Genomic DNA, 72089 nt, shown 5'->3' on the forward strand with positions numbered 1-72089 from the left:
CTTTGTCTAGCGGTACGATACTTGCCCGAGATTCGATCGTCGGTATCCCGATACCTTGTTCAATCTCGTTACCCGCAAGTCTCTTTACTCGTTCCGTAACACATCATCCCGTGATCAACTCCTTGATCACATTGTGCACATTATGATGATGTCCTACCGAGTGGGCCCAGAGATACCTCTCCGTTTACACGGAGTGACAAATCCCAGTCTCGATTCGTGCCAACCCAACAGACACTTTCGGAGATACCTGTAGTGTACCTTTATAGCCACCCAGTTACGTTGTGACGTTTGGCACACCCAAAGCACTCCTACGGTATCCGGGAGTTGCACAATCTCATGGTCTAAGGAAACGATACTTGACATTAGAAAAGCTTTAGCATACGAACTACATGATCTTGTGCTAGGCTTAGGATTGGGTCTTGTCCATCACATCATTCTCCTAATGATGTGATCGCGTTATCAACGACATCCAATGTCCATGGCCAGGAAACCGTAACCATCTATTGATCAACGAGCTAGTCAACTAGAGGCTTACTAGGGACATGGTGTTGTCTATGTATCCACACATGTATCTGAGTTTCCTATCAATACAATTATAGCATGGATAATAAACGATTATCATGAACAAGGAAATATAATAATAATAACTAATTTATTATTGCCTCTAGGGCATATTTCCAACAGATGCCACTTCTGCTATGCATGATACTTATGATGAAACTGCTTCTATGCCTGATACTACTGTGCCCCTTGGTGAATTTCTTGATGAACAAATTGCTAGGGCTAGAGAGAAATAAATTATTGAATCTAAATATGATGATGATAGTGATGATGAAAATATGTCTGTTATCCCTGAGGGTTATCTTTTTTATATGGAATCTTCTATTGCTATTTTAGCTTGCAGGGATAGATATGACCTTAAGAGGTTATTAGTTAAATGGAACAAAGAATCACTTAATAAAATGAAACCCGACCCTGCTTTTGCTACTTCACCTATTTGTGTTCCTGATAAGGATTATGAATTCTCTGTTGATCCTGATATAATTACTTTGGTGGAATCTGATCCGTTTTATGGCTATGAATCTGAAACTGTTGTGGCACATCTTACTAAGTTAAATGATATAGCTGCCCTGTTCACTAATGATGAGAGATCACGTTACTTCTATATACTCAAAATATTTCCGTTCTCATTAAAGGGTGATGCTAAGATATGGTTTAATTCTCTTGATCCTGGTTGTGTGCGTAGTCCCCAGAATATGATTTATTACTTCTCTGCTAAATAGTTCTCTGCTCATAAGAAACAAGCTGCTTTGAGGGAAATATACAACTTTGTGCAAATTAAAGAAGAGAGTCTCCCACAAGCTTGGGGGAGGCTTCTCAAGTTACTTAATGCTTTGCCCGATCATCCTCTTAAGAAACCTGAAATACTTGATATCTTTTATAATGGACTAACCGATGCTTCCAGAGATTATCTGGATAGTTGTGTCGGTTCTCTTTTCAGGGAAAGAACACCAGATGAAGCTGAAATTCTATTGAATAATATGTTGACAAATGAAAATAATTGGGCACCTCCTGAGCCAGCTCCTGCTCTAATTACTGAGTCTATTCCTAAACCAACTCCGAAGAAGAGAGGTTTTCTATTCCTCAGTCCTGAAGATATGCAAGAGGCAAAGAAATCTATGAAAGAAAAAGGTATTAAAGCTGAAGATGTTAAGAATTTACCTCCTATTGAAGAATACATGGTCTTAATATACCGCCTGTTGAAGAAACATATGATCTCAATTCTTTATTTATTGAAGAACCTCCTGATCCCGATATCCCGACACAGGTAGTAAAGGTAAATTCTCTCTATAGATTTGATAAAGCTGAAGTCCCTCCTACTAAAATTGCTAGTCAGTTCTTGGATGAGTTTGATAACTTTATGTTTAAGCAAGACGACTTCATGCTTATTTTGGTAGACAATTAAAAGAAAATGCTTATATGATTAGACGCTTGGGTGATTATATGGCTAATATTAAAGGTGAACTTAAAGTTGTTAGCAAACATGCTTCTATGGTTACCACTCAAGTAGAACAAGTACTTAAAGCTCAAAAAGAAGTGCTTGATGAAATGAATAGTAAGAAAAATGATTATGCTGTTAGAGTGGCTACTAGAACTGGTAGAATGACTCAGGAACCTTTGTATCCTGAAGGCCACCCTAAGAGAATCGAGCAAGATTCTCAAAGAAATAATATTGATGTTCCTAGTTCTTCTAAAAATAAGAAAAAGAAAAATGATAGAACTGTGCAAACTTCTAGTGAACCTATTGCTGAACCACCTGATAATCCAAATGATATATCTATGTCTGATGCTGAAACACAATTTGGTAATGAACATGAACCTAGTGAAAATATTAATGATGATGTTCATGATGATGCTCAACCTAGTAATGACAATGATGTAGAAATTGAACCTGCTGTTGATCTTGATAACCCACAATCAAATAATCAATGTTATGATAAAAGAGACTTTGTTGCTAGGAAACATAGTAAAGAAAGGGAACCTTGGGTTCAGAAACCCATGCCTTTTCCTCCAAAACCATCCAAGAAAAAGGATGATGAGGATTTTGAGCGTTTTGCTGAAATGATTAGGCCTATCTTTTTGCGTATGCGATTAACTGATGTGCTCAAAACAAATCCTTATGCTAAATATATGAAGGATATCATTACTAATAAAAGAAAGATACCGTAAGCTGAGATTTCCACCATGCTTGCTAATTATACTTTTAAGGGTGGAATACCAAAGAAACTTGGAGATCCCGGAGTACCTACTATACCTTGCTCCATTAAAAGAAATTATATTAAAACTGCTTTATGTGATCTTGGAGCCGGTGTTAGTGTTATGCCTCTCTCTTTATATTGTAGACTTGACTTGAATAAGCTAACACCTACCGAAATATCTTTGCAAATGGCTGATAAATCAACTGCTATACCTGTCGGTATTTGTGAGGATGTGCCTGTTGTGGTTGCAAACGTTACTATTTTAACAGACTTCGTTATACTTGATATTCCCAAGGATGATAGTATGTCTATTATTCTTGGAAGACCTTTTCTTAATACTGCAGGGGCTGTTATTGATTGCAATAAAGGAAATGTCACTTTTCATGTTAATGGTAATGAGCATACGGTACACTTTCTGAGGAAACAACCTCAAGTTCATAGTATCAACTCCATTGGAAAAATTCCATCGATTATAATTGGAGGTTTTGAATTTCCTCTTCCTACTGTCAAAAAGAAATATGATATACTTATTATAGGGGATGTGCATATCCCCGTTGAGGTAACTTAGTGTTATTCGAAATGTCTCCGGTTTCATGATTATCGGAATTAGTTTGTTAACAAGACTTGATCAACCTTGTTAGTGGATTCTTTTTTATGAGCATGAGATGGATGAAACTAGAAGCACAAACTTCTGTACCCTCTCTATACTTTCTGTTAATTAGTAGAAATAAAGTAAAAATAGTATTTTTCTGTCTGTTTCCTGACTTACCTGTATAATATAAAAATATCCCGAAAATAAAAGTCCTCAGAATGCCGTGCCAATTTAATATGATTTTTTCGGGAATATTTGAGGATTTATTGTGCAAAAATTACCGCGGGAGGAGCTACCACCTGGCCACGAGGGTGGTGGGCGCCCCCCCCCCTTAGGGCGCGCCCCCCTGCCTCGTGGGCCCACGGTGGCCCTCCTCCATTTATCCCAGCACCCATCTTCTTCCTTTGTCTCGCACAAACCCGAAAAACCAACTCAAGCACGAGTTCCAGCCACTTTTGTTGTGATTTTCGATCTCCTTGCTCAAAGCACCTCTCGCAAAACTGCTTGGGGAGATTGTTCCTTGGTATGTGACTCCTCCATTGGTCCAATTAGTTTTTGTTCTAGTGCTTTATTCTTTGCAAATTTGTGCTGCATAGGTGACCATGTTCTTGAGCTTGCATGTCAAATTTATATGGTTCCAAGTAGTTCTAATGCTTGATTTAGGCTCTAGGCACTTGTAGGAGTAGTTGCTATCAGTTTTATTGAAGTTGGTTCACTTTTGTTTGAAGTTACTAAAAAATTCAGAATTTTTCAGAGAAAAACAATATGCTTAGGAAGATGTTCCAAGGTGGTTCTTCTAAGAAGCAAGGACCCAGGATTGCTATGCGCGATGCTGACGAGGATCCACCAAGAGACGCTCCAGTACGGCCTTGCGAGTGGCCGTCGGAAAATTTTATGGACCGTGCGGGAATTAAAGAAGAATTCAAAGCATATTTGCGCAATGCCGGTCTTGAGGATTTTGCGGCTAACAAATGCCCCCAGTATCATGATCTCACAAGTTCATTTGTGAGGAGGTTTGAGTATTCATCTTCGCGTAATTCTCCTTCAGTCATGTTTGATCTCTATGACAATATACCATGGACTTAGAGGATTTCACTTCTGCTTGCAAACTTCCATCATGGGGTAGTGTTAGGGACCCCCCTAAATCTGAATTTAGAAACTTTCTTGCTAGTATAACTGTGGGGGAATCTAGAGATATAACGCAGGTTGCCATAGGGAGCATTCACTTTCCTGCTATACATTATTTTGCTCTCTTCATCGGTAGATGCATAAATGCTAAGGATGAAGCATGTCACATGTGTGTCCCTGATCTTAGCATTCTTAGGAGTGCTGTGTTAGGAGACCAATCTTATCATATGGGAGCCATTGTAGCTCGTAGGTTGCATCATAATAGACATAATGGAGATTTATTTGGAGGAATTTATGCAACCCGCTTAGCTCATTTTCTTGAGATAGACATTCGTGAGGGTGATACGGAGTTGCCTCCTGCATATTTAGATTATAACTCTATGGCTTCGCACCAGTTTGTCGAGAGGCCTGAATCACCTCTCTTATATCGTTTAATTTTTGATAAACGACGTGTTTTTCGTATTACTCTCCCTGCGCCTGCCTTCTTTGATTCACAGACAAAAAGAAGATATGTTATTACCAGAGAGGAGGCAGAAGAGTACGAAAGGAGAGCGGAGGCAGCTCGACTCCAGGCTGCAGCTCAGCAGGCGATAACCGCTGCACATCAGTATGATCCCAACTATTCTTCGTCGCAATACGACCCCAGCTACACCTATGGGTATCCGCCAGGCTATCCATGGCAATAGCCAACTTAGGCCAAAAGCCTAAGCTTGAGGGAGTACGTATTTCTCACCGACATTACATTTATGCTCACACACACACTCATTACTAGATGTCGGTGCTCATACTCTTTCACTGTAATATTCATGCTAGTTTATTTTCTTTTTCCTGCTTTCTTCTTGTGTGTTTGTTAAACCTTAAGAAAAACAAAAAAAATTAGTAGTAGTTTATTTTTCTGCTGTAGTAGTAATAATTAAAAAGAAAACCCAAAAATATTTCCCGTTCTTCTTTTGCTTGTTGGGAGCTTTCCCGTGTAAATAGTTTTATTTCTTTTTTTTCTTTGGGGGTCAGTAGAAGAAGACCATAATTAAATTGTTGAAGTGGCTCTTATATGCATTATTGTTGATTAAACCAAGAGCCCATATTGCCTTGTCTTCTCCTGTTTATTGAATGCTCGCAGATTCCAGCTTAGTCCGATGCACGTGCACCCTTATCATTATTCACACCGTTCGGTCGTGCAAGTGAAAGGTAATTATGATGATATATGATGGGCTGACTGAGATGAGAAAAGCTGGTATGAACTCGACCTCTTTTGTTTTTGTAAATATGATGAGTCCCTCGTTCTTGATTCAGCTTATTATGAATAAACATGTTTGCAATGACAATTAGAGATCATAGTTGCTTGTGCCATGCTTGATTAGCTATGAGTTATAATGATTTACCTTGTGTGCCAACATGCTATTGCGATGATTATGATGTGGTATGATGGGGTGGTATCCTCCTTTGAATGATTTAAGTGACTTGACTTGGCACATGTTCACGCATGTAGTTGAAACAAAATCAATATAGCCTTCACGATATTTATGTTCATGGTGGATTATATCCTACTCATGCTTGCATCCAATGTTTATTAATTTTAATGTATGTACATGGCTGTTGTTGCTCTCTAGTGGTCGCTTCCCAGTCTTTTGCTAGCCTTCACTTGTACTAAGCGGGAATACTTCTTGTGCATCCAATCTCTTAAACCCCAAAGTTATTCCAGATGAGTCCACCATACCTTCCTATATGCGGTATCTACCTGCCGTTCCAAGTAAATTTGTATGTGCCAAACTCTAAACCTTCAAATAAACATTCTGTTTTGTATGCTCGAATAGCTCATGTATCAACCAAGGCTGTCCTTATCTTCCGTGTTAGGCGGGTTATTCTCAAGAGGAGTGGACTCCGCTCCTCACTCATGAGAAAATGACTGGTCACCGGGATGCCCAGTCCCATGCTTTATGCAAACTAAATCAAAATTAATTGCAAACAAAACTCCCCCTGGGACCTGATGTATGTTGGAGACACTCGTTGTTTCGAGCAAGTCATGGATTGATGCTTGTTGGTGGAGGGGGAGTATAAACTTTACCATTCTGTTTGGGAACCGCCTATAATGTGTTTAGCATGGAAGATATCGCCATCTCTTAGTTGCTACGTTGACAATGAAAGTATACCGCTCAAAATACAATTTATCTCTATTGCAAAACCAAGCTTTGGCACCTCTACAAATCCCTGCTTCCCTCCGCGAAGGGCCTATCCATTTACTTTTATGTTGAGTCATCACCCTCTTATTAAAAAGCACTAGCTGGAGAGCACAGTTGTCATTTGCATTCATCACTATTAATTTATATTGGGTGTGACTATGATTGGATCTCTTTTACCATGAATTAGAATGTCTAGTCAGTCCTTGATCTTTAAAGGTGCTCTGCATTTATGTTTTGCGGTCTCAAAAAGGGCTAGCGAGATACCATCTTGTTATATCATATTATGATTGTTTTGAGAAAGTGTTGTCATCCGAGATTTATTATTATGACTTGCTAGTTGATTATGCTATTGATATGAGTAATTATGAGACCTGAGAATTATTGCAAATGTGGTTAGTTATGATCTATGCTGAAAACTTGAATGCTAGCTTGACATAGTTACAACAACAAGAGCAAACAGAGTTTGTAAAAGTTTTTCTTTCTTTCAATTTGTCAACTGAATTGCTTGAGGACAAGCAAGGGTTTAAGCTTGGGGGAGTTGATACGTCTCCGTCGTATCTACTTTTCCAAACACTTTTGCCCTTGTTTTGGACTCTAACTTGTATGATTTGAATGGAACTAACCGGACTGACGTTGTTTTCAGCAGAATTGCCATGGTGTTGTTTTATGTGCAGAAAACAATATTCTCGGAATGACCTGAAACTCCACGGAACATCTTAGAAAAAATAAAAAAAATCCTCACCAAAGATGAAGACCAGGGGGCCCACACACTGTCCACGAGGGTGGGGGCGCCCCCCCCCTCTAGGGCGCGCCTCCCTACCTCGTGGGCCCCCTGGATGCCCTCCGACGCCAACTCCAACTCTATATATTTGCTTTCGGAAAGAAAAAAAATCAGAGAGAATAAATCATCGCATTTTATGATACGGAGCCGCCGCCAAGCCCTAAAACCTCTCGGGAGGGCTGATCTGGAGTCCGTTCGGGGCTCCGGAGAGGGGGATTCATCGCCGTCGTCATCATCAACCATCCTCTATCACCAATTTCATGATGCTCACCGCCGTGCGTGAGTAATTCCATCGTAGGCTTGCTGGATGGTGATGGGTTGGATGAGATTTATCATGTAATCGGGTTAGTTTTGTTAGGGTTTGATCCCTAGTATCCACTATGTTCTGAGATTGATGTTGCTATGACTTTGCTATGCTTAATGCTTATCACTAGGGCCCGAGTGCCATGATTTCAGATCTGAACCTATTATGTTTTCATGAATATATGTGAGTTCTTGATCCTATCTTGCAAGTCTATAGTCACCTACTATGTGTTATGATTCGGCAACCCCGAAGTGACAATAATCAGGACCACTCCCGGTGATGACCATAGTTTGAGGAGTTCATGTATTCACTATGTGTTAATGCTTTGTTCCGATTCTCTATTAAAAGGAGGCCTTAATATCCCTTAGTTTCCAATAGGACCCCACTGCCACGGGAGGGTAGGACAAAAGATGTCATGCAAGTTCTTTTCCATAAGCACGTATGACTATATACGGAATACATGCCTACATTATATTGATGAATTGGAGCTAGTTCTGTGTCACCCTATGTTATGACTGATACATGATGAACCGCATCCGGTATAATTATCCATCACTGATCCGGTGCCTACGAGTTTTCCATATACTGGTTTACGCTTATTTACTTTCCCGCTGCTACTGTTACAATCACTACAAAATACCAAAAACATTACTTTTGCTGTCTTTACTTTTGTTGCTGCTACCACCACTATCATATTACTGTGCTACTAAACACTTTGCTGCAGATACTAAGTTTCCAGGTGTGGTTGAATTGACAACTCAGCTGCTAATACTTAAGAATATTCTTTGGCTCCCCTTGTGTCGAATCAATAAATTTGAGTTCAATACTCTACCCTCGAAAGCTGTTGCGATCCCCTATACTTGTGGGTTATCAGTCATCACTTCATATCATATTTTATTTGCTTTTGGCCTGATCCAAAAATTCTACGCAACTCAAGGACCCACGGAGAGAGTTGGGGATTTTGTTATTTTCATATTTGAGTTCTCAAATTTTGGAAAAACAGGATCATTGATTTTATTTATTTTATCTTCAATTATTTCTATAATAAAAATATGAGAGAGGGAATAAAATGACTTTTCCAAAATAAAGAAATATTGAAGATTTTAAAAAAATCAAGTAAGATTTTATTTCTGATTTTCTCAATATTTTATTTGAATTTACGAAAAATTGCATGTTTTCAAAACTGCAGTTTAGGGCCAAGAAAATGTTCATCCTGTTCTAAATATTTTATTTAGATGGTGAAATTTTGTTTTGGCATTTTTAGATTTTATTTATTTTTCAAGGATTTTTCTTAGTTCGGCGGGATTATTTAAAAAAAACTCCCGCGCGCCCGACTGGGCCGAAGGCCCAGCCGAGCCGGCCGAGCCGCCGCCGCCTCCCACATCCGGATCGGGACCGGAGTCCCGATCGCCGCCGCCGCCGAGTCCGGGAGGGCCACGCCGCCTCAGCCCCTCCCGCAAGCCACCGCCACCACCCCCCTTTATAAACCGACCTGGGGCCCCCCTGGAGCCCCACAGCCGGAGCCGCCGCCGCCGCAAGCCATCGCCGCCCCGCCGCCTTGCGCCGCCGCCGCAAGCCACTGTCGCCCCGCCGCCAGGAGCCGCCACCCCAAGCCGCCGACCGCCACCGGAGCCCCGCCGGACCCCGCCGGACCTCGCCAGAGCCCGAGCCGAGGTAGCCGCCCGCCACCCCGGTTTTCTAACCACCCTAGGTTTATTTTTTTGATCGGTTTTATCGGTTCTTTTATTTAGCGAGCGTTCGCTCGTTCGTTCGTTTTAACGAACGCGTTCACCGTTTAGTTTCAGATAACGAACATTCGTTCGTTAATCTGTTCATCAATTTTTCTTTTTCTCGGATTTTCCGTGATTATTTCCGATCGTGATTTCTGATCCGATTTTTGTTTTAGTTTATCTTTTCGCTCGTTTATCGGAATCAGGCGATTCAAGCGCCTGGAGTTTCGTCTCGAAACCCTCTTTCCGTTTAACCAACTCAAACAAGTTTTTGCATCTATAAAATTTGACTTAGATCCAGATTAGTAAACAAAGTTTGTTTCTTTCGCTATTTGACTTTCGTTGTTTCGTTCGATTTGATTCTTTTTGCAAACCAGAGTTCTTAAGTTGAACTTTCTGGTTAGATTTCTTATTTGAGTTTTACCCGTGCATTAGATGAGTACTTATTGTATGCTTGTTTGTTTGCGATAGAGTACCCGGAGTGCGCGGCTTGCTATTTTGAATCTCTAGGTTTTGCGAATCATCAGCAAGGCAAGTAACACTTTGATCATATCCCTTTCATACCGAGTTTTACGCATTAGATCAATCCTCAAACAATTGCATGATTAGGATCTAATTAAATTGTGGGTTTTGGGAAATAGATGAGGTAGTACCTATTACCTGTTTTATTATCAAACACTTGTGAGTTACTTCTACATTTGTTTATTATGCCATGCTATGCTAGTAGACATGGATTGAGTGAGTTTATCCATGACAGATGTGAGATTGATAAATTAATGGATTATTTAAGGTGGCAATTTAAACACACATCTGGGTGGATTGAGGCACCTGGATATTCCAGTGATTGCCTGTTTTTCTTTATGGACCGCCACCCAGACTCAAAGGGATCATGAGATTATTCATACTAGAAACTTCCATGTGCAGCCACAAGCTACTATGGGCTCTAGCATAGTTGACTAAGTCGTGCGAACTCTTACAATGGTAGACTAGCAGATGTAGGGGATGTAGGTTGGTACTGTCTACCCGATCATAAGGTGCTAGCACTTCTGAAAGACTATGTTTCGGACATCCGTTTCTCAAACATCATGCAGTGCGAGAATCCCAACGGAGGAGATCGAGTCTTGTAGGGAAAAGTGCGCAGACCTCTGCAGAGTGTATAAACTAATCATGGTTAGCCGTGTCCCCGGTTATGGACGTCTTGAGTATCTAGTACTTGGATTATCATGTGAATCTCATCATGTTACTTTAATTAATACTGTTGGGTTTTAATGATGATACTTAATTGGGATTGAGAGGATGTCTATCTTCTCAATGTTTAACAACCACCATGATAGTTAAATAAAATTTATTCCTTTGCAGTAGGGAAAAATTGGCTTTATGCAAAAATTGTAACTATAGAGCTTTCCACCAGCCATATATGCATGTAGTATAGCTTTATTCTTTCATTACCCTCTATGTGTTACATTGCCAGCATATTCTATGTGCTGGCCCGTTTTCGGGCTGCAACGTTCATGTTGCAGACTTTTTAGACGATGAGTAAGGAGCCTTTAGGCCGTGGTTCTATACTCAGTGATGCCGTTGGAGTTGATGGACTCACTTATCTTCCAAGCCTTCTATTGTTATCGTTATTAGATGGCCTTAAGCCATATTTATTGTAATAAGTTCTCTTTTGAGACATTCGATGTACTAAATGTGTGATTGCTACTCTGTTATAAATCCTTCAAGTACTGTGCGTGTCAGCATTACTGATCCAGGGATGACACTAAAGTACAGAGATCGGACTGTTTGAGGTCTGGTCGCTACACAACATTGCAAAAAGGGATCCGGTAGTTTAGGGTTTAATTGAGCTGGGTAGATGGCACTTGTAAAATCAAGTAACAAATTCGTATGGGGGCGACATGCGACGACGAGTGGCAACATTTTCCTTTTGTTCACTTTGCTCAACGAGCTGAATTGTCTTTATCATATTAGTTGGAAATTTGTAATTTGTTTCTTAATGAGCCTTTTTACTTATCTACGTAGATTGGGACCCCCAAAATAGAGTAGTTTGTAGTTCATTCACATTGGTTTTAGAACTATACAATTAGTCGAAGATATGTACATTATATTGATGGGAAATTTTGTACCCCAAATTTGCACTCATTTCATTGTTAGGTACAACAAAAAAATTAATGGATAATTTTGGTCGCAAGTTTGCACCTTTTGGGCATTCATGTTTTTGGACGTTTTAAATCTTCAATTCTTTATGAAGAAAATCTTGCTTAGTAACTATGTTGCACGGACTCTCAATGTGTTCCAAGTATTACTAGATCATGATGGCGCGCGTTGCTGCGCCCGTATATTTTTTAAAAATTTAGAATATTGTGTAAATATTTAAAAAACGTCAAGAAAATAAAGTTACATAAAGGATAACTTCATTATATTCACATAATGAGAGACTTTCTGTCCCGTTATATTGTTTCTTAATTTATATATACATGAGATAGGAATCCTAATCTCACCAACTGAGAGACACGAAAACGAAGAAATTGAATATGTTAACGCCACCATCAAAGAAGCATACGGACAAGACCAACGAATCATCCACAGTTGATTTGCAGCTAATATATATACGGATACTTCTTAGCATGCCTGATTTAACCCCAAAAGGCTAGGAATGTCCGCATCTGCATCACACATTAACCCCCAAATATTTTTTATGGTAATTAACCGCAAAATATAGTGATCAAGACTCTCACAATTTAGCCCAGCGGGTAGATATAAAAGTAGAGATCAAGAATCTTACAATTTAGCTCAACGGGCGGGACAAATAAGTACTTGTATCAAAACAAAACAAAAAGTTCAGAGACTTTTTTTAGGCTGAAAAAAAGAAGTTCAGAGACTTGTATCAAAACAAAACAAAATATAGTAAAGCACGAGCAATGACCGCTGGGATGAACCGCGCACCTACCTTTTGGGCTAGGATCACATTTTAAACGCACGCACCTGCCAGCCCAACAAGTACTCTTGGCCCAAACAATGACAGCTGGCCTAGATAGCTCCACGGAGCAGCGGCCCAAGAGAAACATCAGGACATCCAATTAGAAAGTGATCGACCTGATCGGATGGTTAGCGATGGCAAAGCGCCGTGGAGGCTCCTAGCTCATTCCGTTATACTGTTTCTCAATGATGGGTGTGGTTAGGTCTCAGTCAATTGAGATTTAACCAAATCATTGTCAAGTGACTTATTTTGGAAGCGGGCCATCAAGGGGGCCAATGACGAGGCCGCCGTGAGGGCGCTGCTCAACGACGAACAGAGGGGCCTCCTGGTGCGAGGGTGGGCGCCGCAGGTGGCCATCCTGTCGCACCCGGCGGTGGGCGGCTTCCTGACGCACTGCGACTGGAACGCGGCGCTGGAGGACGTCACCCACGGCCTGCAGACGCTAACATGGCCGTGCTTCACCGACCAGTTCTGCAACGAGAAGCTGCTGGTGGACGAGCTCGGCGTCGGCGTCAGGTCCGGCGCCAAGGTCCCCGCCATGTACCTCCCCGAGGAGGCCGAGGGGGTGCAGGTGACGCGCAGCGACGTGGAGAGGGCCATCACCGAGCTGATGGAGGGGGCGGCGGAACGGAGGTCCAGGGCGAGGGAGATCGCCGCGGAGGCGCGAGCGGCAATGGAGGAAGGCGGTTCGTCCTACTCCGACCTGCCATACATGATCTGCCACATCTCGGAGCTGTCGAGGAAGAGGAGCCACGAGGGGGAGGGGGCACGAGCTCAACCACCCATGGTGCTGCACTGTCGCTACAGTCCTAAGCTGTAGCGACGTACTACCAAGACCACCTACTGCCAAGCTCGCCCGCTATCTTTTTTTCTGTAAGAGAACTATGTATCATTTCATCGATTAGGTAAAAAAAGGATGCAGAAAACTCGCACACGATCACTTTGCTACGCCTCTGGCAGCAGTGCAGTGAGTCCGGGGGCTTTAGTAGATGACCAGGATTCGAGTTCATCTCGAATGGCCACGATCACTTTGATGATAACAGTCAGGATGACGGAAGCACTCATAGCAACTACTGTTTGTATAAATCCAGCTACTAGATTTTTCCACTCCTGCTCCCCGACCTAGGCGACAGGCGGCGTCGATGGATCTGCCCTACCCTACTATGAGTCTGAGGGCCCCTTCTCCCTCTGTTTGTTGCCCCGACGATGGAAGGGCGAGGACCCTAGGGCTTTTGGTCCGATGGTGCTAGGGTTAAAATAAATTTAAGGTTTGTGTTTATTCGACGATGGCGAGGCGATGGTGTCGTGTTCGACCTGGAATATTATCTCCTGACCTCGCCCTCGTTCGAGTGATGTTTCTTCATATTGTCGGGAGGCCTATGAAAGATGGTGTGTCCTGAATCTGGTTCTATGCTCCGCTACGTTCCAAGCCTCTTGATGACGGGCCTCCACTCTGCTCCTCTCGTTGGAAGTTAGCCTTTATAGTTTATACTTGAATTTAAATCACAACATAACAAGCGGATTCTTTCAAATTTCGCCAACCATTCCCAAATTTAGTGCGGACAAATCATGACCAGTCAAATGACCTAGGCCTCCCAACGATTTCACTCTTTTCATTTAATCTCTACTTCTTTTAGTTGTGTATACTCTTAAATTTGGTTCTGCATACCCGATTACCAAATCAATTAGATTAAGTACTGAAATGTCCTACAACATTCAGTTTGATACTAAAATAAATTGTTTTAACCAAAAAATTAATTAGACACGGGCTAAATCAATAAAATAATAAAATATAATTGTTGTTTGTTGCCTCGTGACCATTTGCAGTTGGTGCATGTGCATGCACCATTCCTAGTTGCCGCGTCTGGATAAGTGGTGTCCCTACTCTATCAATGCCGCCCTCTTGCGGGGTATGGCAGCAGATAGGGGACAGAGCTTAGTTAGGGCTAAACTGGGCCGTGGCATGCCCATGATTGTCGTGTTTTTTTACCTATGGTCGCTTTACAATTAATATATCATGTTGACTAACAAAATTAAAATTATCCCGAAACTATCTGCCTAACAAATGCTTCTTAAGCCACGCCTCGCGCACGTGGAAAGGAATTACCCCCACGCATGCTCTGGCTGATAGTTTCCATATGATTCACGCCTCCGTTTTTATCTTTGCCTAATTAATACACCGAGAGACCAAGAGACATGAGATGACGAATAGCGAAAGGTTTTCTCCAGCAGCCTTTGAATAAAGGACATCGCTAAAGTTGACATATGATCTTTGCCTAAAATTTTGACTAATACCTAAAATTGTGTGCTTTTGTTTAGCTTGGCCCGTTCAACTTTTTGTTTTAAGGCAGCAGGCGGCCCACATTCACTTAATTAATGTGCAACTGTATGAGGTGTAGTGGTGTGCTTCGACATGGAAAACGACAAATGATAATATATTTTTTATATTAAACATTTGTAATTTTGTATAATTATTTTACGATGTTACAATCTTAATGAGTATAGTTTACGTAGTTAACATGTTTATTAGTTATAGTGTTACACAATTGTTGCATTGCAGTAATTTTAATAAAGATAACCCCATCCATTATTTTTTATTACTGCATAAACTATAATGTGAATTATGTGTTGTGTGTGTGTGTGAGTGTTTATGTATATTTTTATATCTTTTAATGCCATGGTAGAGATATCTAAAACTACGGTCAAACAAATCTTAATAGCAAATTTTAGTATGATGATGTATTCATAATTGTAGAATCTACTAGAGTATTAAGTTGAACCATTAGCATTGATTCCTGACCGGTGTTTTCATTGTCAAATGTAGCTTGCAAATTCTGGTCTGTCTATTAATAACTTGACAACATGTGTATGTTTTATACTTTGTATTAAAATAACATCACTTAATTGAGTTATCAATGGACATATAAATAATATCACTTAATATTTTATCGTAAAAAAAATGAAAGAATCTAAACGGCCCAAAGTGCTAAGAGTGAACTACCACATACAGTACGGGAGGCTGTTATTCTACGCATTCAGCCAGAGATGGTCGCTAAAACATGCAGTGGGCTGTCCCAACCAGTGTGCTTGGTGCGGCTCATGGAGAAAATTGGTGATATTCAATCCTAAGTAAAAAAAAGATGATGGGAAAACTAGCAACTACTAGCTCAAAAAGATAAATCATTTATTATAGGACAAAAATTATTGAAATTTTAATTTTATGAATTAACAAGTTGTTCACCATTTATTTTTAAAACATTCATAGATTTTAAATAGTGTTCAGAATTTATAAAATATTTACAAATTGTAAGAAATGTTCATTATGTTTAAAAATAAAAAATACATGAAAAAAAAATGTTCATGAAATTCTAAAAATACAAGCCTTTTAGAAATCATATACTTAATAAATAACTCATTCATGAATTTAAAGCATTGTTCATTAATTAGAATAAAAATCATATACCAAAAAGATGTTCACGGAAGAAAACTAGAAAAAAAATAGTTGGGCTGACCGATTACGCAGACCCCTGAGCGTTACAGCAACAATCTATCGCAGTGGCCGTAAAATAAGAAATTTCTAATTAGAGTTAGCCAAATTCGGTACTGCCTTGGAGTCCGAAAGCCAACATGTGTGGCTGGAGTATTATCTACTGTAATGAAAAAAATTAACTGCTAATTTGAAAAGCACAAATGCTCAAAGATTTGTTGCTCCATGTTATCTCACAGTTCCATCAAATGTGTGAAGTCTACTATTGTGTATTGTCACAAACTCACAATGTGCAAAGGAAACTAAGTTGTAAACACTGCAAAGGTGCTTGAAGTTTCTGCTCAAGTTCAAATTCTCCCTCGTAAACAGTACAATGTATAAATAGTAAAAGAAAAACTGTTTTCAACAAACATGGACAAATTGTCTACATATGTACAAATTTTCATTTAGAAAACCTATTCATAAACGCTCTGGGCCAAGAAAAAGACGATGTTAAAGCATTTTGGAACTTTTTTAAAACATTAAGAATAATTTGTCTTCACAAAATTCTGCATGTATTTATGTAGACAATCCCTCAATGTTTGTTGCCAAAAAGTTCTGAATTTTTTAAACTTCAAAAAAATAAAAATAAAATCCCTCATAGGTGGAATTTGAGCTCGCGAACAAAAGGACACTTTCCATAAAGGAAAACTGCTTCCTTAAAGTCTCATGGAGCCAAGAGTCGCGCAGTTCCGTGTGCCTTCCCATGCAAAAAACATTGACGTTTACAACTTAGGCCATGTTCGTCGTGTTTTTATGTCTGTTCTCCGTCAAACTCCTGTCTGCTAAGCACTGCCCAACCTGGATTGTTGATGACCTGCAGTGCGGAGAAGCTCCTCGGAAGTCGGAGCCACCCAAGAAGAACAACCAACAGTTCTTCTTGGCTTTGTCAGTCAGAAGTCGGGAGATCAGTAAAAGCTAGACCTGACGCTGGTTTACAAGTTAGAACTCAACGCCATGAATAAGCAAAACTAGGCAAAAGCGAAAGAGATTGTGCAAAATAATTTATAATACAGAAATGTAAATGCAAGCTCGTGGTTCACCCAGTCTAAACAAAACGTTCATCATTACAACAAATTCAGCAAACCGTAGGACAACATTGAAGGAACTAATTAATGCAGCATAACAGCCAGCTGCTAGCTAAACTTGAAATAATAGTAGAGTGAAGTGCACCCTAGGTCCTTGAACTATTTTGAAGGTGTCACATAGGTCCTCGAACTATGAAAAGTGTCATCCAGGTCCTTAAAAATCCTTGAAGTGCAATAAATGTGTACGTATGTGACACCTCTAAAATAGTTCAAGGACCTACATGACACCTCTAAAATAGTTCGATGACTTGGATGAGACGCATATTGCACTTTGAGGACCTGAATGACCCTTTTCATAATTCGAGGACCTACGTAACACCTCTAAAATAGTTCGAGGACCTTTGATGCACTTCACTCATAATAGTATAATACACACTGCCGTAAGTGCTTAAACGACATCAGAAGCACTCGTGGCGGTGGTAGTAGTAGTAGTATTGGTAGTGGAGGTGGCCTTACGCCTACTGACAACCCCCAAATGGGTGAGCAGTGCCCACAGGAGTGTTACCAGCTCGCCACCCCGGGCGATCGCCTCCGCGTGCCCATCGAGGTTATCCGATGGAGCGATGTACAACAACAACTTGCACCAAAATTCAGCCAGAGCCTTCCACCCCGCCTCCTCCCCTTCCATGAACTCCACCAGTTGCTCGCCGAGCTTTGCACCGTCCTTGAGCACCTCATGCTTGGATCTCGCAGTCAGCAGCTCCACCAAGTGTCGATATTGCAGCTCCGGTGTTGGCTTGGCGATGCGGCCTGAGAGGACGCGCTCGGCGTCTTTCTTGGTGGCCTTGTACATGCTATTGCTCCATGCATCGTCATCAGGAATTAGCTCCGGAGAATATGACACCAGGTAGGCGCAATAGCGTGACAAGTGGGTGGCGACACTTGCATGGCCAGAAGTTGTTGAGTGTGGGTACCTCACCTCAAAGATGCTTGTGGCGATGTGCCAAGAAAGCAAGGCGTCGGATGTACCTTTGGCATTGCATGCTTGGAGGAAGTTGCCACCAACTTGAATGCCCAACTGCTGCAGAGACATCATGCCGTTTCTCAGATCTCCCCTGATGCTTCTCAGTGTGTTGACAATGGCAGCCTTCACTTCTCTGGGTACCTTAACGTTCTTCTTTTGCTCAGGCAGAGGAATGAGACGCCTGAGGAGAGCCAATGGAGTTTTTCTTCGGCGGAGCACTAGGATTGAGCATTGGCTCATTTTATCCTGCCAAGGCTCCACTAGCTTGCATCTACACTGCAACAATAAGCCAATCCATTTTGGCAATGTAGGATATTCACGCGAAGAAATATAGTGGCACAATAAGGCTACTTTAGTCCAGTCAGAGCAGATGTAGGACGCAATTTCCCTCGCTTCGGAAAGCATGACTAATGCACCAAGTGAAAGCAATGGCAATACATCAAACCAGTGAAACCACACACTTCCAAAATGTTTGGTATCACCAGTTCCATAGGGACTTCCCATGCAATTTACTTGACAAAGAACCTGCCATTCAGCTCCACTCGCCACTCCACTTGCCACGAGATATGCCATCAAAATCATTGTGATAAATAAGCAGTAACCAATGCTTAAGATGGAAATGGATATGCTCCAGATTGGTATCCAGCTCTTGGAGTATGAGATTGGAAGGATGAATAATAATAATCGTGAAGAAAAGAAAGCTCAGATGCAATCACCCCCAGTATCTGCGTATCATCACTATCCTCGAGCAGCACATGCCATAAGAAGTTTTGAGCCTTCATGAATCCAGCTTCAGTGACGGTATATTTTGCAAAAGGACACCGTAACATCTTGAACAATGCAAATGAAAAACATAGATCTTTGAACTGAGTTTTTGACTTGAGAAGAATGCCATCCAACTCCCAAACTTTGTCAATGGTCACTAAGCCCGCGTTGTTGTTTATCCTTGTCCTATCAGCTGTATTGCACATCCGGTAACCATGGGGCTGCTTCTCTACCAACATAGTGTCCTCCCTTGAAACAATAAGTAGGGGAGGTGTATACTCACCGGCCACCTCAGCATGATAACTTCTATCTGGTAGCTGCTCCATGTATCCAACAGTAAGACGAGGATTGCGTCCAAATGCAAATGATTGTTTGGCATGGTACCAGGCATAATACTTCAAGACTATTTTGGCAAAGATAAGTGGAAATGGTGAAAAAATGGCAAGCAATGTTATATATTTGATGGCATTTTGTAGGGACATTGCATTTGGACCTTTTATGATGTTGAATCCAAGGTAGGTAGTCCATATTGCTTGCACAAGTAGTACTGTAGGGGGAGGAATGCTTCGACCTTCTCTAACATCAGCGGCAACGATTGCGGTGGTATTGATACCAACAATCTGAACAACGGTAGCACATAATAAGACCATAAATCTGTGATTGCTTCGACACAACCCTGTCACCATTCTATTTCTACTGGAGAGAACAGTCACAATATTCTGATTATTAGTGATGGATACAGTGTAGGAGACGATGGGTAAGAATAATATGGTGGCACCAAGGAAGAGGAAGCGAGTCAATGGATGGTGGCGGTAGTGATGGCCGTAAGCGCCTATCCCGACCATGACCCCCATTAGGATGGTATTCCCTATCAGGAGAGCATTCACTTGCAACGTCTGTCCTCCAACGACCCTAGAGAAGTCTGCTATTTCATGTTCGTCGCAACCAGACATGATTTGCCTGAACATGAGTACACACAAGAAGAAAATTAACAAGATCACCATTAGGGTATGTACCAATTAAAATTTGCTCGTAGAGAAGACAAAAGAATGTTATACAATACAATATCTTTTGGTGTCATCTGTTGCCACTAATGCTCGTATGCACATGGAAATATAGTACTAGTCTACGATGTAGTAGATTTAAAATGGGGACAATTTTCTTATTTTCATTCTAAGAGGCCATTTCTTGGCTAAATTTTTTTCTCTTGACAACATTCTATGTGGTACCGCTAAAATAACACCATTATACTTGCCACTACAATGCATATAGTAAGTATATAGGTAGATCAGGTTAATAAGGCTTTACTGACAAATAAAAAATGCTTATGAACTCTGTTTCTTACTTCAAAAAAAAAAACACTAGTCGGTTTTCCTCTTTCTTTCTAAGGCCTCCTTTGGTTTGTAGGAATTTTATAGAAACTCTATAGGATAGGATTTGCAAAGAAAAAAATTCCCTTGAAGCCTTTTAGTTCCTTCACATTTTGGAGGAAAAAAACATTAGCCTACATTTAATGAAAAAAATTCGTACCCTATGCATCAAATAACATTTTTTTCTCTATAGGTATTGAGATGCATGCATGTCATCTCACTTTCTATGATTTTTCTATTTCTATAAAATTGCTACCCTATAAACCAAAGGAGGCCTAAAAGAACAACAGCTAAGGCCGGGGTTTGTTTACCTGAAGGTGGCAGCCGAATAAGCCAAGATTTGCACGCACCTCCCGGCTGCAACGTTTTCTTCCGAACTTAAGTCTGCGTGAGCGCTAGTGAGTACAAAATAGTCTGGAGCTAAGCTTAGTACGTCGCGTGCAGTTGGGGGTACTTAACAACTGGATTCTGGCCATATCTTATTGCTGCTTTAGTCTTTAAACCAAAGCTAAGGTGGATTTGTTCCTTGCTTCTACAACCAGCAAATGCTTTATTGATGTTCCTCCAGGCTGCACTGTATTTGTAGACTCATTCTTTCTTTTTCCTTTATTTATTTTCTTTATCTCCCCTTTCCTTTTCTTTTCTTTCTCGAAACGTAATTTGGCATCTGCTTTTCCATCATAAATGATGAAAGAGCTAAAGCCTTAGCTTGATATCCAACATTGTGCAAGAATACACACTAGTCGACACATGTGATGGATAAGTTAACTAATCTCGTCTGGGAAGCGGTCCAGTTGGACAAGCATCTGCTAGAGTCCTCTGTTACTAAATAAATAGTTGCCCGAAGTTGCTGATTTTTTTTGTGCGCAGGGAACATCTATAAGTTATAATAACATGTTTTAATATAAAATAAAAATGATATGTTATATTTATTATTTAAGATTTGTATACTACTCCCTCCGATCCATATTAATTGTCGTTGATCAATTAATATGGATCAGAGAAAGTACAATTTTACCAAAGTCATTAGATATTCTATTGTTATTTGAGCATATTGTGGCTATTTTGATTGCTCTATAAAAACAACATGCAAACAATGGTGAAAGGGAAAGGATTAGTATGAATAATCTCAAATTTACAAATACATATCCAAACACGACTTATATCCAAGTATCATCAACCATTGATGCCAAGTTTTCTAGCCAATGAAAACAACTGTGAATCATAACACATGTAAAAATGAAAGGTTAAACTTTCAAACTATATTAGCAAAATTTATATAATCTTAAATAAGGTAATCACATGTCTTCGGCCTTTTTGTGTAGGTTAACCATCTACTACATGGTAGACTATTTCCAAATATGCTTGAGATTGCTACAGAAAACAGAGTTTGAGTGTTATGAGAAATAATGAGACTAAATTAACCCGCGCATGCCCTTGACCTTTTCCCTGAAAGGGATTGGGCTTTTTGTTCTATGTAGTAGGGGTAATGATAGAACGAGTAACACACACAGGCGCGCACGCACACAAACACACACATCTATAATGCCGCATAAGTGTATCCCTCAACAAATTTTCGGTAGGAATCCCAAGCAGTACATACAACATTGTTCAATGCAAAGATGAAATAAAAGTAAGCTATCCAGAACGAGCTTACTTTCGATACAGATCGACGGTGGACAAGATACATTTCGTTACAAGGGTACTCCCTTCCTCCTAAATTACGTGGTGTGCACATATTTCAAAATTCGAGTTGGACCACAAATTTAACCAACTAAACAAGGATTGTGGGTCACAAAACTATATCATCAAATTCTTGTTCGAAAAGATCCGATGATGAAAAAAATTATAACAGACAACACATACATTATTGGTCAAACTAATGGCCAAAGTTAAACGAAGAAAAACGAGAACGCCAATGTGAATGCGAACGGATAGAGTAATATAGTAGGTTCATGTGGCAAAAAAAAACAGTTAGAACCTCATCACAAGTTCACAAAGATATTATTTGGACAACCCATTTGGGCCCAGGGCCTTGACCCATCTGATTTTTTTTTAAATCTTCAGTCTATCGCCAATAAAATCACAGATCTCTTTGGTTTAGACATATGTAATCCACCTCTACTGTCTTCAGAAATTCAGCCAGTGTTGCAGTTAAACCGAAGCTCATCAGAACATAATTATTTCCATGTACAGTCATACACGATCTGGCCCTTTTCTTTCTGAAATCTGCAGATGCTATTTCTGTTCCTGAGGGCTCCATTGCATTTGTAGACACACTTTTCCGTTTCCTTCTCCTTTTGTCTTTTTCTTTTGCCCCTTTTCTTTTTTCTTTTCCTTTCTGAAATCACACTTAGACATCTGATTTTCCATCATAAAAGATGTAAGAGAGCCGTGGCAGCCCATAAATTACCCGAGCCGTTTGAATTCAACACGCCGGTACTATACTGCTTGGGAGCTTTTTGACAGAGTGAAAAATTACTAGCAGGTTATCTGGCAGAAGGCCGTATAGGTTTGCATCCAGTCATCAGCTGAAGCTAAGACAGTGATAATTCTCCTACAATTAATGCTTGATCAACAAATGGCCTCGAATGCTTCATCATAACTGCTGACAGGGAGGGTCCACTTGTCAGCTTATCCAAGGCGACACACTGAATGTGAGTAGTGAGTGCTGACATGGAGGACTACCCCTGCAGAACGACACAAAGAAGAGCAAAAATGTTTTTCTGTGTGTGTGTGAACAAAGAAACAGAAACAACAAGACCGGACAGGACTAGCCCCTGAAATCAATTTTAATGCTAGAAAGAACGGTTCCGGGCAGTTTACGAATTTAAGCATTTCAAATTAAATCTCATCCCATCTCAACAGAACACCGGCAACGAGAAAACACCTACACCGCACCTGCTGATACGGCGAGTTCGGAGGCGGAGACCAAGCTATGGATTTCAGGACGGCACGAGAACTGTACAGACCAAGCTACAGATTTCAGGATGGCACCAGAACTGAACTTCAGGGAATTCCAGGCACCGAACGCCAGCAATACAAAACAGCACACACACCGGTGAACTTCGATATGAGCACGCCTCAGATGAAGTCCAAACACTATATGAGCAAATAACAGAAGCATAAGTTTTAGAAGCACATTTCAGAACTCCCATTCCATTTCCATAGCATCAGGGTGCACACAGAAAAGATGATCATAACGCTTCATTGCTCGCCTATGGATTAGGCGGTTGCTCGAAACTCATGGACAGCCTTATGAGCTGCACATGCTCTCTTTATGATGTTCAATTCCTTGACTACATCATCTATCTTCATTCTGTGCCTTGGGCAATCCTCGCAGCAAGCTAGGGCAAGCTTAAACATAGGATATAAGAATATATCAATGATATGCTGCGTGTCTCCGCTGTAGGTTGCACTAGCATCCAATATTTCCAGTAGCTTATCAGGATAGGACATCCTGTCACACCATCCATGAAATTGTCAGTTGGCCTCCTTCCAGTAAATATTTCCAATAGCAACACCCCATAGCTATATACGTCGCCTTCCGTGGAGGGTTTGGATCCTGAGCCATACTCTGAAAAACATGTAGACAAATATGTTACTCGCTATGCAATGAGTAGACACAAATTTGGCAGATTTCACTCATCAATTCAATTTAGCTTGTCAAGTGAAATCTGCCAAACTGATATTGAATCAAATAATATAAATATAAATATTCCTAAATGAGTTTAAAATGTTGCTGACCTGGTGCAACGTATCCAATTGTGCCTTTAATTACAAGTGAGCTGCTTTCGGTTCCACCACCACCATGCTCGCATTCTTCAGTATGCATTATCTTTGCTAGACCAAAGTCGGTAACGTGCGCAACAATGTCATCATCTAGAAGGATGTTGCATGGTTTGATATCACAGTGAACTATGGATGGCTCAATTTGATGGTGAAGATATTCTAATGCCTCTGCAACATCAAGAGCAATGCATAGCCTTTCCATCAAACTTAGCCTTCTAAAGGTCATGCTGTTAGTCATTGCTTTTGGATGCAGCCACTCATCTAAATTTCCATTGCAGACAAATTCTAAGACAAGTGCCTTGAACTCATCACCATTACGGTCCAAACTGCTACACACAGTGATCACTTTGACGAGTTTCCGGTGTCGAATCTTCCTTAGGGCTTCACACTCTCTCAAGAAGCTTCTATTAGCTCCTCGTTTGCCAAGATTGAGAACCTTGATTGCTACAGTATATAAACTCTCATCAAGATTTAGAGTTCCTATGTACACGTTGCCGAAACTTCCAGAACCAATCAAATTTGCCGGTGAGAATGACTCTGTTGCTGCATCTATCTCAGCATAGGATATCCTCTCATGCATCTCATGGCGAAATTCGATTTCTTGATCAGCACCACTGTTTGGTTTGATTCTTGTCTTCATCAAGTAGCATGCAGTTAGGGAGCACATGAAGAAGATCAAAATTCCAACAATGCGAAAGAGTATGACTCGACGCCGATGCTGCGAAGCCTGGCTATATGGGCATGAAGGGAGTTGCAAGGATGGGGGACCCCCGCATAGCATGCCATTACCAGGGAGCAACAATACAGTGGCATTGTGAAAGATCCCTGTATTTGGAACGGGGCCAGATAAGTTGTTGAAAGAGAGGTTTAGATACGTTAGGAGCTCCAAACTCAGGAGGAACTCAGGTACAGGTCCTGCTAAGTTATTATTGGAAAGATCCAACTTTTCGAGGCCTCTCAAAGAAGAAAAGCCTCTCGGTATTTGCCCTTGCAAAATATTTCCTTGCAAATTTAGGAAATTCAGTTGGACGCAACTGCTGAGAGCGTCTGGGATTTCACCAGACATCTTGTTCATTGATAGGTCGATTATGCCAAGGCTGTTCAACTTCCCTATCTGTGTTGGAATGGAGCCACTTAGAGCATTGCTGGAGAGGTTGAGAAGTAAGGTAAGAGAGGGAATACTAAGTATCTCCTGTGGGATTTCCCCCATCAAGGAGTTAGCGGAAAGATCCAGAGATACAAGTTTTGTGAGGGTACCAAGGCTTGCTGGAATGCTGCCATCTAGAAAGTTATTAGATAGAGAGAGGTTGCTCAATTGTGTGATATTGCCTAATGACTGTGGAATCCGCCCATAGAATCTATTATGGGATAGGTCAAGATACTGGAGGCCAGGAATCTGGCCAATATCCAGAGGCAGAGTGCCCGTGAAAAGGCTATTTGCGAGGATGACCTTTCTAAGTTTTTGAAACTTTCCTAAACCTGCAGGTATGGTCCCAGCTATTTTGTTTCTGCCTATTGTAAGCCAGTAGAGCTCTGTAGATAGGTTGGCAATAGTGACTGGCATAACACCTTCGAGGTTGCTTTGTTCAAGGTCTAGTATTGTCAGGTTGCTACAGTTGGTTAAGGATGTGAGGAAATCCCAATCCCTACGCTCTGTGGTTTGAAGAAAATTGTGTCCTAAGGAAAATATCCGGATATGACCATGGATGCCAATGTCCTGTGGAATCAGCCCATGATGCTGATTTCCGCGAAAAAACAAATCTTTAAGTGCGGATGCATTTGACAAGGAGGCTGGTATTGGTCCAACGAATTGGTTCCCATTTGTGGCGAAAATACATAGCTTGGGAAGCTTAAAGCCAATATCAAGTGGCAGAGATCCTGAAAACTGGTTGAAGCTGATGCGGAAGTCTGTGACGGAAGAAAGATTGAACAAGGATGGAGGAAAAGGGCCTTCCAGTCTGTTAGCTGTGATGTCAAATATAACAAGATTAGCCATCTTACCAGGAGCTGGAGAGAGATGGCCATTGAAACTGTTCTGGGCTAATCCTAAGTGTGTCAGTGAAGTCAGGTTGCCGAGCCAGCTGGGGATTTGGCCATGGAAGTAGTTGCTATGCATGCTAAGGTTCGTGAGTGCTGTGAGGTTGGAGAATGACATGGGAATATCACCAGTCAGATTGTTATGGGTAACGTTGAGAGATGTGAGGTTTGATAGGAGACCTAGAGAAGCAGGCATGGAACCATAGAGGTAGTTCCTGCTCAGCAACGGCACCGTGCTCGTGCCATTCCTGACAGGGTCCCAAGACCAAGAGGACAGTGCCTCTGTAGGATCACCGGTTATCAACGGTTTGAATGATAGGAGCACAGGGAGATCGGCGCTGTAGTTGCTACTTTGGTTGCTGGTGGGTTGAGAAGAGCTGGGTGTGAGATAAAGGAGGGTATGAGTGAGAAGATGGACCATGAAAAGCTGCCATGCATGTCTTCATGGTTGAGCAAGGAGGTGGAGATCAGGGTGGTGGGTGGAGCTGTAGGTCCTCAACGAATGTAGTACCCTGCACTTCTCTCCTTGTGTACATGTCGTTAAATAGGCGATAATCCCTATCACTCTCCGGGGTCGGCCAATGAGAATATTGGATGCTGGTATATAACCACTTATTTACAACAAATCTCTCAATCACAAGTGAAAAAAGTGTGTGTGAAAATGACTAGTGCAATGTTCAGTGTCTTGTAGTTGAAGGTGTGACATAATTTCAACAGTTTGAAATATTCCAACGATGTTGCAGGAAACGGCAATAAATTGGATGTGGAGAAAAGGCAGGTTAAGTTGGAATTTCATGTTCATGTGGCGCAATCATATTGCCAATCAGAGAATTCGTCACTCCATAAAATCCGATTTCCCATTGGATGTAGACCTGTGCAGTGCAGACTTTCCTCTACTTCCATGCCATGGGCTGATTTTCCCATTAGATTAAAGCAGCCAATTCAAGCCAATAAGATTAGTATCTGATTCACCGAGCTTGCAAGCTCTGAAACTAAAGCAGGAATTCATCAAAAATAATCTCGAACACACGTGTAGGAATTCATAAGAAATAATCTCTGAATTGAAGCTTGCAATCTCGAACCTTCAGGCTTCGCAGCCTCCATGAGCACCGGGCCAGAGGTGAGAGCACCGCCATCGCCACCGGCAGCTCCAGCCGACGGGGGCCACCCGCCATGAGCGCCGGCGTGGACCGCATCCCGACTACCGCCGTCCCGGCCTCCCTCCCCCACTTCGTTGGCAAGGAGGTGCCACGCGGTGGTGGCGCCGCTCCAGTAGGCGGCCAATGTCGACGGCTGTTGGGGGCGCGGCGTGGGTCGATGGGTGCGGACGGGGGCCGCCGGCCGATCTGTGGCGGAGACGCCGGAGAACGGGAGGGGCGAGACAGGTGTGTGCCTGGGCTGGGCCGGGGACGGTAAGAAATCAATCGCCGGCCGTCCGTGTGGGTATGGACGGCTGTGATGTCGGCCAGGTGTGGAGTTAGTCAAAGCTCTCGCCTGATCCTGCGCTGCTTCGTTGCATCTCCGTTGGTGAAGGATATCGTTCAGGTTTGCCAAGAAATAATATTGTTCAAAAGAAAATTGCTGGTGAGCAAATGTAATGTTGCAATCGCCTAAAAACGTGATGATGATGAGGCAAAGGGTTGACAATGCAGATGTGATGGTGGTCGCCGGTGGCGCCGTCCGTCAGCCTCGACATCAAGGGTAACTTAGAGCATAATTGTTCCGATGTCAAAAGTTGGCATGCCAATATTCGACAGATGCCAAATATTTGACTATTGGCTACCAACTTTTCTTGTCAATCTCGCAAAAAAATACCAACTTTTGATTTTGTCAAATATTGGCAATGCCGCATCAAACCAATTATGCTCTTATTGCCTGGAGTCTCACCTGCTGCATATTCTGGAGAGTTGTAGAAGCATCTGGCGCCCTCAGGGAGCTTCTGAATACTGCTGCCGCTATTGCAAGCCCTGTCTCCACACTGCATGCTATCTACTGGCTTCACTGCAAGTGGTATGAAGAGAAAGAAAGGGCCTGTGTAATTCTGGCATCGTATTTCTTTCTAGTGGCTGAGTGATGTTTAGTTTCTGGGAGTTTGATGAAAACTTAGCATATTTCTGAATCATGTGGTTCCTGTAGGTTTTTTTACTTCTTTCTGCACGTATTGCGTGACCAGCTTTGTTGAGCTGGGTTCATCCTTCTTATCAATGAAAATGGAGACAAGGAGCTCTCCCTGGTGATCTAAAAAAAAGGATGAGACAGTCCAGGACTAGCCCTTGCCATTTTAAAAGACAGAACAGTTCCCAGCAGTTCCTGAATTTGAACATTTCAAACCAATTATCATCCCATCTCAAACAAACACCAGCAACAAGAAAGCATCTACACCGCACCTGTTTCGATGCAGCGAGTTCTGAGGCGGAGACCAAATCTACGGATTTCAGGGTGCCACCAGAACTCTCAACAGACCAAAGAGCTACAGATTTCAGGATGCACCGGAACTCAGCACAAGGAAAATCAAAGTTTTCAAACACCAGCAATACGAAACAAACAGCACAGAGGTGACACATAGGTGAAATTTGACATGAGCACGCCATGGATGAAGGCATGAAGCTCAAACGCTTTATGATTAATGACAGAAGCACAAGTTTTAAAAGTCACAGTATTGTTAGGGCAGATGCTCATTTCAGAACTCACATTGCACAGCATCAGGCTGCACGTCGTTACATTGTAGTGGAGAATACACCCAGCTGGATTATTATTCAGCTTATTATTTGCCTTGATAGGATACTCGCAGTATCTCAAACGTTTACACAATAACACATATGTACATCCACGAGCGCATACTTATCGGTGTATACATACAAGAACCATCTTGAGCTATGCCCCACCCTAGGGAAAAGAATTGCTTGAGCACACAAAACTGGCTATCTACACCAACTTGATAAGCAACACTAGCCTAGGGTTAGAGCATCATCTCGGAAGCTGTACAAATGTCACTGCCCCAACCAACATTCATAAATAGCCAGACTAGACGCCGACAGGACCAGTACAAGGAGAACACAAGCGTCTCTTGGAAACAACTGAAGCTGCTATGGTGAATGGCTGATGCTCGCTCACTCACTCGTTACCCTGGAAAACGCAAATGGTCACTGTTCAGATGCAGTACATTTTTAGGCCACAAGCATATGAACATGGAAAGAGACTGAATTCTTACATGGATGGGAGATGGCTACTCTGGGACCCGAGATTTTCCATGCCTTCAGGTTTATTTTCGTCTCCACCAGAACCATACGACGAGAGCAACTGCCTCTGCAATCAAAAAAAGGTAAATCAGTCGGTTCAGAACAATACACTGGAACAAATCAAGCAATGAATTAATTTCCATAGTTGTGTGCAAAATACATGCAATGCCGCTTATCAACATGGCTAATACTTCCTCCGTCCTTTAAAGAGTGTACTTCCAACTTTCTTGGAAAGTCAAACTTTTTTATATTTGACCGTGTTTATATAATAATACATCAACATTTATGCCATCAAATTAGTAGCATTAGATTTGTGATAAAATATACTTTCATCACATACCTATTTAATTTCACAAACATTGATATATTTTTGCACAAACTTGGTCAAACTTTGAGATAGTTTGACTCTCCAACATAGCTGGAAGTACACTTTTTAAAGGACGGAGGGAGTATGTACCAGCGGTTATCTTTGAAGACCACAAAATTGCATCATTGCAGGGTTGTTTAGGGAATAAATGTTTCATATATTATTTCTAAGGTCAACGCATCATTACAGTTTTCATGAAGATCAACGATCGCTCAGGAGTGTAATGCTTGAAAAAGATGGATACAGTTCAAATTCCATCAGATAGTCCGGGGACAGAGATAATCAAAGCGTGCTAGGGCACTGTAGCTACCTGATGTGCTTCCATAGCACTAACAGACAGTTGCTATGAACATATATATCAAAGATGTTTATCAAAATTACATGTTTTCCCTTAAAAATATGAACACTGGCAGTCCATAAAATTAACTGCTAGTTGACCTTTTGAATTTTTTTCCCTAGCAAAAAGCATGGGAAAATGTTTTTTATGTGGTCGTTATACGGTACCATATCTATATATAAAAGTTGTGGCGCCCCTCCAGACAAGGTCGTAGGCCCTGGAAATATGCTGGCTGAGCAGGCAGGGGCACGGGAGGTTAAAGCAGGAGCACATGCCTTCTCCCATGAACTGGAGAGAGAGAGAGGCAGCAGAATGCGCTTCTCCTGTGTAGGTCTCAGAGAGAGATGAGAGGGTGGGATTGGGCTGAGCTTTGCATCGTCTTCTTTCCTTTATTTTATTTCATTTTGTGCTATAAGGCAAAGATTCTTTGTGCCTTATTTCCATGTGTTTGCAAAGGGTCATAGACTTATACTAGGTTAGGAGTGTGCAGCTATTTAATTTGTTAGTGGCTCTGAGTTACAGTCACACCAAGTGTTGTGATAGAATTTGTTGCCATACACCACAAGTTTCATAAAGTTATGAAGGAGTTGGGTTGCCACAAAATGCATTATACATTTAAAATCTTCAACAAGATTTCAGCACACTGTGCACTGTCAAGGACCCATGACTTCGAAATCAGAATACCTAAGAAGGGGGGAAATCCATTTCCATTATTGTTGTGAAGCATAAAGTGGAATTTTAGGGTGTCCTAGGAATCTGATGTAACCTAACAATGATAAAAATATCTGAAAACACTGCTATCACCACTGGGTCGAAGTATGGTGTGGTCAAGCACAAGGATAGTATGCAAGGACTAAGAAGCATTAGAACATCAATATAAGGCAAAGAAAGAAGAAACAAAACTTACATGGGCCTCAAATTCTGGGTTAATCAAGTTCACCGATAGATTTCGCATGAGCAGTAGTACCTGTAGATTAGTCACTTCAACAGATCAATATTCATTGCAAGTGAAAAGGAGAAGTTTGTGTGTGAAAAATACAGATAAGCATATGATAGTAATAAAATGCATGAACTCCAAGTGGTGAATGGATAACGATGAAATGCAGTACACGAGGAAATTTAACAAAACTATAAGGAATGAGAGCATCAGGACTAAGGACTGTTTATTAAATGCAAAATGTAGGTGATCCTTCTTCGTAACTCGCACATATCTAACACATTACTGCAAGATTTTACAAACTCTACAAAACATTGTAGCTTCTAATTTTTATTCTAATAATAAAGCTGGATAAGAGAATTATGACAAAACATTCAGAAACTATCTCTCCTATGATCATGTTAATCAAAAGGCATGACTATTTTAGTCTTCTTTGGTAGTCAACAAATATTTATACACGAAAACTATAGCCAAGACTACAGCCTGAACTAGCAAAAAGGAGGTGGCAATTTGGCAGAGACATACAGGAATTAGTTCCATTGAAATGGGAAAGCTAATACAATGGTGAAACAACAAAACTGTTCTAATAAAAATTGAGGCCTTAGAGCAGACATACCGTTTCCACATCAATAGGATCCATTGCCTTTAACCTCTGCAAATGCCCAGTTGTATCTGGATCGAATACACTTCCCAGGAAGTTGTATACTTGGGAAAAATCTGGCATAGCTGCACGTGTAACCAGGGAGCAGCAGAGGTAAGAATACATACAGTGAGAAATAGAATCGATCTCACAGAGATATCTCTAGCTTAAAGTAATGTTTAAATAAGAAAAATACATCATACATTCCATAGTAGGTAAGGCCTAAGCTGATGGCCAAGAAAACAGTTGTGAGGATGGATTTGCACGGGCTAAAGAGGAAACTTACCCCGCATTTGTGGCAGCACATTTTCTTGTTCAACTGCTTCAGAGGTTGGCCACGTTCCAGATTGGCTCTCTATACTACTAGAGCAGTTATTTGTGGCAATGGCACTTGTAACTGTCATACATGTGAAACTTCAGTACTTCCTTCATAAATCGTTAGTCTTCAATCGGCATTATGACAATAGTGAATAACAGACCTTGTGTAGGTTGAACAAGAGCATTGTCCCAGGAAGGCACCACGGCATTTGCATTTGTGCTTGGTACAACCATAGATGCATCCATAGACACATTAACACCATCTTGATCCCTCGGAGGAGGGGGAGGAGGAGCAGGTTGTTGTGATAAAACAGCTTGGGATGCTACAGGGGCTAAACAAATTTTAGTTAGCAAGCGCTGAACTGCTGAAATAGAAACAGTTCACGCTGGAGACTAGAAAGTAGAAACATGAGCGGTAAGTACCAGTTTTAGAGGCCTTCTGCGGATATGGATGGGCTGCCTTACGCTTCGGCCGAGGCGGAGGCAAATGTTCGCCTGTACCGTTCTTCTGAACCTTCAAAAAGTACTTCTGTGCATGGCTCCTTATCTGTTACAGAAAATGCGCAGCGTGCCAAGAAGGTTTAGCACGCCAACTTTTTTCATGATATTGTGGTTTTAAACAATACAAGAGTGCAACTTTTGTAATGAGACTCAACTTGTTTCACCAGTATAACTTAAGTGCACCAAAAGTTGAACAATTTGCTTATGTAATGTGTGGTACACTAAAAGGCTTGACCAGCATTATTCAAGTTTTGCTCAGCTAGCATTTGCAAGGAGTTGTAGATACTAATATAGCTACCAACTATACCTGTATCACAGTTTTTGAGCCAACAAATGCTTCTATCTTTTTCCAATCACGATCAAACCTATAATAACAGACAAAAAAAAGAGGTGAATCCCTTTATAGTAATACTGTCAGTTACATACTCGCTACCTATAACTAATATAAATGTATAGCTGAACCCCTTGTCAAAATCAACTTTTTCTGCAGATATACACCATGTTCTCCAACCAAAACCCAAAAGTATACAATCCTGATGATACATCAGTTGGACATGGATCCTAACTTGCAAAAAGTACAATAAAACCTCCCCAATGCCTTGAAACAAACATCTAATAAATAAAACACATCTGCCTTTTGTTAGTATGCACGCCCTCTGCTACCTCTGAACCGCGCGCCAAATGCTTATACCACATTTCAGCCAGAGAAAGAATCAAAATCCAAAAACTCTATGAACAGCCCAAAATGCTACGCGTGTATCGAAGTGCCTGGGGGCAATTCTAACAGATTCGGGAAAAATCTCACCACCCAATTCGGTCCACAACCAAAACCAACTAGGAATCGACACGCTCCGCCCAAGATAAAGCATCTAAAGCAGAAATTTTTCACATTTCGCGGAGCGGATGCGCAGACCGAATCTATCTACCGAGGCAAAAGAAGATGCGCGCCCGAGACGAGGGAGGGGGCAGGGGCAACTCACAGCTGCAGGGCCTCGAGGAACTTGTCGTGCTCGGGCTCGGTCCAGCTCTCGCGGGACTTGGTGATGGTGTAGGGCTTCCGGACCTTCATCCTGGCGTCCTCCGCCGCGTCCGCCGGCACGGCCATCGGCGGCCCCGCGGCCACCGCCACCTGCTGCTGCTGCTCCTTCCCCTTCCCCCCTTTCCCCCCTCCCCCACCCCCTCCGTCCCCTCCGCCTCCCCCCACCGCGGCCGCCGCCGCCCCGGCCTCGAGCGGCTTGGGCGTCGTGCTCATCGACACCATCCGCCGGCAGACTCTCTTGGCCGACCGGCTGACTGTACGCCCGCGGTAGGTGCGCCGCGGGAGCTAGGGTTTCCGCCTCCTCTCTCTCTCCCTGGTGCGCGTGCGTGCGTGTGGCCTGGCTGCTCGGGGAACGAATGGCTCGGGTCTGGATTCCGGAGCGGGATGGCTCGGGTCGGGCCGCTCGCCTTTTCTTTTCTTTCCCTCTGGTGCGGTGCGGTGTGGTGCGCGCGCGCGCGTGTCAGGGCCGAAAGAGAGATGGTCATGCCTGCGCGGCTGCGGACGTCTCTGGGGGCTTCGCCGGGCGTCCGGCCGCTCGTGGCCACAAGCGTGGCGCGGCGTGGTCGGCCGGTTGGTTGGGACGGCCATGATGCGGTTCGCGCGCCCGATGCGACCCGTGCGAGCGCGAACCACGTGGGCCTGCGCGGCCGCCGGGGGAGCGCCGCCCGGAGCGGCACCGGAAAGTCGGTTGGATTCGCTCCTCTTTCATTCTCCCCTGGCGGTATATGCTCCACGCGGCCGCATTTTCTTATCTTATTCCAACATGTCAAAGGTCCTGTTAAAGGTTAGAATTAGATTCTAGCCTGAACCAAAACTGAACTAACTCTAATCAAAGAGGTGTTTGAATGGCAAAATTACATTGACAATAAATGCTCTTTCTCAATCATTTGGCTACTTTGGCCCCTATTACCTGCTAGATTTGGCGGAGCGGGTCTGGCTGAGGCAAAAGGGGACGCGCCCGGCAAGGAGCTGCGCTGGCCTCTCGCGTAGCCCGCTGACCGAATACGCCGTCCCTACGCAAGGAGTCGCGCTGGCCGAGGCCGACGGAGACAGGCCGCGCAAGGAGCCACGACTGTTTACCGGCGGGCGGACGGGCCGCGGGGAGACGGGGAGGTTGGAACGGGAGGATAGGGCGGGGCTGCTTATTGGCGGCGGACGAGAGTGCGGATACGGCAAGACATCTTCACGGGCGGCGAGAGGGAGGGAGGGAGAGGACAAGAAGCTTCGAGGAAGTTGGGAGGGATCTGCTGCGGGGAGAGCAAGAGAAAAAGGTGTTTTTTTAATGGTCCCAAGAAGAACTAACCCAAATAAGCACCTTTTGGGTGGGTTACATTTTTTGAATGGGTTAGATGCATCCTGTTTGGATATTTTTGGGTTATATTGTTCAGTTCAAACTAACTCTAACTCAGGGAACCAAATAGGGCCTCTGACATTTAACAAAAATGTTTTTCCAATCTCCTTTCCCCCTTGCTACGGTACCGACGGGACCACTTCGGCGGTGTTTGTTTCGGCTTTAGGGACAAGATCAAGGGCCAAAGCCAAAATGAACGGTTGTTTTCGAATCAATTTTGAAAAAATTAGCCAAATTGGGGCTATTTTTAGTGTATTGGGTTGAAGCACGTCCCCTAGCACTGCTGAAAGAATTGATATGGTTGACTAGAGGGGGTGAATAGGCAACTAACAATTTTTAGCTTTTCTTTAACAATTTAAATTTTATCTGGAAAACGGAAGAAGCAAAAATCCGACACAGTACTACCGCAGAGGGGCGGTACTACCGCCTAGCAACTGAGCACGGTACTACCGCGGAAGGGGTTGCGGTACTACTGTGGTAGTGCGGATGTAAAAAATTACATCCGCCCCTACTACCACGAGGGAGCGGTACTTGGCCTGGGGGCCACGGTAGTGCGGCTCCAGAGGAGCGGTACTACCGTGGGCACCTGTGGTACTACCGCGCCACTGCACGGTAGTACCGTAGGCACCACAGCAGCAGCCAGAACAGAGTGAAGAGATAACAACGGAGGAAGCTCCAAGGTGCAGGGGAAAGGAGGGGACTATAAAGAAACGTGTACGTGATGATTCCACCCAAACCTTTCCGACGCGGACCCCCTCTTAATAGTACGGCTTTCCTACGACTCAAATCCACCAAAAAGAAACATAGAAAAAACACCGTCTTCAACAGTCTTCAAGGGGCACCAAACCGTCTTGTGCCTAGCGATGAAACGTCTGGGAACTCAAGGCACACGATTAGTCCGCAAACGCATTGTCATCAATCACCAAACACCTTAGGGATAAATATGCCCTTACAATCTCCCCCTTTTTGGTGGATTGATGACAATACGGGATTTGCACAAGGGAAATAATATTAAGCAAATGCAAACCCCTCCTCTCTATAATATAGACGGGCTCCCCCTAGATGTGTGCCAACTAGATGGGTGCTTTGGACTGCACGGCACACATACTAGAATCAACACTCCCCCTATATTATAGAGATGGCATATCTAGCAATAGAAAGGCTAACACTAGACAAGATAGCACAAACACAAGTTAACTAAGATAGAATAGAGCGCATATGTCTTACACCATATGAAGGATAAGTCTCGAAGGCACAAACCAAACAAAGGCAAACGAGGTTCAAACGACAAAGCAAACACACCAAGCACGACACATGACTGCAAACACGCAAATCCCTACACTCTCTCCCCCTTTGGCATCGAGACGCCAAAAAGGCAGAGAGGACACCTACACACACGGTGTCGTGGTTTTGTCACGGCAGATGTCCTAGAGAAAGGACTTAGTCGTGGAGCCATCGCGACGGGTTAGCTTGAAGGGGTTAAAGCGGACACAAGGACGCAAGAGAGTTTATACTAGTTCGGCCCCTTCGATGAAGGTAAAAGCCTACGTCTAGTTGTTATGGAATTGATGGGGTTTCGATGACTAGGGAGCAAACAAGCTTTGCCTATGTCTCGAGTTGTTGTCTGTCGTCCCTGAACCGCCGCCGGGTCGTCCCCTTATATACACGGGTGACACCCGTCGGTTCACAGAGTCCCAACACCGGTCGATATTCGTATCCGGGTTGGTCTCTCCTTATTCCTAACTTACAATACAAGTTTATATACAAATTTCGGTTTACCGCTACAAGTCTTGAACCGGCTACGGGCCTTAGGCCCTCATCTGCCTTCTTGGGCTTTATCACTTCTGGAACTACTGATGAAGTTGACCCGGCCCAGATAGGCCGGTTTACGCCCAGCAGTAATATCCCCAACATTATGCCCCAGATTGATTTGAACGGGTTCATGTCAATCCTTTAACAAAAACTTCATCTTCAACATCTTCTCATAAATTGGTAAACCGCCATGATGTCATCTTCTCTGATTACTGTAAACCGGAGTGACGTCACCTGTCATAACGAAGATACCCATTATGCTTCTTTATTTAATATATCTGCGGAAATCGAGGCGACAACTCCGTTTCGTGGCCCCTTGATTGTCGCGCCTGACACATGTCTTTTTGCCTTATAAATAGGACCGAAGGGTCATTTCCTTTCTCTTTCCCTTCTTCCCCTTCTGCTTCGTCTTCCTCGCATCGCCTGACTTCAGAACTCCGCCGCCACCGTCGACCTCTGCCTCAACCTTGGCCGCTGCATCAACCTGGGCGCACCAGAGCATCGCGGCCACCTTCCGCGTCTTCCGCAGCTCCGGTAAACCTTCTATCCTTTCCCCCGCAGATCTGTTTTAGGGTTTCACAGTTCTTCCATATTCATCGTCTGCTTCTTGCTCCTGCGACAGATCTTTTAGATGAATCCGCAAATCTTTATTCTGTGCAATGATAGTTGTTTAACCTTCGCCTTCACTTATGCATCTCAAAATTATAGATCTATATGAACACTTTGCTTATAGGTTCGGTACTGCTCCTTTTGAACTTCTAAGTATTTATCTCTTTTCTGAACTTGCTTCAGATCCAATGCCGTAAAGGAATCTTGTAAAACCTGTTTCTGCGTACTTGTCCATCCGCAATCTCAGCTTTTCCATGCTTAGATCAGGCGGTTTAACCTTATAGAAAAAATTTCCAAACCGGTATATGCCATTAGTCCCCTTGTTGAACCGCCAGATGTTGGTTGCTTCAAGAAACTCTGGTTCAGATAGTTCTGTCTCCGGTTTAACAGTGCATATACCAATGTACCTTGATCAAATACATTTTTAAACCGGGATCTTCTACCTTGTAGATTCCATCATGGCCAAGCAAGTATATGAGTGCAATTGGGTTCCTTCTCGCGTCACAGAGGCTGAACTGGATGATTTAGTCCTGATTGGCGCTTTAGGCAGCAAAGATACCATCCATTGGAGGGCTCCTAGCAAAGAATGCCCTCCCACACCTCGAGAAGGAGAGATTGTTGTTTTCGTAGATCACTTAGCCCGGGGCTTTAAGCCGCCCGGTTCTAAATTTTACCGGGATGTTTTAGCCGATTTCCAACTCCATCCACAAGACACTGGCCCCAACTCTGTAACAAATATGTGTCACTTTCAAGTGCTCTGTGAGGTGTTCTTTCAAGAGGAGCCCACAGTGGAATTGTTCAGAGACCTTTTCCATTTAAACCGCCATACTGAATTTACTGATGGCTCTAATACGGAGTTGGGTGGTGTGGCGATTCAGAAAAGGAAAGAGGTCACATACCCTCACGCCAAGCTGCACAGCCACCCTAAAGAGTGGAATCAGACATGGTTCTACTGCAAAGACACCTCCCCTGCTGGTGAGAATCCCTTGCCCGGCTTTCGTCCGGAGCGGCTCAGCAATACACACCCTTTTCCTCAAAGATTGACGCCTAGGAGAGAAGCAAATATGCTCCCCAACTGTCAAAGCTCAGAGCCTTTATGGCCAATGGTTTAACAGGGGTTGATCTTACTCGCTGTTGGATATCATGGAGCATACTGCCCCTTAGTCAGCGCTTCGGTTTGATGTGCGATTATACTGACAGTGTTGATGACCCACTGCGACATTCAAAAATCCAGCTCTCCGATGAAGAAATCACAGAGGCTGTGAATAAGATGCTGAATGAACCGGAACACGTCTGCTCAGGCAGAGAAATCATCCCACTGCTCCTCGTGCTCCTCGTCAGACTCGGCGGCGGGGACGGTCTCCTCGATGCCCTCCTCAGAACTAGTCCACTTGTACCCCTGCTTCGCCATCCATGCAGCCTCTGGCATGATGGCATCCTCAGAACCGCCAGAGACATCCTCTCCAAAGAGCCTCATGACCTTCTTGTCGCGGCGGTGACTCTCCTTGTCTGCCACGTGAGTCCTGTACTGTCCCTTCGCCTGCATGCGGAAGAGAGTCTTCATCTTGTCCTTTAACTTCTTGGCCCACGACGGCTCAGAGGAAGGTGTGGAAGACCTAGTAGCACGGTCCTCAGCAACATTCTCTGCACCAGTCTCCTCCTCACCAACAACCCTCCTAGCAGCAGACGCCTCAGCACGGGTAGTAGTGTTGGCCCAGTTGGGCTTGACATGGAGACTGATGGACTCATGCCGAATCCAGTCTGGAGCAAGGAACTCATCACCAGAGTACATCTTCTCCCAGGTTGTGGAGAGCAACAGAAATAGGTACGGTCCATAGATAGGTACCTTGTGGGTGAACACCGCAAACCGAAGTTCACACCACATGATGTGTGAGACATCAAGTGGCTGAGTCTGAGACGAACGTGCCTCCGCGCACAGGAGCAACATGTCCACTAGATAGGAATGAATCTTGTCCTTGTCGCCAATGCGTGGGAATAGAGTGTTGCGGAAGATGCGATGCATGATATCCAGAAAGGAGTTCAGCACCCAAGACGACTTGCCATTGGGGAGCACCTTCTCAACATAGTACGGCTGAAGCAAGTTCTTGTTAGCAGACTCGAAGTTGGCGTGGGGGCGAACACCAACGGGTGTGTGAAGCCCGTCATCGGGAATGTGAAGCAGATCCATGAACTCCTTCCATGTAGCAGACAGCTGACGGCCGTTGGTCATCCAGGTCATCCTCCGCTCATCCCCGGGGTGAAAGTAAACTGAGGCAAAGAACTGACAGACAAGCTCAGGGTCATAGTCAAGGTGAAAGGAGATCACAGGCTCAATAGCAAACTGCTCCACCAAGTCCAGAGCTTCTCCAAAATAGTCACGAAACTTGTCCTTCCTCATGTGATTCATGTCTATCCACTTGACATCCATGAAGGTATTCTGCTTGTTCTTGATCACATCCAGATAAATGAGAGCCTGCTGCTTGGTCCAAAACAACTCAGTGCCTCTGAGGATAGCACGAGGATTCACATAGGGGTTGATCTTCCGGCGTTAGACATACTCATTGAGGGAAATCTCGTCCATGCCCTTAGCAGGTTCCTTTTGCTTGCTGGTAGTGGTCTTGACATTGCGCTTGGGGGCATTGGAGCCCTCCGGTGCTTCATCTTGGGGATTGCGCAGACGCTTGGAGCCAGTGTCACGACTGGGATTGGAACGGCGAGAGCCACCACCTGAGACACAAAGCGCAAAACACACACGACAAGCAAGAAGGATCAATGTAGAGACCACAACAAAGCAAAAGAAACATGTAGGAAGCACACATGATAATTGCCATGAGAGAGATTTGATCCCTATGGTAGAACAGCCAGGTGCTGCGATACTAAGATTTTAGTACCGCTCCTAGTCATGGTAGTACCGTGTGAGGTCACGGTAGTACCGGGTCTGGGAGCGGTAGTAGGATCTTAGTGCCACAGCTAGCGCGGTAGTACCGCACCTGATGGGCAGTAGTACCGCACGAGCGGTAGTACCGCACCGCGTCAGATCTGAACAAGTTCAAATCTGAGAAAGCCCGCGAAGCCATGGCAGTACTACGGTTGATCAAATCTATCACAGGGCAACATATCAAGTATAATTCCTATGCAACACGACTCTCCTACATCCTACTCTTGCACAGATTTGGCCTAAAATCTCAAGAACAACATGCATCTCCCAAAAAACCTAGAAGCGAAAGAACAACCAAGAAAGAGAGGGATTTGGGGAAAAACCTTGTTCCATGACAAGAGGAAGTGGTGGGGAACGATCCCACCGGTCGGAATCCGAGGAGAGTGGCCGGAGATGGAGATCCGGTGAGGACCTTCGGCGCCGTTCTTTGAGCGAGAGAGAGAGACGTAGGGCGAGAGACAAGTGAATGGGTATGGGGAGTTGGAACTCCCCTGCCCGAGTCATAACCCCCACGCCCACTCGACGACGCGGTAGTACCGTGCATCATCGCGGTAGTACCGCTCGGCGGAAGTACCACACTTGAGCGGTAGTACCACTCTCCGAGGCGGTAGTACCGTGCCCTCTCAACGCGGTAGTACCGTGGCAATCCGCGGTAGTACCGTGGGCTCAAGAAGTTTCATGTTTCAAGCACATGAAAAATAGGTCTTTGCACGAAAACTTTGAGGCAACACGACGCCACAAGACCACGCGACCCATGAAGGCAGAAGGGCAAACGACAACAACCACGAGACACCACCTCTCCAAAGAGAGGGCGGTGGCCGGAGCCACCTATGTTTGAGTCAATTGGTATGGCACCGCGAAGAATTATCCTTGGGCCCATGACCGAAACTCGTCTTTGAAGCACAAGTACCAACAAACATGGCTAAAGTGAAAGACTTGATCAATTTATGCATAATGGGGGGAGGGAGAGTTCATTGAGAGAACAACACTCCCCCTATGTCCATGCCTACATCTAAACAAGACAACAAGTTGAGTATGGTGGGGTGTGCAAGGGTTCAAGCAACATTGCTCGAATCAATGATATTTAGCTCATGCCTTAACTCGCGAAATCTTGCTTCATCCAGGGCTTCATGAAAATATCTGCAAGGTTATCATGAGTGTTGACATAGTTGAGCTCGATCTCTCCTCGCCTAATGTGATCCCGGATGAAGTGATACCAAATCTCAATATGCTTCGTCTTGAAGTGTTGCACCGGGTTGAGAGAGATCTTGATGGCACTTTCATTGTCACACCAAAGAGGCACATTGTCACAAATGACACTGTAATCCTTTAAAGTTTGCCTCATCCATAAGAGTTGTGCACAACAACTACCGGCCGCTACATACTCCGCTTCGGTGGACGAGAGAGACACACAACTTTGCTTTTTGGAAGACCAACTTACCAAAGAGCAACCAAGGAATTGGCACCCTCCGGAAGTAGACTTCCTATCCACTTTGTCTCCCGCCCAATCGGAACCCGAATACCCTACAAGCTTGAAGTTTGCTCCTCTTGGGTACCATAAGCCAAAGTTTGGGGTATGGGCCAAATACCGAAAGATTCATTTGACCGCCACATAGTGACTTTCCTTAGGTGCGGCTTGAAACCATGCACAAATTCCCACACTCAACATGATATCCGGTCTAGATGCACAAAGGTAAAGCAAGGAGCCAATCATGGAGCGATATACCTTTTGATCCACCGCTTTACCATTGGGATCTATGTCAAGTTGGCACTTGGTGGGCATTGGAGTGGAAGCCGGCTTGACATCACTTAGCTTCAATCTCTTGAGCATGTCTTGAGTGTATTTGGCTTGGTTGATGAAGGTTCCTTCTCTTCTTTGCTTCACTTCGAACCCTAAAAAGAACTTCAACTCTCCCATGGAAGACATCTCGAACTTTGAGGTCATGAGAGTGGCAAATTCCTCATTGAAAGCTTTGTTAGGGGAACCAAAGATAATATCATCAACATATAATTGGCATACAAACAACTCCCATTTGACCTTCTTAGTAAAAAGAGTGGGGTCGATTAGCCCAACTTCAAAACCACGGTCTTGTAACAACTCGGTAAGGTGGTCATACCACACACGTGGGGCTTGTTTAAGGCCATAGAGTGCCTTATCGAGTTGATACACATGATCAGGAAAGTAGGGATCCTCGAACCCCGGGGGTTGCTTGACATAGACCAATTCATTAATAGGACCATTAAGAAAAGCACTCTTCACATCCATTTGTTGCAACTTAAAGTTATGATGAGAAGCAAATGCAATCAACATGCGAATGGATTCAAGACGAGCAACGGGAGCAAAGGTTTCACCATAGTCGATACCCTCGACTTGGGAGTAGCCTTGTGCTACCAAGAGAGCCTTGTTGCGAATGATAATCACATGGGCATCTTGCTTGTTCTTAAATATCCACTTAGTTCCAATGACATTGTGGTTCCCCGTCGGTCTTGGCACCAATCTCCACACTTTGTTGTGCTCGAAGTTGGTGAGTTCTTCATGCATGGCATTGAGCCAATCCGGATCTTCGAGCGCCTCATAGACCTTGTGGGGTTTGACACAAGAGACAAAGGCGTGATGTTCACAATAGTTTGCTGATTGTCTATGAGTGCTTACCCCCTTTCTTAAGCTTCCAAGAACATTCGTCATGAGATGATCCTTGGTGGAGAGCTTGGAAGCAACCTTGGCGGCATGATGCTCCAATTCATCCTCGGGAGTGAGACGAGGAGTGGTCGCTTGATCATCTTGAGCGTCGTCTTGAGCTTGTTCTTGAACTTTCTCGGAGGAGAGACCTTGACCTTGGGCATCACTTGGTGTGTCAACACCATCTTGAGAATGATCTTGCCCTTGGTCTTGTTCTTGAGGATGAGGGCCTTCATGTTGTTCTTCGAAAGCGTGTGGGCCTTGGGTTGGTGATGGCTCCACTAGAGTGGAGCATTGTCCTTCTCCTTTGGCCACAAGGGGTTCCTCAATGGGTAGGATAAAACCAACACCCATTCCTCTTATGGCTTCAGGAGGAATTTCATCACCTACATCACAAGTGCCACTTTGCTCCACTTGGGAGCCGTTATTCTCATCAAACTCCACGTTACACGTCTCCTCAATAAGTCCCGTGGATTTATTGAGGACACGGTAAGCATGAGAGTTTGTAGCATAACCAACAAATATGCCCTCATAAGCTCTAGCCTCAAATTTAGACAACCGAACACCTTTCTTGAGAATGAAACACTTACACCCAAACACCCGAAAGTACTTAAGGTTGGGCTTGTTACTGGTGAGTATCTCATATGGAGTCTTGTTCAAGCCCTTGCGGAGGTAGAGCCGATTGGATGCATGACACACGGTGTTGATGGCTATGGCCCAAAAGTTGTATGGAGACTTGAACTCCGCCATCATGGTCCTTGCCGCATCCATCAACGTCCGGTTCTTCCTCTCCGCAACACCGTTTTGTTGAGGGGTGTAAGGTGCGGAATATTGATGCTTGATCCCCTCATCACTAAGAAACTCATCCAAGGTGTAGTTCTTGAACTCGGTGCCGTTGTCACTTCTTATTGTCAAGATCTTTGCATTGTGTTGGCGTTGTGCTTCATTTGCAAAGTCAATGACGGTTTGTTGGGTCTCACTCTTCCTCTTGAAGAAATACACCCAAGTGTATCTTGAGTAGTCATCCACAATCACCAAGCAATACTTCCTACCCCCAAGACTATCAAAGGATGGAGGCCCAAAGAGATCCAAGTGAAGGAGCTCCAAAGGCCTCTTTGAGTAAATGATAGTCATGGGAGGGTGAGCCTTCTCATGTAGCTTTCCTCCGATACAAGCATTGCAAGCACGATCTTTAGCAAAACTAACATTCGTTAGTCCACAGACATGGTCCCTCTTGAGAAGACTTTGCAAAGATCTCATATTGACATGGGCTAAACGGTGATGCCAAAGCCATCCCACATCAACTTTAGCCATTAGGCATGTCGCGGTCTTAGTGGGTCGCTCCGAAAAGTTAATCACATATAGACCGTTCTCGACATGCCCAACAAAGGCTACTTTAAGAGTCTTGCTCCACAAGAGGGCCACGGTATCGATATCAAAGAAAGTGGCAAAGCCCATGATTGCAAGTTGACGAACGGAAAGTAAATTGTATGCAAGGGACTCAACAAGCATGACCTTCTCGATCGTGAGATCATGATAGATGACTACCTTGCCAAGTCCCAATACCTTAGAAGATGAGGCGTCACCCCACTCGACATTGGTGGGCATAGATGGAATCTTGTGCACGTCCACCACCAAGTCCTTGCTTCCGGTCATATGATTTGTAGCTCCGCTATCGAGCAACCATGATCCCCCACCGGAAGCAAACACCTACAAGAGATCAATGCTTGGTTTTAGGTACCCATTTTGTAATGGGTCCTTTGATGTTAGTAAAAAGGGTCTTTGGAACCCAAATAGACCATTCAATGTACTCATGAGGAGAACCAACAAATTTGGCATAGACATGCCCATCACTAGCACGACATAACACATAAGAAGGATTAAAGTCGCCGGCTTTGATGGGAGGAGTGGCATTGCCCTTTTTGACACCGCCACCCTTCGCATTGTTCTTCTTCTCCTTGGAAGCAATCTCTCCCTCCTTCACAAAGGTTTGCATGAGAGGAGGAGGTTGTTTGGTCTTGTCATTCTTCTTCTTGTTCTTGGACTCGGGCACATACCCAATCCCTTCCTTGGCCACAACTCCCTTTTGGTTGGTTAAGAGGTCGTTGAGGTTCTTCTTGGCTTGTATGCAAGACGCAAGACCTTTCTTAAGTTGCACCTTTAGCTTAGCGTTCTCCTCAACAAGATGCACATGCTCACAACACGAGTTAGTAGCATTTGCATTATCAATTAACATCATACGAGGAAAAGTGGCTTTTTCCTTGGTTAGCTTTACTTGAAGTTGATCATGAGACTCTTTGAGACTAGCATGAGCACCCTTCAAGACCTTGTGAGCCTTGTCAAGTAGATCAAACTCCTCTTTGAGTCTAGCAAGATCAACCTCAAGTTCGGCCTTCTCGGAGTTTAGCACACGAGAAACAATGAGGACATGATTGAAATCTTTCTTTAACTTAGCATGATCAACGTTGTGTGACTCCTCAAGAGCCAAACGAAGACCACGCTCTTCCTCAAGAGCATTGGAAAGATCTGAAATCTCATCGGCATAGTCACGACTATGTCCTTCCATCTTAGCGACGGTATCTTCGTGGGCCTCGATCATGTCATTGGCTTCACCAAGTTGTTCCAAGAGAGCAACAAAGTGCTTCTTGGATTTACCCTTAAGTTTGCCCATAAAGGCCTCAAATTCATTCACCTCCACATTAGCTCCCTCATGTTCATCAATGCTATCCGTGGAAGAAGGATGATTAATGATGGTAGTTTTGATGTTGGGGGTTACCTTGTTGGTGGCTTTAGCCATGAGGCACTTAGCGGTGATGCTCTCATTGGGTGAGTCAAAGACATACACCCGTGGAGTCGTCACAATGGCAACTGAGGCCATGGCAACTGACTCACCATCTTCATCATCGTCAGCATCCTCATTGTACTCTTCTTGTACCACCAATGCATTGGGAGGAGTCTTCTTGGTGAAGTTGCTCTTGTTGGGGAACGACTTGGCCTTGTCCTTACGGATGAGCTTGCCACCATTGTCTTCCCTCTTCTCATACGGGCACTCCGCCACAAAATAACTCACATTGCCACAATTGTAGCAAGTCCTTACACGTTGCTTGCTCTTCGTGCCACTTGAGTTGTTTTTGTTAAAGTTTGGCCTTGAGTTCTTCTTGCTCCAAAATTGTCTTGAAGCAAGTGCCATGTGCTCATGATATGCATACTTTGTATCTTCGGGGTTGCTCTCCTCTTCTTCCTCTTCCTCAACGCAGACCTTGGCCTTCAAAGCAAGGTTGGGCTTCTTTGCCCTTTGAGAACGGAGCACCGCATTATCGGCGGTCTTGTCCAAAATGTTCATGGCCATAAACTCATCCAACACTTCGCTTGAGGTCAAAGTGTGGAAGTCCAGCCTTTGACGAATGACGGAGGACATGGCCTTATGGTAAGGCATCATTCCCTTGAGGAATTTGCGCTTGATCTAATTGTCATCCGTGTCCTTGCTCCCGTGATCTCGGAGTGAGACTGCGAGTTTGGTTACTCTCCGATAAAGCTCACGAGGTTCTTCATCTTCTTTCATTGCGAACTCATCGGCTTCATCTTGCACCACTTCATAGTTGGAGCATTGAATGCTTGCGCTTCCCCGGTAGAGTGAGACAACACAAAGCCATGCGTCTTTGGCCAAGGCGAAGGGCCGAAGATGAGGTAGATCTTTGGGTGGAATTGCATCTTGAATGATGAAGAGAGCATTCTCATTGAATTGATTATCCGCGGCTTCTCGAGGAGTGAAGTTGCTTGGATCATGTGGATGGAAACCTTCTTCAATGATTCTCCAAAGATTAGTGTTCACATGATTTAAATGACGCTTAAAGCGGTAAACCCAAGAATCAAAGTCCTCATTTTTCACAATCTTAGGGGGAGGACCGGCATGATTCAAATGAGTGGAAGGAACCGGTCCACCATAAACAAGTGGTGGTTCCACATGAGCAAAGATGTCGGTGCCATTTTTACCACTAGAAGAAGGAGCCTTTTCACTACTAGCTTCCCCCTTGTCGGAGATAGCATCCGTCACCTTGTCGATGGGATCACCCACTTTCAATGGTGCGGTGGATAGTTTAAGCCCTTCAAGGAATTTAGTAAACATGCTTTCAACCTCGGTCGTCATGGAGGTTTTCAGTGTCTCCAAGGCCACATTGAACTCCTCACGAGAGACCGAGGTTCCCCCATCGCCCGTAGACGAGATCGGATTCACACCGGAGTGTTCCCCCACACCATCTACGGTATCAACCATACTCTTCGGACGGTAAAGTCCTTAATAAAGAGACGAGGCTCTGATACCAATTGAAAGGATCGATATGGTTGACTAGAGGAGGGGGGTGAATAGGCAACTAACAATTTTTAGCTTTTCTTTAACAATTTAAACTTTACATCAAAGTAGGTTGTCTAGATATGCAACTACTTAAGCAACCTATATGATGCAACAAGGATAGGAACACAAGCAAGCAAGAGATATAACACAAATAAGCTTGCACAAGTAAAGGCACGAGATAACCAAGAGTGGAGCCAGTGGAGACGAGGATGTGTTATCGAAGTTCCTTCCCTTTAAGGGGAAGTACGTCTCCGTTGGAGTGGTGTGGAGGCACAATGCTCCCCAAGAAGCCACTAGGGCCACCGTATTCTCCTCACGCCCTCACACAATGCGAGATGCCGTGATTCCACTATTGGTGCCCTTGTAGGCGGCGACCGAACCTTTACAAACAAGGTTGGGGCAATCTCCACAACTCAATTGGAGGCTCCCAACGACACCATGAAGCTTCACCACAATGGACTATGGCTTCGTGGTGATCTCAACCGTCTAGGATGCTCGAACACCCAAGAGTAACAAGATCCGCAAGGGATTAGTGGGGGAATCAAATTTCTCTTGGTGGAAGTGTAGATCGGGGCCTTATCAACCACTCCCGAGCAAATCAACAAGTTTGATTGGCTAGGGAGTGAGATCGGGCGAAAATGGAGCTTAGAGCAACAATGGAGCTTAGGGTTGGAAGAGATAGTCAACTCGAGGAAGAAGACACCCCTTTTATAGCTTAGGACAAAGATCCAACCGTTATCCACCAACCAGCCCGCGACCAGCGGTACTACCGCTCCAGACCAGCGGTACTACCGCAGGTCCACGTGGTACTTCCGCTTGCTGACCAGCGGTACTACCGCAAGGCCACGCGGTACTACCGTGTAGGCCCGCGGTACTATCGCAGCACTAGCAGCAGCTAGGGCAGACCTATAGCACAAGTGCTGAGAGCAGTACTGTCGCGGGCGCGGTACTACCGCTCCCCCCTTGCGGTACTACCGCAAGGCAGGAAACCCCTAGCCTGGGAAGAGCGCGGATAAGGAAACATCCGTGCCTACTTCCGCTGGAAAACGGAAGAAGCAAAAACCCGACATAGTACTACCGCAGAGGGGCAGTACTACCACCTGGCAGCTGAGCACGGTACTACCGCGGAAGGGTTGCGGTACTACCTGAAGGAAATATGCCCTAGAGGCAATAATAAAGTTATTATTTATTTCCTTATTTCATGATAAATGTTTATTATTTATGCTAGAATTGTATTAACCGGAAACATAATACATGTGTGAATACATAGACAAACAGAGTGTCACTAGTATGCCTCTACTTGACTAGCTTGTTGAATCAAAGATGGTTAAGTTTCCTAGGCATAGACATGAGTTGTCATTTGATTAACGGGGTCACATCATTAGAGAATGATGTGATTGACTTGACCCATTCCGTTAGCATAGCACTTGATCGTTTAGTTTGTTGCTATTGCTTTCTTCATGACTTATACATGTTCCTATGACTATGAGATTATGCAACTCCCGTTTACCGGAGGAACACTTTGTGTGCCACCAAACGTCACAACGTAACTGGGTGATTATAAAGGTGCTCTACAGGTGTCTCTGAAGGTACTTGTTGGGTTGGCGTATTTCGAGATTAGTATTTGTCACTCCGATTGTCGGAGAGGTATCTCTGGGCCCTCTCGGTAATGCACATCACTTAAGCCTTGCAAGCATTGCAACTAATGAGTTAGTTGGGGGATGATGTATTACGGAACGAGTAAAGAGACTTGCCGGTAACGAGATTGAACTAGGTATTGAGATACCGACAATCGAATCTCGGGCAAGTAACATACCGATGACAAAGGGAACAACGTATGTTGTTATGCGGTCTGACCGATAAAAGATCTTCATAGAATATGTAGGAACCAATATGAACATCCAGGTTCCGCTATTGGTTATTGACCGGAGACGTGTCTTGGTCATGTCTACATAGTTCTCGAACCCGTAGGGTCCGCACGCTTAACGTTTCGATGACAGTTATATTATGAGTTTATGTGTTTTGATGTACCGAAGGTTGTTCGGAGTCCCGGATGTGATCACGGACATGACGAGGAGTCTCTAAATGGTCGAGACATGAAGATTGATATATTGGAAGCCTATGTTTGGATATCGGAAGTGTTCCGGGTGAAATAGTGATTTTATCGGAGTACCGGAGGGGTTACCGGAACCCCCCCAGAGGCTATTGGGCCTTATGGGCCCAAGTGGAGGAAGAGGAGAGGCGGCCAAGGGGCAGCCGCGCGCCCCTCCCCCCCCAAGTCCGAATTGGACAAGGGGGGCGGGGGCGCCCCCCTTCCTTCCCTCTCTCTCCTCTTCCCCCCCAAGTCCTAATCCAACTAGGAAAAAGGAGGGGAGTCCTACTCCCGGTGGGAGTAGGACTCCTCCGGCGCGCCTCCTCCTATGGCCGGCCGCACCCCCTTGCTCCTTTATATACGGGGGTAGGGGGCACCCCATAGACACAACAATTGATCTCTTGATCTCTTAGCCGTGTGCGGTGTCCCCCTTCCACCATAGTCCACCTCGATAATATCGTAGCGGTGCTTAGGCGAAGCCCTGCGTCGGTAGAACATCATCATTGTCACCACACCGTCGTGCTGACGGAACTCTCCCTCAAAGCTCGGCTGGATCGGAGTTCAAGGGACGTCATCGAGCTGAACGTGTGCTGAACTCGGAGGTGCCGTGCGTTCGGTACTTGATCGGTCGGATCGTGAAGACGTACGACTACATCAACCGCGTTGTGCTAACGCTTCCGCTATCGGTCTACGAGGGTACGTGGACATACTCTCCCCTCTCGTTGCTATGCATCACCATGATCTTGCGTGTGCGTAGGAAATTTTTGAAATTACTACGTTCCCCAACAGTGGCATCCGAGCCAGGTTTTATGCGTTGATGTTATATGCACGAGTAGAACACAAGTGAGTTGTGGGCGATATAAGTCATACTGCTTATCAGCATGTCATACTTTGGTTCGGCGGTATTGTTGGATGAAGCGGCCCGGACCGAAATTACGCGTACGCTTACGCGAGACTGGTTCTACCAATGTGCTTTGCACATAGGTGGCTGGTGGGTGTCAGTTTCTCCAACTTTAGTTGAACCGAGTGTGGCTACGCCCGGTCCTTGCGAAGGTTAAAACAACACTAACTTGACAAACTATCGTTGTGGTTTTGATGCGTAGGTAAGAACGGTTCTTGCTAAGTCCGTAGCAGCCACGTAAAACTTGCAACAACAAAGTAGAGAACATCTAACTTGTTTTTGCAGGGCATGTTGTGATGTGATATGGTCAAGACATGATGCTAAATTTTATTGTATGAGATGATCATGTTTTGTAACCAAGTTATCGGCAACTGGCAGGAGCCATATGGTTGTCGCTTTATTGTATGCAGTGCAATCGCCCTGTAATGCTTTACTTTATCACTAAGCGGTAGCGATAGTCGTGGAAGCATAAGATTGGCGAGATGGCAACGATGCTACGATGGAGATCAAGGTGTCGCGTCGGTGATGATGGTAATCATGACAGTGCTTCGGAGATGGAGATCACAAGCACAAGATGATGATGGCCATATCATGTCACATATTTTGATTGCATGTGATGTTTATCTTTTATACATCTTATTTTGCTTAGTTCGGCGGTAGCATTATAAGATGATCTCTCACTAAATTTCAAGATAAATGTGTTCTCCCTGAGTATGCACCGTTGCCAAAGTTCATCATGCCCAGACACCACGTGATGATCGGGTGTGATAAGCTCTACGTCCATCTACAACGGGTGCAAGCCAGCTTTGCACACGCAGAATACTCAAGTTAAAGTTGACGAGCCTAGCATATGCAGATATGGCCTCGGAACACTGAGACCGAAAGGTCGAGCGTGAATCATATAGTAGATATGATCAACATAATGATGTTCAACATTGAAAGCTACTCCATTTCACGTGATGATCAGTTATGGTTTAGTTGATTTGGATCACGTGATCACTTAGATGATTAGAGGGATGTCTATCTAAGTGGGAGTTCTTAAGTAATATGATTAATTGAACTTTAATTTATCATGAACTTAGTCCTAGTAGTATTAGCATATCTATGTTGTAGATCAATAGCTCGTGATGTTGCTCCCCGTTTAATTTTTATATGTTCCTAGAGAAAACTAAGTTGAAAAATGTTAGTAGCAATGATGCGGATTGGATCCATGATCTGAGAATTATCCTCATTGCTGCACAGAAGGATTATGTCCTTGATGCACCGCTAGGTGACAGACCTATTACAGGAGCAGATGCAGACGTTCTGAGCGTTTGGCTAGCTCAATATGATGACTACTTGATAGTTTAGTGCACCATGCTTAACGGCTTAGAATCGGGACTTCAAAGACGATTTGAATGTCATGGAACATATGAGATGTTCCAGGAGTTGAAGATAATATTTCAAGAAAATACCCGAGTTGAGAGATATGAAGTCTCCAACAAGTTCTATAGCTAAAAGATGGAGGAGAATAGCTCAAGCAGCGAGCATGTGCTCAGATTGTCTGGATACTACAATCGCTTGAATCAACTGGGAGTTAATCTTCCAGATAAAATAGTGATTGACAGAATTCTCTAGTCACCATCACCAAGTTAGTAGAACTTCATGATGAACTATAATATGCAAGGGATAACGGAAACGATTCCCAAGCTCTTTGTGATGCTGAAATCGATGAAGGTAGAAATCAAGAAAAGCATCAAGTGTTGATGGTAAACAAAAACCACTAGTTTCAAGTAAAGGGACAAAGGGAAGAAAAGGGAACTTCAAGAAGAACGGCAAGCAAGTTGCTGCTCAAGTGAAAACCCAAGTCTGGACCTAAGCCTGAAACTAAGTGCTTCTACTGCAAAGGGACTGGTCACTGGAACCGGAACTACCCCAAGTAATTGGCGGATAAGAAGGATGGCAAAGTGAACATAGGTATATTTGATATACATGTTATTGATGTGTACTTTACTAGTGTTTATAGCAACCCCTCAGTATTTGATACTAGTTCAGTTGCTAAGAATAGTAACTTGAAATGGGAGTTGCAGAATGAACAGAGACTAGTTAAGGGTGAAGTGACGATGTGTATTGGAAATGGTTCCAAGATTGATATGATCATCATCGCACACTCTCTATACTTTCGGGATTCGTGTTAAACCTAAACTAAATGTTATTTAGTGTTTGCGTTGAGCATGAATATGATTGGATCATGTTTATTGCAATATGATTATTCATGTAAGTTAGAGAATAATTGTTGTTCTGTTTACATGAATAAAACCTTCTATGGTCATACACCCAATGAAAATGGTTTGTTGGATCTCGATCATGGTGATACACATTTTCATAATATTGAAGCCAAAAGATGCAAAGTTAATAATGATAGTGCAACTTATTTGTGGCAATGCCGTTTAGGTCATATTGGTGTAAAGCGCATGAAGAAAATCCATGTTGATGGGCTTTTGGAATCACTTGATTATGAATCAGTTGATGCTTGCGAACCATGCCTCATGGGCAAGATGACTAAGACTCCGTTCTCTGGAACAATGGAGCGAGCAAAAGATTTGTTGGAAATCATACATACTGATGTATGTGGTCCAATGAATATTGAGGCTCGCGGCAGGTATTATTATTTTCTGATCTTCACAGATGATTTGAGCAGATATGAGTATATCTGCTTGATGAAACATAAGTCTGAAACATTTGAAAAGTTCAAAGAATTTCATAGTGAAGTGGAGAATCATCGTAACAAAAATAAAAGTTTCTACGATATGATTGCATAAGTAAAATATTTGAGTTACGAGTTTGGCCTTCAGTTAAAACAATGTGAAATAGTTTCACTACTCACACCACCTGGAACACCATAGTGTAATGGTGTGTCTGAACGTCGTAACCGTACTTTATTAGATATGGTGCGATCTATGACGTCTCTTACCAATTTACCACTATCGTTTTGGGGTTATGCATTAGAGACAGCTACATTCACGTTAAATAGGGCACCATCTAAATCCGTTGAGACAACACCGTATGAACTATGGTTTGGCAAGAAACCTAAGCTGTCGTTTCTTAACGTTTGAGGTTGCAATGCTTATGTGAAAAAGTTTCAACCTGATAAGCTCAAACACAAATCGGAGAAGTGCATCTTCATAGGATACCCAAAAGAAAATGTTGGGTACACCTTCTATCACAGATCCGAAGGCAAGATATTCATTGCTGAGAATGGATCCTTTCTAGAGAAGGAGTTTCTCTCGAAAGAAGCGAGTGGGAGGAAAGTAGAACTTGATGAGGTAACTGTACGTGCTCCCTTATTGGAAAGTAATTCATCACAGAAATCTGTTCCTGTGACTACTACACCAATTAGTGAGGAGGCTAATGATGATGATCATGTAACTTCAGATCAAGTTACTACCGAACCTCGTAGGTAAACCAGAGTGAGATCTGCACCAAAGTGGTACGGTAATCCAGTTCTGGAGGTCATGTTACTTGACCATGACGAACCTACGAACTATGAGGAAGTGATGATGAGCCCAGATTCTGCGAAATGGCTTGAGGCCATGAAATCTGAGATGAGATCCATGTATGAGAACAAAGTATGGACTTTGATTGACTTGCCCATTGATCGGCGAGCCATTGAGATTAAATGGATCTTCAAGAGGAAGACGGACGCTGATAGTAGTGTTACTATCTACAAAGCTAGAATTGTCATAAAAAGGTTTTCGACAAGTTCAAGGTGTTGACTACGATGAGAGTTTCTCACTCGTATCTATGCTTAAGTCTGTCCGAATCATGTTAGCAATTGCCGCATTTTATGAAATCTGGCAAATGGATAAACAAAACTGCATTCCTTAATGGATTTATTAAAGAAGAGTTGTATATGATGCAACCAGAAGGTTTTGTCAATCCTAAAAGTGCTAACAAAATATGCAAGCTCCAGCGATCCATCTATGGACTGGTGCAAGCATCTCGGAGTTGGAATATACACTTTGATAAGTTGATCAAATCATATAGTTTTATACAGACTTGCGGTGAAGCCTGTATTTACAAGAAAAGTGAGTGGGAGCACTACAACATTTCTGATAAGTATATGTGAATGACATATTGTTGATCGGAGATAATGTAGAATTATTCTACAAAGCATAAAGGAATGTTCGAAAGGAGTTTTTTTCAAAGAAAGACCTCGGTGAAGCTACTTACATATTGAGCATCAAGATCTATAGAGATAGATGAAGACGCTTGATAAGTTTTTCAATGAGTACATACCTTGACAAGATTTTGAAGTAGTTCAAAATGGAACAGTCAAAGAAGGAGTTCTTGCTTGTGTTACAAGGTGTGAAGTTGAGTAAGACTCAAAACCCGACCACGGCAGAAGATAGAGAGAGAATGAAAGTCATTCCCTATGCCTCAGCCATAGGTTCTATAAAGTATGCCATGCTGTGTACCAGACCTATTGTATACCCTGCCCTGAGTTTGGCAAGGGAGTACAATAGTGATCTAAGAGTAGATCACTGGACATTGGTCAAAATTATCCTTAGTGGAATAAAGATATGTTTCTCGATTATGGAGGTGACAAAAGGTTCGTCGTAAAGGGTTACGTCGATGCAAGTTTTGACATTGATCCAGATGACTCGAAGTCTCAATCGGGATACATATTGAAAGTGGGAGTAATTAGCTAGAGTAGCTCCGTGCAGAGCATTGTTGACATAGAAATTTGCAAAATACATACGGATCTGAACGTGGCAGACCCGTTGACTAAACTTCCCTCACAAGCAAAACATGATCACACCTTAGTACTCTTTGGGTATTAATCACATAGCGATGTGAACTAGATTATTTACTCTAGTAAACCCTTTGGGTGTTGGTCACATGACGATGTGAACTATGGGTGTTAATCACATGGTGCTGTGAACTATTGATGTTAAATCACATGGCGATGTGAACTAGATTATTGACTCTATTGCAAGTGGGAGACTGAAGGAAATATGCCCTAGAGGCAATAATAAAGTTATTATTTATTTCCTTATTTCCTTATTTCATGATAACTGTTTATTATTTATGCTAGAATTGTATTAACCGGAAACATAATACATGCGTGAATACATAGACAAACAGAGTGTCACTAGTATGCCTCTACTTGACTAGCTTGTTGAATCAAAGATGGTTAAGTTTCCTAGCCATAGACATGAGTTGTCATTTGATTAACGGGGTCACATCATTAGAGAATGATGTGATTGACTTGACCCATTCCGTTAGCATAGCACTTGATCGTTTAGTTTGTTGCTATTGCTTTCTTCATGACTTATACATGTTCCTATGACTATGAGATTATGCAACTCCCGTTTACCTGAGGAACACTTTGTGTGCCACCAAACGTCACAACGTAACTGGGTGATTATAAAGGTGCTCTACAGGTGTCTCCGAAGGTACTTGTTGGGTTGGCGTATTTCGAGATTAGGATTTGTCACTCCGATTGTCGGAGATGTATCTCTGGGCCCTCTCGGTAATGCACATCACTTAAGCCTTGCAAGCATTGCAACTAATGAGTTAGTTGCGGGGTGATGTATTACGGAACGAGTAAAGAGACTTGCCGGTAACGAGATTGAACTAGGTATTGAGATACCGACGATCGAATCTCGGGCAAGTAACATACCGATGACAAAGGGAACAACGCATGTTGTTATGCGGTCTGACCGATAAAAGATCTTCGTAGAATATGTAGGAACCAATATGAACATCCAGGTTCCGCTATTGGTTATTGACCGAAGACGTGTCTCAGTCATGTCTACATAGTTCTCGAACTCGTAGGGTCCGCACGCTTAACGTTTTGATGACAGTTATATTATGAGTTTATGTGTTTTGATGTACCGAAGGTTGTTCGGAGTCCCGGATGTGATCACGGACATGACGAGGAGTCTCAAAATGGTCGAGACATGAGGATTGATATATTGGAAGCCTATGTTTGGATATCGGAAGTGTTCCGGGTGAAATAGTGATTTTACCGGAGTACCGGAGGGGTTACCGGAACCCCCCGGAGGCTATTGGGCCTTATGGGCCCAAGTGGAGGAAGAGGAGAGGCGGCCAAGGGGCAGTCGCGCACCCCTCCCCCCAAGTCCGAATTGGACAAGGAGGGGGGCGGCGCCCCCCTTTCCTTTCCCCTCTCCCCTCTTCCCCCAAGTCCTAATCCAACTAGGAAAAAGGAGGGGAGTCCTACTCCCGGTGGGAGTAGGACTCCTCCGGCACGCCTCCTCCTATGGCTGGCCGCACCCCCATTGCTCCTTTATATACGGGGGCAGGGGGCACCCCATAGACACAACAATTGATCTCTTGATCTCTTAGCCGTGTGCGGTGCCCCCCTCCACTATAGTCCACCTCGATAATATCATAGCGGTGCTTAGGCGAAGCCCTGCGTCGGTAGAACATCATCATCGTCACCATGCTGTTGTGCTGACGGAACTCTCCCTCAAAGCTCGGCTGGATCGGAGTTCAAGGGACGTCATCGAGCTGAACGTGTGCTGAACTCGGAGGTGCCGTGCGTTCGGTACTTGATCGGTCAGATCGTGAAGACGTACGACTACATCAACCGCATTGTGCTAATGCTTCCGCTATCGGTCTACGAGGGTACGTGGACATACTCTCCCCTCTCGTTGCTATGCATCACCATGATTTTGCGTGTGCGTAGGAAATTTTTGAAATTCCTACGTTCCCCAACACTACCGTGGTAGTGCGGATGTAAAAAATTACATCCGCCCCTACTACCGCGAGGGAGCGGTACTTGGCCTGGGGGCCACGGTAGTGCGGCTCCAGAGGAGCGGTACTACCGTGGGCACCTGTGGTACTACCGCGCCATTGCTGTTGGAAATATGAGCAATTTACCAAATGATTTTGTTAACAGAAATACTAGATAAAGCATGACCAATATAGTAGCGATAAAACAAGCCATGCGATTTGTCATAGAGAAGGTAAACAACATCTGCGTATATGAACTTGAACTAAACACATCTAGAACAGACACTAGATGAAGTTGCATATATGAAGTAGAACCTAACACATGTAGGACAGAAAGTGAAGCAAAGAACTGTGTCATGACATCTAACAGAAAGAGCAAGAACACGTACGGGACAGCAGCAATAGAAGTGCTGGACTTGGGGTCGGTGTCCTCGCCTACCATGTCATCGAGGAGGTCGTGGACGTTGGGGAAGAAGTCGTCGTCAGGGAAGTAGTCGTCGGCGACCGGATCGTCCGTGGTGAAGCAGTCAGTAGTCACGCTGAGCGCTCCCCAAAAACCTTATCACCCTTCTCCCATACAGGACTCAAAAGGTGCGGTTTCGGAGGCCTACTGTCCCGATCCGTGGTGCACGCCGCAAGCCGGGATGGGGAAGATTGTAGCAGCAGCGCAGTGCTCAGGAACTTGTGGCGATAGGAGGAAGAGGTTCTGGTGCGTCTCTCTGGGAGGAGCAACCTCCCTTTTATAGGCGCAAGAGAAGGAGGCGAGAGGGCAGCGACGGGAGGCGAAATGAACAACCAGCAGCCGAAGGGCTGCACCGTTCGCATTCGAACTCCACTTTCGCAAAAATCTTTTCAGCTTCCGTGTGACCTTTCGTATACCCGTAGTGCGTGGCAAAAATTTAGATATCGGCTCGGCTCATTCCCGCAACCCACGGCGCGTCGTGACGAGGCGTGGCGTGGCGAGGCGGGTGGCGGAGGAGGAGCGCGCGTGGATATCCCTCTTGTTTTCTCATGCTCGTACAAGAGGGGAAAGAACCTCCCTTATAAGGAGGTCCAACTCCCACTAAACTAGATGTGGGACTAATCTTTAGTAGTATCCCTTGCCTTGCACAAATGGGCTAAGTGGGCCTCTAGGATTTATTAGGAATTTCTGAAATAGTTATTGGGCTGCCCAAAATAGACTAAATTCCAGAAATCCCCCACCAGATCCCAAAGGCACACAGAAATTTGCCTTTGGTTCCAAAACACTGTTTTATATACCGGTACTGCAGTGGAGACTATTAAGTTGAACTTCCACCTAGAACTCTATGCTACACTAGTAAGCAACTTGAACAGTGGACTGGGCCTTGAACTGCAAGTTTTCTGCGAATCTAGCTTCACATAAAGCCTTGACCGATACGTGGCTACCGTGGGTCTTCCCCGCGGGTGGAGCTTATGCGTCATACTCCGTGACCTTTCATGAGTTTACTAGAGAGAACCCTACTCTCATAGATTGCGATGTTTGACAATCAGACTCATATAGGTGTGTTCTGCAAAAGATGTTCTGCGGGATAACATCTCTGCTTAAATAAGCCACTTAGAACACATTAAGATATACATCAACCTGCCATGCAGATTAGGAGAGTATTGCATCTTCATGGAGTGGTATTGTGAATAGTAAGGATACTCTGCTCTCAGTTGACCAACAACTTGTCTTCCACATCTAATTCACGGGATCTCCGATCACAAAGAATAGGTTACCACTGTGAACAACTCATATTGTGGGTCTCATACCCATCTCCCTCGATGCATTATCTATCACATTACGTGATAGACCCTTAGTAAAAGGATCTGCCAGATTTTTAGACGTTTGGATATAATCCAATGCAATAACTCCGGAGTTTTTCATTTTCCTGACAGACTTTAACCTTCTCTGAACATGTCTTGATTACTTCATGTTATCCTTTGAGCTGCTCACTTTCATGATCACAGTTTGATTGTCGCAGTTCATAAGGATACCCGGTACAGGTTTCTCAACAATTGGCAAGTCATTCAAGAGCCGACGAAGCCAATCTGCTTCGACCGTAGCTGTATCTAGTGCTGTGAGTTCTGCTTCCATTGTTGACCTCGTTAAGATGGTCTGCTTGCAAGACTTCCAAGAAACAGCGCCACCTCCATGAGTGAATACATAACCGCTCGTGGCCTTTATCTCATCAGCATCTGAGATCCAGTTTGAGTCACTATACCCTTCAAGCACCTTTGGGTGCCCGGTGTAGTGAATTCCATAATTCGCAGTGCCTTTCAAATAACGCAAAACACTTTCTAGAGCTTTCCAATGCACATCTCCTGGTTTTGAGACAAACCGACTCAGTTTGCTAACAGCAAAAGAGATGTCAGGTCTTGTAGCACTGGCTAAGTACATAAGCGAGCCAATAATATGAGAATACTTCAATTGGTCTCTAGCAATTCTTTGATTCTTTCGAAGTAACACACTTGCATCATAAGGTGTTGGAGAGGGTTTGCAGTCACTATAGCCAAAGCGACTCAAGATCTTTTCCACATAGTGAGATTGAAGCAATGTAATCCCACCATCATCGTCTCTCAACAACTTAATGTTCAGAATGACATCAGCCACTCCTAAATCCTTCATCTCAAAACAGCGAGATAGGAAATCCTTGACCTCCTTAATAACATTCAGATTTGTTCCGAAAATCAGTATGTCATCAACATACAAGCAAAGGATAACTCCCTCGCCCCCACCATGGCGATAGTACACACATTTGTCAGCTTCGTTTACAACAAAGCCTGCAGCTGTTAAAGTTCTTTCAAACTTCTCATGCCACTGTTTGGGTGCTTGCTTGAGTCCATACAAAGACTTCAGCAACTTGCATACTTTTCCTTCCTGACCATCTAGTACAAACCCATCTGGTTGTTCCATATAAATTTCCTCGTCTAACTCTCCATTTAGGAAAGCAGTCTTAACATCCATTTGATGAACGAGTAGACCATGCGAGGCAGCTAGTGAAAGTAGAACTCGAATAGTGGTCAGTCGAGCCACAGGTGAGTAAGTATCAAAGAAGTCTTCACCTTCCTTTTGGGTATAACCCTTAGCCACGAGCCGAGCCTTGTACTTTTCAATAGTACCATCAGGCCTAAGCTTCTTCTTGAATACCCATTTGCATCCTATAGGTTTGCACCCATAAGGACGATCAGTTATCTCCCAAGTTTCATTCGCCAAGATGGAATCCATCTCGCTACGAACCGCTTCCTTCCAGTAGTCAGCATCTTCAGATGCATAGGCCTCTGAAATAGAACTGGGAGTGTCATCTATGAGGTACACAAGAAAATCATCACCAAAGGACTTTGCAATTCTCTGTCTCTTGCTCCTAATAGGAACTTCATTGTTCTCCTCCACAGGACTTTCAAAGTGTTCCATCAAAATTGTAGGTTCGGTAATTGTAACTGGTTCCTGATTCGATGAACTAGGCATCTCCTGATTAGACGAGGTAGCCATATCCTTCATGGGAAAGATATCTTCAAAGAAAGTCGCATCACTTGACTCCATGATCGTACCGACATGCATGTCAGGTACCTCAGATTTTACAACCAAGAATCTATAGCCAATGCTATGAAAAGCTTATCCCAGGAAAACACAATCCACAGTCTTTTGTCCAAGCTTTCGCTTCTTTGGAATTGGAACATTGACTTTCGCCAAACAACCCCATGTTCGTAGATAAGAGGGTTTTAACCTTTTCTTCTCCCATTCCTCGAATGGAGTTATCTCTTTGTTCTTTGTGGGAACTCGGTTTAGGACATGACATGCCGTCAATATCGCCTCCCCCCACCATGCCTTGGAGAGACCCGATGTGTCTAACATGGCATTAACCAAATCTGTTAGAGTATGGTTCTTTCTTTCGGCCACCCCATTTGACTGAGGTGAGTAGGGAGGCGTCCTCTCATGGATTATACCATGTGCCGGGGTACTGATCCACGGGCACCTATGGGACCGGCGGGCCGAGTCCCTTTCGGTTCGGCGGGGGCGGAGGTCGTGCAAAGAGCGGATCGAGGCGAAGCACGCGAGCAGTTTACCCAGGTTCGGGCCGCACGGATGCGTAAAACCCTACTCCTGCTTTGTGGTTTGTATTGATTTCTTGCTCGGGAGTGCGGAGTACTACAGTACACACCCGCAGCTAACAAGACCGAGCGTGAGTGTTCGAACCCGCTAACTCCCCTCTACGTTGCACACGGGCCTCCTTTTATATGCTCAAGGGGTTACCGACAGGTGGCAACGGAGGTAAAGGGCAAAAATGAAAAGGTGCTGTGGTAGGCACAGCTACCTGCTACAGTGTATCATACCTAACCCTGACGGCAGGGGACAAGGGCCTTAAATGCCCATCTGTGTCGCCTAAACAGTGCGAAAAGGGACCGCCAGGGATGCCACCGTTCGCCACGATGGCGATCTTGTCAGCGCCGCTTGCCACTGCACGCCGCTGGCTGCACAGCCTCCCGCCACGTACGCCTGGAAGGGCCCCAGAGCGACACGTTGGTGGATGTGCTGGAGCGCGGGCCCAGGGAGGTGGCTTTCCGCGGCAAGCGCCTTGCCGCTGTCGTTGTCTTGTCGCGTCCGGGAGCTTGTCGCTCACCGGGCCTTGCCGGGGCGCGTGGTGCGCCGCGGCAAGTTCCTTGCAATGCCTTGGGTGGCCTTCCCGGCAGGCTCCTCTTGCCGGGGTCTTGGGATGCTTTTGTTAGCCTTCTCGGCAAGCTCCTCTTGCCGGGGTCTTGTCTTCTTGGCTTGGACACTTCGTTCTTGAATGGCTCCAAAGGAACCACGGAGGACCTTGGCGGTCACCCGGCAAGCCTTGCCGCGAGATGCTGCGACTGCCCGTGCACAAGTTCGGGATACTAGGGTACCCCTACTCTAGTACACCGACAGGAGCCCCCGGGCCTGGGCCATACACGGTGCCGAGCGCTGTTGGGCCAGGCTCAAAACAGGGCACGGGCACGCGCGGCCTAGGTTACGCCGTATCTTACTCCGTATCCACCACGCCCTCCCCGAACGGCACGCGTTGAATGCGGCGTCGTGGGAGAGATCGTGGGGGTTTCTTTATTCGGAAATGCAGAACGTCCGCCCCTCCCTCTTTATAAGCAGGGGAAATGGGGGGCAGTTCGCACATTCGCCCGTTGCTGCTTCCAATCTCAGAAATCTCCGCCGCTCCCTCGCCTTCCCAGAGCAGAGAGAGAGAGAGCAGCGCCCCGCCCCCCATCACCGCCAGCATCACCAACGCCGTCGACCTCCTCCACTGCTTCCGCCATGGCTCCAAAAGCCGACAAGGGGAAGGCCGTGAAGTCGACCGAGGCGCAGCGGCTCGCGGCGCTGCGGAAGGAGCGGGCAGTCCCCCCCCCCCAAGCTTGCCGCGAAGGAGCTGAGGGAAAACTACTACCTCTTCTGGTCGGCGGAGACACGAGCGCATCCGCGCACAAAGGTACTCCCCGCCGCCGCTTGGAAGAAGGCCCCAAATGGATAGCCCTTCTTTGCTCTGTTCTTCTACTGCGGGCTCTGCCCGCCTTTCTCTGAATTCTTCTGTGACATTATGAATACCTATGGATTCTACCTCCTTGACTTCACCCCCAATGCCGTTCTGACCATGGCAGTTTTCGCACATCTCTGCGAAAACTTTGTCGGAGTCCATCCCAACGTAGCCCTCTTCCGCCACTTCTTCATACCCAGAGTAGAGAGAGGAGAGCCTCTATCCGGCGGAATCGCCTGGATCTCGAGGGCTGGCAAGAAAGAAACGTATCTGGAGGGAGAATTCCGCGGCAAGTGGGAGGAGTGGAGGGCAGATTGGTGCTGGATTGACGAGGAGAGCCCGCAGCCATTCACCACCCGGTGCCGAACCCCAGTAGCACGCGGCAGCGATTGGAGCGACGTGGCCCCGGAAGACGACAGGCTGAAGATTGCCGTCACCAGGATCTTGCGCCTCAGGCTTGCCGGGCTTACTGTTGGCGCTGACTTCCTTCGCCGCCGCATCGCCCCCCTGCAGGAACGGGGGAGGCCCACTTGGGAGTTCAAGAACGCGGCAGACATCATGAGGCTGCGGCCGGGCCTCAACTACAACTTCACAGTCCTGGAGCTCAACGCAATGCTGCAGGAGCTGTTCAAATATGACCCCCAACATCCCGAGGTTTTTAGGTTGCCGGGGGGCGTCGTTCCGTTGTGCAACAATTCCTCGCTCGACCGCATCCGTGCAATGATGCCGGAGTGCGACTCGCACGGGATTGTGCCAACTTGGCAGGAGCCTGCAGACGAGGTCGGGCAGCAATTCTTTGATGACTTGGTAGAAGTGGCGATCCGCGCCGACGAGAAGGACGGCCTCACCCGCGACACCACCGATGCGGAGATGGCACTTATCGCCACTAGGCTGGAGGAGGCAGCGGCAGCCGCAGCCGCGGGCGAGTTCGGATTCACTGTGGAGGAGGCTGATGCAGCGGAAGCGGCAAGCCGTGCCGAGCGAGGGGAGCCCGCCGGTAAGAAGGAGCTTGCCGGGCGTGACGCCGAACTGAGCGAGCCCGCCAAGGACACGAGCGGCTCGTTGGAAATCAACTCCTCTTCCTCCTCGTCTTCAGGCAGCTCGCCGCAAGCAGAGCCTCCATCCCCACCAAAAAGGCGTCTCCGCAAGGCCGGTGACGTGGCGGAGCGGCAAGCGGGTCAACAGTCGCCGCGCCGCGTGACACGCTCTACCGCGGCAAACACTGTTGCCGCGGGAGCGCCTCATGCTGTGACGGCAACTGGAGTGGAATCTAGCCGGACCACCGCTTTAGTCCCTGCCGCTACTCACGCCGCGCCGACGGCCAGAGCGGGGTCATCTCAGACCACCGCCACCGCTCCCGCCAAGCGGCCAAGGGAAGCTACCCCTCCGCCTCCTCACGCCGGGCGCGCGCCGGACTTCGACTTCTTCACGTTCAGCTCCGACGAGGAGGAAGAAGAAGAGTAAGCTTCTCTTGCTGTACTTATAGTTCTTCAATTCTTGCTGTTTTGTCTTGTTTCTCACTTGCTTTTCCCTGAACCTGTTCCTCTTTAGGACTCTGGCCCAGAGAGCGGCGAAGAGAGCTAAGGTCCCGGTGATCGTCATCGAGGACGAGCCCACTGCGACAACAGGTGGCGCGCCCGAGACAACCTTGCTGGACCCTGCAACTTTTCTCCAGGGCAGCCCCCAGCGTAAGTGTATGATTTACTTTTTGCTGCGAGGCGCGCTTGGGTACTTGTCTTTGCTGATATCTGCTTGTTGACTTGTGTAGGAGCCGAGCAGCCTCTCCAGGAGCCAAGGGAGAATCCCCCGACAAGGGAGAATTCTCTGGCAAGGGAGGGCTTCCCGGTAAGGGAGAAGTCTCCGGCAAGAGAGGGTTCTCCGGCAAGGGAGAAGTCTCCGGCAAGGGAGGGTTCTCCGGCAAGGGACAGCACCAGCGGCCCCCCGACGGCAGAGACCACAACTGCAGAACCTGGTGCAGGTACTCCTCTTGCTTCAAAACTTCCCTTGGGTTCTTCTTCTTTTGATCTTCTTGCGTTTTTGTTGGATTTTGCTTGACTCTTCCCCCTTTTCCGGCCGTCAGATCCATCCACTGCGGAGCAGATGGAAACCGAGGTCGCCGCTGACGAGGCAACCGGTGGTGGCGATGCCGCCGGCGCAGAGGCCGCCAAGGCAGACGCCACGGCAACTGGCGAGGGGTCCGGCGATCGCACTGACGGCCCTGAGGCCGCAGGAGCGCCAGGCGCTACACCGACCGCCGACCCGTCCGCCGCCGCCGCAGCGCTAGGCTCCGGAGAGCCCCAGCCAGGCGTATACCTAAAGGCCGGCGACGATGTCTTCATCAATCTTCCCTGGGCATCAAGCTCCAGAGCGCCGGTCGAGGGGGAGATCTTCGACGGAGAAGTGTTTGCCTCCGCAGGGCTGATGCTGGTCGACGCGCCAAGCAGCAGCAGCAACGAGCCCGAAGAAGAGCGGCTGCTGCGGAAGTTGGTGTCGCTCTACCGCGCGCGACAAGCCAAGCTGGAGTCCCGCGAGGCGCTTGTCGCGAAGGCGGGAGCAGACATTGAAAAGCGCGCGGAAGAGCTCGGGGGTTTCCACCGGGAAGCCCTCCGATCCCTGGTGGAGGAGCGGGAGCAGCTCGTTGAAGCGCAGAAGGCCTTTCTCCTCGAGAAGGCCGAAGCCGAAGAGCGCCAGCGACTTGCCGCTGTGAAGCTAGCCGCGGAGGAGGGCGAGCTGGCGCAGCGGAAGGTCAATCTTGACGCCCACGAGGAGGAGCTTGCCTCGCGCGAGGAGAAACTTGGCGGAGCCATCAAGCAGGCGGAGGACGCTGCCGCCGCCACCGAGGCCGCCAAGGAGGAGTTGAAGACGAAGGTGGCGCGGCTGGAGGCCGATCTCTCTGAGAAGGGCAAGGAGCTCAGCGCCGCCAAGGTCTCCAACGTGGATCTTGAGTTGAAGCTAACCACTTTGACCAAGACTCTGGACAGCCAAGAAGCGGGAGGCGGCCTTGAAGGAGGAAATCAAGGCCGACAAGGCGCTGCTGGAGAGTGCTGCCGCCGCCCAGAACGCCTTCAAGGAGACCGTGACGCACTGGACGGAGAATCTTGTGAACGCCGCCACGGACATCGACAAGGAGCTGGCGCAACTGGGGATGGAGGATCTCGGGTATCCCTCCGACGACAACCTCCAACCCAGCGCCAAGCTCGTTCTGTTCTTCAAGGGCGTGGCAACGACCCTTCAGCGACTCCGGGAGAGGATCCCCAAGCAACTGGCTGACGAGTAGCGCAAGATCTGCGCGGGGGCCCTCCAGAAAGTATTGATGAAGGTGGCCTTCCGCAATCCGGGCCTCCGCCTCACCAACATCCTCAGGACCTTGCCGCTAGAGGCTGATCTGGAGGAGCTCAAAGCCCTTGTCGCACCCATTGTGGACAAGGTGAGCGGGATCAAGAGGGTTGAAGGCGATCGCGTAGATTAGGCCGCCCATTTCTTCTTCCCTTGTCGCTGTTTATCATGTTATGAAAACAGTCTGTTAGAGCCGCGACAAGCCATTTTTGTAATATAACTCTGTTCTGGGCAATGATTCGCAACGTTATTCCCTTTACTTGATTCCTTCCTTTGTATGTCTTTTTACCCTACACTTTTAGGGAACTTGCCGGTGCAGGCACCAGAGCCGCGAGCGCTGAGTGCGGAACGTCAACAGCCTGCTGGCGGTGCCGCTACCGGCAAGAAACCTTGTCGCAACTAGTTGCAGCTCACTTAAGTTGTTGAGCGGACTCGAAACAAAGTAAGGGCGCTAGCGGCTCACTTAAGTTGTTGAGCGGACTCGAAACAAAGTAAGGGCGCTACTAGCTACGAGTCGGTTCCTCCGCGCACAGGTTTTCCATACAAAGTGCGGTCGTTCAAGGGAGATAACTTAGAAATTTAAAAAATTTGATTGCTCAAACTTTGGCAACTTAGCTTTTCTGTTGTTTGCTTCTCGGCAAGGCGAAACTTTCTTGAACGACGCCTGGTCCATACCATCATCTTCTCCTCTCCCCCCCGGCAAACTTGTGGGCGAGGGGAACCTTCCTTTCAAAAGAAAGAAGAGACAATACAGATATGGAGCTTTACGACTCGTTATTGCTTACCGTGGAGTAGGTGCTGCACAAAGTGTCAGATCATATATGCCAAAAAATAGAAAGCATAAAATCGACAAAATGCGCGGGGCACATGAGCTTTACTTATGCACGGGGTCTGCGCCCGGCTTTGTACAAAGGATTACATGCAACAGCGGCAAGACTTGTACAAAAGGTGGTTGCCGGAACAGGTTCCGGCAACCGCGCCTTACGGGTAAAACTTACGAAGATGCTCAATATTCCAGGAGTTGCTCACCGGAAAGCCATCTTCGGTCTCAAGGCGGACAGCGCCAGGCCTAGTGACTCGTTTCACCCGGTAAGGGCCTTCCCACTTCGGCGTCAACTTGTTGGAATTCTTGGCGGACTGGACACGCCGAAGAACAAGGTCGCCTTCCTCGAGACTTCTAGCGTTAACTTTGCGGCTATGGTAGCGGCGCAAAGCTTGCTGGTAGCGAGCAGCTCGCATAGCAGCCTGAAGACGGTCTTCCTCAAGGAGCAGCGCGTCATCTTGTTGCAGCTGCTCTTGCTCAAGCTCATCATAAGCGAGCACTCGAGGTGACCCGTATACGAGTTCCGTGGGGATAAATGCCTCTGCTCCATAGACTAGAGCGAAAGGTGTCTATCCAGTGGCTCGATTTGGCGTCGTCCTGATTGACCAAAGAACCACCGGCAGCTCCTCGATCCAGTTTCTTTCGCACTTATGCAGCCTGTCGAAAGTTCTGGTCTTGAGCCCGCGCAGCACTTCAGCATTTGCCCTCTCCGCTTGACCATTGCTTCTCGGGTGAGCAACAGAAGCGAAGCAGACCTTGGCGCCAAGATCTTGGACGTACTGCATGAAGGTGCGGCTCATGAATTGTGTACCGTTGTCGGTGATTATCCTGTTAGGGATCCCGAAGCGGCAAACAATCGACCTGAAGAACTTGACGGCTGACTGTGCGGTCACCTTCCTCACTGGTTCCACTTCCGGCCACTTTGTGAACTTGTCGATTGCAATGTACAAGTACTCAAAGCCCCCGACAGCTCGGGGAAAGGAGCCGAGGATGTCGAGCCCCCAGACCAAAAATGGCCAGGATAAAGGGATCGTCTGGAGAGCTTGAGCTGGTTGGTGTATCTGCTTGGAATGGAACTGGCACGCTTCACACTTGGTTACTTGTGCAGTTGCATCCTGGAGGGCTGTTGGCCAGAAGAAACCTTGCCGGAATGCTTTGCCGACAAGTGCTCTTGCGCCAATGTGGTGACCACATATGCCTCCATGTATCTCTACCAACAGCTTTTGTCCATCTTCCCGGTGAATACACTTCAATTTCACACCGTTCAGTCTTCTTCTGTACAGTGTCTTGTCAACAAACTGGTACATACGTGACTGCCGGGCTACTCTTTCCGCTTCTTCTTGCTCTTCGGGAAGTTCTCCTGTCTGAAGGAAACGGACAATCTGCTGCGCCCATGCTAGAGCTTGTGGCTCGACAACAAGGACTAAAGGCAAATCTGTGGCTGCGGGAACGTCCGCTTCGACGGCAAGAACCTGCGGGTCTGCCGGAGCTTGACGTTCCCCGGCAAGATTGCCGGAGCAAAACTTGTCGGGAGCTTCTACTTCAACAGAACAAACCCTGGGGTTTGCCGGAGCAGACTGCTCCTCAGCGCTTTTGGCGTTGATCTTGGGGACTGCTGCGGGAACATCCGCTTGTACGGCAAGAACCTGCGGCTTTGCCGGAGCGTGATGTTCCTCGGCAAGCTTGCCGGAGCAAAACTTATCGGGAGCTTCTGCTTCAACGGAACAAACCCTAGGGCTTGCCGGAGCAGATTGCTCCGCAGCGCTCTTGGCGTTGATCTTGGGGACCTTCTTGGCGGCGGCTTCGGGAAGCTCTGCCGACAAATAGTCACCAGAAATCAACTTCCTCTTCTTGCTCTGTCCAGTTGATGGTGTTGCGGACGGTTGAGTCAGCTTGAGCACAAAGATCCCTGGTTCCACAGGTAGCTTAAGTGTGGCGCACTTTGATAGGCCATCAGCAATGGCGTTCTGAGCTCTTGGAACATGCTCCATTTGTAAGCCGTCAAAGCGCTCTTCTAGCTTTCTCACTTCGTCGACGTAAGCTTCCATCAACGGACTCTGATAACTCTTGTTTACTTGGCGGACGACAAGCTGTGAGTCACCCCTGACAATGAGCTTCTTGATCCCAAGGTCTGCCGCGATCCTGAGACCGGCAAGCAATCCCTCATACTCTGCAGTATTGTTTGTTGCCTGCTCCTTGGGAAAGTGCATCTGGACTATGTACTTGAGGTGCTCTCCGGTGGGTGCGACAAGCAGCACACCAGCGCCGGCGCCTTGCAGCGAAAAGGCACCATCAAAGTACATCAGCCATTCTTTGCTCGCTTCCTTGACGGGGATGCTCGTTTCTGGAATTTCTTCATCTGGTGTTGGCGTCCATTCTGCTATAAATTCTGCCAATGCTCTGCTTTGGATAGTTGAAGTGCTCTCAAACTTGAGGCCAAAGCTTGACAGTTCCAGTGCCCACTCAACAATCCTGCCAGTCGCTTCTGGATTCTGTAGTATCCTCTTCAGCGGAAAGCGAGTGACAACTGTGATCTCATGTGCTTGAAAGTAATGGCGCAGCTTTCTCGAGGCCATGAGAAGGCCGAAAAGCAATTTCTGCATGCCAGAGTACCTTGACCTAGCCCCCTGCAGAAGGGAACTGACAAAGTAAACTGGGCGCTGCACCATTTTCTTCTGTGTCTCCTCGTGCATCTGCGCAGATCCATTTTTGTCGGGACCAGAGCTTGCCGGGGAAGCCCCTTGCTTGTCGCTGGATGCGCTTGCTGTGGTTGCTGGCTCGTCATCTGCCTCCCTCTCTGCTACTAACGCAGCACTAACCACTTGATTGGTTGCCGCTATATACAGCAGCAACTTCTCTTGTGGCTTAGGTGCGACAAGTATTGGAGGGGAGGACAGGTATCTCTTCAAGTCTTGCAGCGCAGCCTCCGCTTCCGGAGTCCATCTCATTGGGCCTGCCTTTTTCAATAATTTGAAAAACGGCAGGGCGCGCTCAGCAGACCGAGAGATAAACCTGCTGAGAGCAGCCACACAACCGGCAAGTCTTCGTACATCCTTGACGCACTTAGGTGCTTCAATCTGCTCAATGGCCTTGATCTTGTCGGGATTGGCTTCAATTCCCCGCTGAGACACGAAGAACCCGAGAAGCTTGCCGGAAGGAACTCCAAACACACACTTCTCTGGGTTGAGCTCGAGGCTGATCTTGCGCAGATTTGCAAAGGTTTCGTCCAAATCTTGAATCAGAGTTGCCCCGTCCTTGCTCTTGACCACTATATCATCCATGTAGGCTTCCACATTTCTGTGTATTTGCGGCTCAAGGGCGACATGGACTACTCTTGCAAATGTTGAACCAGCATTTTTTAGTCCGAAAGGCATTCGTACCAAACAGTACGTGCCACATGGAGTAATAAATGCGGTCTTCTCCTCATCCTCTTCTGCCATGAAGATCTGATGATATCCTGAATATGTGTCAAGAAATGAAAGCAAATCACATCCGGCTGTGGAGTCAACAATCTGGTCAATGCGCGGCAAAGGAAATGGGTCTTTGGGACAAGCTTTGTTAACATCGGTAAAATCGATACAAAGTCTCCATTTCCCGTTTGCTTTGCGCACGACTACAGGATTGGCCAACCACGTAGGATGGAGCACTCCTCTGACAAGGCCTGCTGCTTCCAACTTCTTGATCTCTTCTGCTATGAACTCTTGGCGCTCCATTGCTTGTTTCCTAACCTTCTGCTTGACGGGCCACGCATGAGGACAAACGACAAGGTGGTGCTCAATCACTTTCCTGGGAACACCGGGGATGTCAGACGGTTGCCACGCAAACACGTCGACATTCGCCCGCAGGAAAGCAACGAGCGCGCTTTCCTATTTAGGGTCGAGAGTGGCACTGATGGTGAAGGTACCACCAGTGCCGTCCTCCTTGGCGGACACCTTTTTCGTCTCTGGCGGAGCTGCCATCGTTTTCTTACACTTGCCGGTGGGGCTCGATGGTGCGTCCTCGACGGCAGCGCAGCACTCCGAAGAGGTGCGCTTGCCGGAGTAGGCATCAGAACTCTTGCCGGACTTGGTCTTCTTCCCCCCGGGAGCTTCAGCGGCAAGTGACTCGCGCTCTGCTGTGGCTGCTGCTTCCCGGTAGATCTTGTTGGCACAGATAAGAGCATCTTTCTTGTCGCCAGGGACAGAGATGACGCTTATCGGGCCTGGCATCTTCAGCATGTTATATGCGTAGTGAGAGGCTGCCATGAACTTGGCGAGTGCTGGACGGCCAAGTATTCCATTGTAAGGCAATGGAATATCGGCAACGTCAAATGTGACCCTCTCAGTCCTGAATTTTAGCTCGCTGCCAAATGTTACGGGCAGCGTGACTTTCCCCCTCGGCTTGCTCCTTCCCGGGTTAATTCCTTGGAATGTGCCGGTCTCTTCGAGCTCGCTGTCAGGGATCTGGAGTTTCTGGAGTACAGTGGAGGAGATCAGGTTCAAGCCGGCCCCGCCGTCAACTAACATCTTAGTGACCTTGAGGTTGTGGATAGTTGGTGAAACCAACATCGGCAAGCACCCGACCGCAGTTGTGCGATCAGGGTGGTCCTCAATGTCAAAGATGATAGGCGTGCTGGACCATTTTAGAAGCTTGCGTGACTCGACAGGTGGCTCCGCTGCATTGACTTCCCGCACCCACTGCTTGAGCTGGCGGTGCGAAGTATGCAGAGAAGCACCACCGTCAACGCACAAGACCTCTGTGGCTTTCTGGAACTCCTGCTCACTGGTCTCAACATCATCCATGTCTTCGTCGTCGTCGTCGTCTTCATCGTTGTCGCGGCCGCGGGGAGGTCTGTCTCCTTGCCGCTGCTTGGCCTTGCCGTGGCGTCCTCCCCGGCCGGCGCGCTTCTTGCCGGATTCTCCAGCACCTCCTTGGGCCCTCTCCTTGTCGCGTCGCTCGTACTCAGCCTTTTGTTGCTGGACAAGCTGCTCGACCTTCTTGCAGCTCTGGAGGTCATGGCCCTTGGTGCGGTGAATCTTGCAGTATTGCTTGTCGGAGCTGTCCTGCTTGTCGGCGACCGCCACAGCCTGGCAGTTGGCGCACGCGGCAATCTCCTTGCCGGAGCTACCAACTTTGGCCTTCTTGGCGCCACCTTCGTTGCCAGACTGCTCAACGACTAGCACCTCTTTGCCTTTCTTCTTCCTGTTCCACCGCCGGTTTTTCTTTGTTGGGGCAGCATCCTCACTGTCAGATCCTTCTGCTCCGGTCTTCTCTCCGGGGAGTTTCCTCCCTTCCTCAGCACATGCACACTTGTCGGCCAGGGCATACAGCTCACTGACATCTCTGATCCTGGACATCGCCATCTCCTCCCGCATCCTGCGATTACGCACGTTTTGATGGAACACGCTGATGACCGCGGCGGGGTGGACGTCTGGGATGTTATACTGTACACGGCCGAACCTCTGAAAGTACTTGCGCAGGGGCTCTCCTTCCTTCTGGGCGAGCAGATGAAGGTCACTCTCTTGGCCATGAGGTTTGTGGCCGCCTGTAAAGGCGCCGACAAACTGATGGCATAGATCAGCCCAGGAGGATATG

The 72089-nt window shown here is 45.9% G+C and overlaps 2 protein-coding genes and 1 pseudogene across 4 annotated transcripts; all 3 read right to left on the reverse strand.

The window, feature by feature from the left end:
* Window positions 1-17069: 17069 nt before the first annotated feature.
* LOC125523268 (uncharacterized) lies at window positions 17070-20724 on the reverse strand (annotated as a pseudogene). Its single transcript, XR_015611131.1, has 2 exons — window positions 20479-20724; window positions 17070-19757 (listed from the first exon to the last, which is right to left on the reverse strand). The product of XR_015611131.1 is annotated as an uncharacterized LOC125523268 (transcript).
* A 1066-nt stretch (window positions 20725-21790) lies between these two features.
* Window positions 21791-27220, reverse strand: LOC125525295 (receptor kinase-like protein Xa21). Its single transcript, XM_087537395.1, is given in 3 exon segments — window positions 21791-23631; window positions 23634-23744; window positions 23915-27220. Coding segments are annotated over 3 exon segments (2853 nt in total). The 5' UTR covers window positions 26418-27220; the 3' UTR covers window positions 21791-23392.
* Window positions 27221-28724: 1504 nt separating this feature from the next.
* On the reverse strand, window positions 28725-33742 carry LOC125525296 (protein REVEILLE 3). Of its 2 annotated transcripts, none has more exons than XM_048690294.2 (9): window positions 33316-33742; window positions 32643-32700; window positions 32258-32381; window positions 31996-32157; window positions 31803-31913; window positions 31493-31602; window positions 30847-30906; window positions 29208-29302; window positions 28725-29122 (listed from the first exon to the last, which is right to left on the reverse strand). In XM_048690294.2, exons 1-9 carry the CDS (start codon window positions 33594-33596, stop codon window positions 29107-29109), a joined length of 1017 nt encoding a protein of 338 aa, XP_048546251.2. In that variant the 5' UTR covers window positions 33597-33742; the 3' UTR covers window positions 28725-29106. The 2 variants fall into 2 exon arrangements, with proteins under 2 accessions (XP_048546251.2, XP_048546250.2); XM_048690293.2 differs by having other exon boundaries at window positions 31996-32166; window positions 33316-33741.
* Between the last annotated feature and the right edge of the window lie 38347 nt (window positions 33743-72089).

This window comes from Triticum urartu, chromosome 7A (genome assembly GCF_056163025.1).
Source record: "Triticum urartu cultivar PI428250 chromosome 7A, HENAU_Tu73, whole genome shotgun sequence".
NCBI lineage: Eukaryota > Viridiplantae > Streptophyta > Magnoliopsida > Poales > Poaceae > Triticum > Triticum urartu.

What these genes read in the sequence shown, in the direction of transcription:
- LOC125525296 (XM_048690293.2), bottom strand. Translation starts at nt 33,596, where the DNA reads ATGGTGTCGATGAGCACGACGCCCAAGCCGCTCGAGGCCGGGGCGGCG. An exon ending in GCAGAAGGCCTCTAAAACTG is followed by an intron (nt 32,167 to 32,257) that starts GTACTTACCGCT and finishes AAATTTGTTTAG; the next exon opens with CCCCTGTAGCATCCCAAGCT. An exon ending in TCTTGTTCAACCTACACAAG is followed by an intron (nt 31,914 to 31,995) that starts GTCTGTTATTCA and finishes CATGTATGACAG; the next exon opens with TTACAAGTGCCATTGCCACA.